This window comes from Eutrema salsugineum, unplaced genomic scaffold (genome assembly GCF_000478725.1).
Source record: "Eutrema salsugineum unplaced genomic scaffold, Eutsalg1_0 scaffold_9, whole genome shotgun sequence".
Lineage (NCBI taxonomy): Eukaryota > Viridiplantae > Streptophyta > Magnoliopsida > Brassicales > Brassicaceae > Eutrema > Eutrema salsugineum.
The window spans coordinates 10,728,932-10,793,713 of NW_006256342.1; the positions used below are offsets into that span (position 1 = coordinate 10,728,932).

The window sequence follows — 64,782 nt, forward strand, 5'->3', positions numbered from 1 at the left end:
GCGAGCCAACGAGACCCAAGGAGGAACATGAAGTGGGACGCATGAAGAGACTTGAAGAACTCGCAGGACACGACGTGGACAGGACCTTAGATGAACTAAACATCAAGACTAACGAAGGAAATCTCAAGGCTAACGAGCGAATCCACGAGATAACAAGTAAGCCCACAGCCGGCCGCAACCAGGTATTTTCCATTTATACGATTTGTGCAGGTAACATGGGAGTGTCTTAGTGGTGTCTAACACCCTAGATGGCATCAGAGGTGCACGGAACAAGTCCAGAAAAGGTTGCACACGATTAGTTTCTTTTCCTTTTTATTTTTAAGTAAACTTTCCATTTTTGTGTCCAAATGAGACGCTTTGCCATTTTACTTTATTTCTTTTTACAAGTCCTGTTGTTTTGAGTCTTTAGTGTCGTTTTATTCTTTGAGTCGAACCCTAGAAGGTTCAAAGCTGACGGACTGTTTATAAAGTCCCACATGCAGCTCTTGTACTTCAACCTTTTTTTTCGATATCAATAAAATAACGCCGTTTTCCTCTTAGCTTGTGCTTGAGAGACTTTGTTTGTGTTCTTGCGTGTGAGATTCACCAAGAGGCAAGCCGCAGTATCAGAGATCCTCCATCATCTCTGTGGTGCCTTCGATCCACTTCCAAACCCCTTACCGATCCTTCAAGAGAGAGCGTTAAAGCCAGCTTGACAGATCCCATCTCGATTCAAGTCTTGTGGAAGCAAGCCTTGTCTTACCATCCTCATCCACTGAGCTACACGAGAGAGCGTCATAGCCAGCGTGTTGTTCCCACCAAGTCATCGATTCCACAATCATATAAGCCTCACCCGAGTCTTATATCAGATGACCAGTTTATCTTTATCTGGTACCTTACCCTAAACCCAAAACCTTTGTTTTCAATCCTCATGCATTCTCTCTTTAGTTTATATCAGCAGATATGTGCAAAAACGTCGGAGAGAAGAGGAGCGACGCAGTTTTCAGTCACTCGCAAAGGAGACTGAATGGAATTGGGAAGGAAGAGTATCAGAAACATAATAAAGCTTTACAAGACATATTTAACTGGTAAATTCGTGTTCTCTAAGACTCTATATCTAAAGGTGTTCCCTTTCTTAAAAAAAAAAAAAAAAAAAAAAAAAACGTGAAAAGAGAAAGGGAAACAAAAAGCCTAATGAGTCTTAGATTGTCGAAATTTATGGTTCAATGAGAAACTACTATTCGTTTAAGGAGCTATTGTTTTGAAAGATTTACAAAAATCTAAGTCTGGGGGAGTTTGGAGAGAACTTGACGAAGAAGACCACGAATCTATGTCAAGAAAAAAGTGACTGAAAACTGTGGATACCAACAGCTTCACTCTCTCTTGCGGTTTTGCATGATGTCCTGCACCCTCTAGATCTTCAGGTAACCTTTAAACACTTTAAGCCATACCCCCAAAATAATCCTTCTTTACACCTAGCCTAGATTGCCTTGCCTAGATTTTCTTTGATGAGAACCACCGAGATTTTTAATGAATGTTAAGAGCTAGTTGACTGGAAGTTAGACCTCAGTGCATAGATTTCTGCATGACAGATTAACGGACTAGTTATGCCTGTATTGCTAGTGAGAATTTTCTAGGCTATTCCCGATTGATGCATACTGATTGATATTGGTCTAGAAGTTTGGTCTCTGAGATTTTGTTTAGTTCCTGCGTTTTCAAACCTCTCGCCGAGATTCAGCCTTTGTTTTGTTTGAGGACAAACAAAAGACTAAGTCTGGGGGAGTTGATAACACCGGATTTTGACCATTTTTATGGATCATTTTAATATCTTTTACAGGTGTTTTTACTCTGTTTTCAAAGGTTTTCAAAGGATTTCTATGTTTCCGGATTTAAAAGACTTTTCAGGTAATTTGGGATAAAGAGGCACAAAATGGAACAAAAAGACTCTTTTGGATAAATGCAGACCGTCAGAACTCTCATGGAGAGACGAAGACCTTCTCACCGTCTGATCACCCTCAAAATTGGACAACTTATATAAGAATCAACCAGCTTTCAAATGCACTTGGTTTGGAGACATTCCAACGGTTGGATCTCAAGATATTCCATTAGCCCCAAAGCCACGCAGAGTCGGCCAGCAACTCACGCGACCGCGGCCAACAAGCTATTTGCCGCGGTCAGAAGCCTCCCGACCGCGGGAAACAAGCCAATCGCCGCGGTCACAACACTCCCGACCGTGGCATTCAACCTCCGACTTAAAGCCCACTTATCTGAAGCCCAAAGTCATTCCCAGCCTCAATTCTGGAACCCTAGAGACCATGGAGTATTGGAGACTATAAATACATGTCATTTAGGTCGTTTTTAAGGAGAGCAATTCATACTTTACAGAAACCTTTTTCCTTTAGCCGTTTTTATGAGATTTTTGTAGAAGATAGTTCAAGTCCGAGTTCTTCAATAGAGAAGCTTTCTTTATCTCTTTTCTTTACTGTTTTTCATTACTTTTATTAAAACCAATGATGATGTCCAACTCAGCCATGTCTGAGTAGATCCCGAGTTGGGCTTAGGGTTCCCGAAAGGGGCTCTCATAATCGATTAAGACATCTAGGTTTATAGATCTGGGATTTTGACCTGTTCTGATACGAATTCCCAAAGAACGGCACACACTTGGTCGGTATCGGATGGATAGATCCTTGACTCCAAACGGTTTCACGGAGAAGATGCTAAGGGGTGGGTTGAAACCCGAAGATCCTTAGGCCCAAACTCGCGGTGAAAGGCTTGAAACAAGGGGGTGACTAAGCTGGCTGATTGGATCCGCGGAAAAAGGATGTTAAGGCGTGAGAACTAAGTTCCCGAAAATCCCTAAGCCCCTTTAACTACTTGAACGTCCCAACGAGACAACTGGGTGAAGGCTGCGTCAAGTTCTATGGATTGAACTTGATAAACCGAAAAGATTCAAGAGGCTAACCACCTAAGGAATCGAAAAAGTTCTAAGATAACAAAGGAGAAAACTCAGATTTTATTTGATAAGTGAATGTCGAAAATGAGAAGGGGTACAAGCCTTTATATAGCAGGCGAAGTAGTTCAAGAGACAAACTCGAAAATGACAGAAAAATTAATAAAGTCTTTGACTGAAATAAATAAACTAAGGACTGACTCTTCGGCTGGCCTTTGACTGACTCTTAAATTGCCAAGCCGAAAATGACTCTTGCTCTCCCGACCCATGAACCAGACCGCAAACCAACCTAGGTCGAGAGATGGGCAATGGACTTAAACTCATTAAAACCCCACCCGGTAAACCCATTGGGACAAACCCGGGTGTAAGGAAAAAGAGTATTAAGCCATCACCCGGACCAGATTAGTTACAGCCAGCGTTCATGAGCACGGTCACAATCTTAGGTGATGTTGGGTCGCCTGGTCCGATCTTAATTCCATTAAGTACAGCCTGAACCGTCCCTGCCAGCTTCTTAGCTCTGGATCGCGTCATAGGTCCATCCGGTACGGCCAAATGTGCTTCCGGAACCTCGATTCCATTGTCTGGGTCGTCCTCTGGGTCCATGATCGTATCATCCTCCCCCTCTTGAAAAGTACTTGTCCTCAAGTCTGGTCCATCTGCGACAAAGGGAATGAGGTCAGAAATGTTGAAGCTGGTACTGACTAAGTACTTACCTCGTAAGTCAATCTTGTAGTCATTGTCATTGATCCGCGCAAGGACCGTAAAGAGACCATCCACACGAGGCAATAACTTGGACTTTCTTTCCTCCGGAAACCTGTCCTTCCTCAAATAGATCCATACTAGATCGCCTGGTTCAAACACCTTTTGGCGCCGGCCCTTGTTAGCGTGCTTCTTGTAAAACTCGGTCTTTCTTTCAATGTTCTGCTTGGCCTTCTCATGAATTTGCTTGACAAGCTCGGCCTTTTTCTTCCCATCCATACTTACACGCTCAGACAAAGGTAAAGGCGTAAGATCAAGAGGAGTAAGTGGGTTAAATCCATAAACCATTTGAAACGGGGAAAACAATGTAGTAGAATGAACCGCATGGTTATAAGCAAATTCTACATGTGGTAGACAATCTTCCCACGTCCTAAGGTTCTTTTTAATAACAGAACGAAGTAGTGCGGACAAGGTTCTATTAACGACCTCGGTTTGGCTGTCGGTCTGTGGGTGGCAAGTGGTGGAAAAACATAACTTAGTACCTAGTTTTGACCAAAGTGTTTTCCAAAAATAACTAAGGAATTTAACATCGCGGTCAGAAACTATAGTCCTAGGTATTCCGTGCAACCTAACCACTTCTCTAAAGAACAAGTCAGCCACATTAGACGCATCATCAGTCTTATGATAAGGTATAAAGTGCACCATTTTTGAGAACCTATCGACCACAACAAAGACAAAATCCCGACCCGTCCTAGTTCTTGGCAATCCTAACACAAAATCCATAGAAATGTCCGTCCAAGGAGAGCTAGGAATGGGTAAAGGAGTGTACATACCCGGGGACTGGCTTTTGGATTTCGCATACTTACAGGTGATGCATCGGCCGCAAATTCTTTCCACATCTCTTTTCATGTGCGGCCAGAAGAAATGATCCTGGACCACACTAAGAGTCTTGGCCACTCCAAAGTGTCCCATCAAACCGCCGCCATGAGCTTCCCTAACAAGCAGATCACGAAGAGAAACATTAGGTATACAAAGGCGGTTTTCATAAAACAAGAAGTCATCACTCCGAAAATATTTTCCAGTGGCAAATTTAGAACAGGATTGATAAACTTCCTGGAAATCTGGATCGGAGGTTTAGGCGTCTTTGATCATCTCAAAACCGAGGACCTTGGCGTCTAAGGTCGAGATCAGGGTGTATCTGCGGGACAAGGCGTCGGCCACAACGTTTTCCTTTCCCTGTTTGTACTGGATCACGTACGGAAACGTTTCAATAAACTCCACCCATCTGGCATGCCGCTTATTCAGTTTCTGCTGGCCCTTGAGGTGTTTAAGAGATTGATGATCCGTATGAATCACAAACTCTTTTGGCCAGAGGTAGTGTTGCCAGGTTTGGAGCGCACGGACCAAGGCGTAAAGTTCCTTGTCGTAGGTGGGATAGTTCAAGGTCGCGCCACCAAGCTTCTCACTGAAGTAGGCAATAGGTCATTTCTCCTGCATTAGGACCGCACCAATACCTACACCAGAGGCATCGCACTCAATTTCAAAGGTTTTCATAAAATCAGGCAAAGAAAGGAGAGGTGCATGAGTTAGCCTGTTTTTAAGGAGTTGGAACGCCTCTTCTTGTGCCGTGCCCCATTTAAAACCAACGTCCTTTTTGATTACTTCGGTGAGAGGCGCTGCTATAGTACTGAAGTCCTTTACAAACCGTCGGTAGAAACCGGCCAGGCCGTGAAAGCTTCGGACCTCTCCAACCGTCTTGGGACTGGGCCAGTCTTTGATCGCCTTGATCTTGTCTTCGTCGACCTGGATCCCATTGGCACCTACAACAAAGCCTAGGAACACAACACTATCCGCGCAAAAAGTACACTTTTTCAAGTTCCCAAACTATTGCTCCTTCCTAAGCACTTCTAAGATTAACCGCAAATGCTCTAAGTGCTCGGCCAAGTTCTTGCTATAGACTAAGATATCGTCAAAGTACACAACGACAAAAACGCCTATGAACGACCGCAAGACATGGTTCATAAGTCTCATGAAAGTGCTAGGGGCGTTGGTTAAGCCAAACGGCATTACCAACCATTCATAAAGCCCATGCTTTGTCTTAAAGGCTGTTTTCCATTCGTCCCCCTCTTTCATCCTTATTTGGTGATAGCTACTTTTCAAATCTATCTTAGAAAAAAGACAAGATCCGTGAAGTTCATCAAGCATATCATCCAAACGAGGAATGGGATATCTGTATTTTACCGTAATATTGTTGATTGCACGACAGTCAACGCACATACGCCAAGTGCCGTCCTTCTTTGGCACAAGTAAGACCGGGACCGCGCAAGGACTCATACTCTCTCGTATATGTCCTTTCTCCATCAGCTCTCCGACCTGCCGCCAGTGGCGGAGGCATGTAGAATGAGTGGGGGGCAACTGCCCCCAATATAAAAAAATAATTGGTTTAAATTGTTAACAATAATGGTAATTGCCCCCACACTAAACAACATAAATATCTCCAGTTGAATATTTTTGCCCCCAATAAAATAGTTTTCTAGCTCCGCCACTGCCTGCCGCTGTAGTTCCATTGTTTCAACAGGGTTGGTTCGATACGCGGGTCGGTTTGGCAAGGACGCACTAGGAACAAAATCGATCTGATGTTCTATTCCGCGGATGGGAGGTAATCCACTTGGGCTTTCTTCTGGAAAAACGTCCTTGTATTCCTGCAAAAGAGGCAAAACGCTGCTCGGAAGATCCGGCTCACGGTCAGTAAGACTAGCCAAAGCATTTCTAAACATTAACAAGACAAAGGATTGTCTCGTAAGCACGGCGTGCTTAAGTTCACTTGGCCTCACGAAAAGAGTTTCTTTCCTCACGGGTAAACTCTCTAAGGCCGTTTCTGGGGTTTTTCTCAGACTCTCAGATTTAGTGGAAGTGTTTAGAGGGTCACTCACAATGCTTTTTCCTTTGTGGCTTTGCTCGAGTTTGATTTGGTCTAGATAAACTTCTTGCGGAGACAAAGGCGCTAGGGTGATCTTGCGGCCTTGGTGCTCGAACATGTGCTTGTTGGAGAAGCCATCGTGAATGGCCTTGCGGTCATACTGCCAAGGTCGGCCCAAAAAGATATGACCGGCTTCCATCGGCAACACATCACACATGATCTCATCCTCGTACTGTCCGATAGATAATGGAACCGAGACCTGCTTGGTGACCTTTAGCTGCCTTTGGTTGTTTAGCCACCTGAGACTATAAGGCTGCGGGTGCTTGTGCGTCTCCAGGCCAAGTTTCTCCACCATTGTAGTGCTTGCCACGTTCGTACAGCTGCCTCCATCGATGATCAGGCTGCAGACTTTACCCTTTACCAAGCACCGTGTATGAAATAGGTTCTCGCGCTGATCTTCTTCTTTTACGGGCTCCTGAGCTAGTAGGACTCTCCGGGCAACGAGCAATTCACCTTCTGCTGCTCGTTCCTCATCTTCCTCATCGTCATAAATCGGTCCAGTATCCTCTCCGTCGGACACGATTTCACCTGAGTCAAGAAGCAACATGGTTTGTTGGTTCGGACATTTATTAGCATAATGACCTTTACCTCGACACTTAAAACATTCAATGTCGCGGTGTCTAGCCGGTGTAGCCTCGGCTTTTCCTTTGAAGTCGGGTGCAGAAAAGCTGGGTTTGGAATCCGACCTTGGCTTAGCGTCGGATCGAGATGGGTAGCTCGGCTTATCTGTAGGTCGCGAACTGGAACCATATGCGGGTCGGTTGGTGCCTTTGCGTTTCAGCTGTTGTTCCACTAGGACCGCCTTGTGGTACATCTTTCCAATGTCCCGATAGTCCTGCAGCTCCATACGGTCTTGTATATCACGGTTGAGGCCACTCAAGAACCGGGCGATTGTCGCATCCTCCGGTTCTACCGTATCGGCTTTCAGCATTAGCCGATCCATCTCTTGGTAATACTCCTCAACATTCTTGGATCCCTGGGTCAAACGTCTGAGTCGAGTGTGCAACTCCCGATGGTAGTGGCTTGGTACGAATCTGCGTCTCATCATTCGTGCCATCTCGTCCCAAGTTTCGACCGGTCGGTCGCCGTTCCTTCTCCGGTTGGTAACAACTTGGTCCCACCAGTCTACCGCGTATCCATGGAACTCGGTGGCGGCCAAATTGATCTTTTTTCTTTCTGAGAAGTTCTGACAACCAAACAAAATGTCGATCTTTTTTTCCCACTCAAGGAACGCGTCTGGATTGGTTGTACCATAGAAAGATGGAACCCTCAGCTTCATGCCTCCAAGGTCATTGTCGTTTCGGGCTTGGACTGGTTCAGGTTCGTATTGTCCCCGGCCTTGATCATTACGGTCTTGTCGAATCTCCTCCCGGTTACGGCCGCGGTTTGGATCTGGGTTGTATCGCTCACGACCGTGGTTCGGCAAAGGGTTTTGACCGCATCTATCTTCTCGGCCGCGTCTGGGTCGTACCTGACTACCACCCGAGGTATGACCGTCAGCGTAGAATGGGTTGTCTCCGACAAACTCATTCCGGTTATGATTTCTCTCCCTCCGGATTGGGTCCTCCTGGTCACTACGATCAGCTCCTCTGTCCCGCCTAGGCTGATCCACTTCCAACCGTTCTATACGCTGATTCATGTGATCCAGCAGCTGAGTAATCTGGTCCAGCCTATGGTTCATAGTGACTTTTCTTACTTCTTTTGACCGAATAGAGGATGGATCGTCGCTAGAAGACATATAATACCTCGCAAAACAAACAAATAAGTTAGTAAAAGTTCTCGCTAAGTGTTTCACTCGGTGTTTCACTCAACCCTCTTAATGATCTCGCAAACACTCAAGAGAATCTCTTCGGTTCTAAGAGAACTAAATCAAAAACTCGATGTAGATCTCTAAACCAATTCAGAATATCAAGTGATTATGAAGAAAAGAGAAGATAGAGAGAAAAGATTTTTTTTGGTTTCCACAGATCTTTTTTTTTTTTTGACTCTTTTTTTTTGTGTTCTTCTTTTTTTTTTTTTTTAAAACAGATCTGGAATTTCAAAAGAATGAAAGGATAAGACGGAATTTGAAAAGACAAAAAGATAGATAATACCGCTTTCTTCCAGTGCGTGGCTCTGATACCACTTGATACGAATTCCCAAAGAACGGCACACACTTGGTCGGTATTGGATGGATAGATCCTTGACTCCAAACGGTTTCACGGAGAAGATGCTAAGGGGTGGGTTGAAACCCGAAGATCCTTAGGCCCAAACTCGCGGTGAAAGGCTTGAAACAAGGGGGTGACTAAGCTAGCTGATTGGATCCGCGGAAAAAGGATGTTAAGGCGTGAGAACTAAGTTCCCGAAAATCCCTAAGCCCCTTTAACTACTTGAACGTCCCAACGAGACAACTGGGTGAAGGCTGCGTCAAGTTCTATGGATTGAACTTGATAAACCGAAAAGATTCAAGAGGCTAACCACCTAAGAAATCGAAAAAGTTCTAAGATAACAAAAGAGAAAACTCAGATTTTATTTGATAAGTGAATGTCGAAAATGAGAAGGGTACAAGCCTTTATATAGCAGGCGAAGTAGTTCAAGAGACAAACTCGAAAATGACAGAAAAATTAATAAAGTCTTTGACTGAAATAAATAAACTAAGGACTGACTCTTCGGCTGGCCTTTGACTGACTCTTGAATTGCCAAGCCGAAAATGACTCTTGCTCTGCCGACCCATGAACCAGACCGCAAACCAACCTAGGTCGAGAGATGGGCAATGGACTTAACCTCATTAAAACCCCACCCGGTAAACCCATTGGGACAAACCCGGGGTGTAAGGAAAAAGAGTATTAAACCATCACCCAGACCAGATTAGTTACAGCCGGCGTTCATGAGCACGGTCACAATCTTAGGTGATGTTGGGTCGCCTGGTCCGATCTTAATTCCATTAAGTACAGCCTGAACCGTCCCTGCCAGCTTCTTAGCTCTGGATCGCGTCATAGGTCCATCCGGTACGGCCAAATGTGCTTCCGGAACCTCGATTCCATTGTCTGGGTCGTCCTCTGGGTCCATGATCGTATCATGTTCTCTGTTTATTCTTGTTCTTATTGCATGTATGCTTGATTGATCACCTAGTATCTGATCTAGATAGTTAGTGTTGCGAAAGTTTTCATTAAGTATCAGCCCTAGAATGAAACAGGCGATTTTTCCGTAGGAGTGGAAACCTACCTGCGGCGAGATCGTGAGTATTGACGAGTCTTATGCAGCTCTTGCGTTCTCTCCCTTCCAGGGCCAGAGTGGAAACCTACTGGTCAGGGTTGCGAGAAACAGTTGGTTATGATCACGACAGTGACGTAGTCATACCGCCGTACTCTAGCTCTAGAACCCATATATTGTTATCCGTCAATCCCAATCTATCTACCTTAGTGTTAAAACCGATTATGATCCCTTAGAGTTCCCAAAAGCTCAGCGTTTTTAGCCATAGTTTACAATTCCATCGATTTTTACTTGCTTTCTTAGACCTGCATTTCAATTTCCTTAGTTCATTATTTACTTGCTTTATTTACCTTTCATTCGATATTTACTTGCCTTATTAGTCTTTCATTCGATATTTTACTTGTTCTTTTGCCTTTCATTCGATTTCTTTACTTGCCTTTTAGGATAGATTTATTTGCTTTATTTTCCTTTAGTTTAATTCAAGAAAAACAACCAACCTTTAAAACCAATTTAGTCTAGACATAAAGTTAAAAACCATAGAAGAATACCAGGCACACAAATCTCTGTGGATTCGATCCCTAAATACTACAACAGATTAGCTGTGCACTTGCGGCTTTCTTTTGTTTTGTTAAGGGTAAAACTTGTTCCCTCACGTAGTTGACACACTCAGCACCGCACATCAGAGCTCGAGTCTTTCTTTTGCTCTGTTTTCTGCTTCTTTTGGAAATGAATCTCTGCAGTGTTTGCTGATGATACAACCTTCACATTTTTCTCGGTTAGTTTTGAACTTGGGTAAGCCAACTACCATCTGCTTTGACTGCATCAATTTTAAGCTTGTGTTTCCCATGTGCCCCAACCTTTTGTGCCATAGATCTGCAATGTCTTCTTTAGCTACCATGGCTGATTCTTCGCCTGTTGACAAGTTGATGTGGAAACTTTTATTCTTCATCTGAACTTCACCGATGCTTCTTCCAGAATGATCATAGATGATGCAGCTTTTCTTTTGAAAGATTGCCTTATACTCGTTTGTAATCATTTGTGGGACACTCAACAAATTTTTGCCAAGATTGGGAACTATAAAGACATCTTTTATGATCCTTTTGCCTCTCTTTGTGTTAACTTCCACATCTCCTTTTCCTTTAGATATCAGCACAGCTCCCTTTCCAACCTTTATTGGGACATTTATACTTGTGTTGATCTTGACGAACATCTTCTCATCAGGAGTCATGTGGTTTGTACATCCACTATCTATAAGCCACATGCTTCTGTTGTTTGATTTCTCATTTTCTTGGTTTGCAGTAAACGTGTGTTCTGCTCCCTCTTTCTCTTCATCCTTCTTTATTTTTCTTTCTTCTTTTGCGTGAAGCTCCTTCACGTCTTCTTTGGTTTTTTCTTAAACCAGTTTCTGCTTCCTTCCACCTGGTAAGCTGTCTTCCTTCTCTTGCTTGAATTTTCTAACCACTATCTTTCTTGTTTCTGAACCCTTTTGGTTCACAGCTTCCCTTTTTCTTGATAAGGCTCCATGGATCAAGTTGTGCTCTGATACCATGTTGAACTTGTTGAGATTGTTGTAAGCATTATTTTGTTTTTTCTTAAGAAGTTTTAGAACAAGGAAGAGAACTTTTGTTACACGCATATATCGATCTTCTGCTCTCTCTTTTCACCAACCTCAACAGTGAACAACTACTACTAGACTAGCCAAAAGAAACACATCGCCACTTAGCAACAGTAACTCTAGTACTTAAGATAATCTACTCATCAAAAGAAACACCTACTCTTTAGTTAACTCAAACTTAACTTTCTTAATTTGGTTTGATAAACAAATGGGCATCACTCAACAAATGGAAATTGAGAATCTCTCGAGTCTTACTCATTTTTAATTGAAAATTTGTCCTTTGAAATATATGCCTTCTAACTTTCACCCAGAACATCTCGTTCAATTCAACATGGAAAAAAGCAAGCTTGAGAAGCTATGGATAGGAGTCCAGGTAATTTTCGTAGATTCATTTTTAAAAAAAAAAAAATCTGCAATCCTAAGTAGCGTATTAGTGGAAATTTAAAATTAACTAATTCTACCGTGAGTTCGCACAGGAACTATTTGTTATTTATATACTATAATTTTTATTTTCGTTTTTGTTTATATATAATTTTCTAACAAGTGATAAAAAAAATTCTGTTTAAAATATATAAATTTGTTTCAATTGATTTATTTTTATAATATTATATACGACCGTGATTAAAAAATATTATTCTAACAAATCCGTTCATATTATTCTGATATCATTATAACATGCTTATTTATATTAAACAAAAAAAAATAAATTATTAAAATATTTAATATGTCGGTTCATATTATTTGCATATTTTTAATATTCATATATTTTAAATATTCAATAAGTTTAAATATTTAAAATTTAGACTTATTTAATAAAAATATATAATAATATAGTATTTTTATCTTTATCGTTGAAAATATTATTTAAATTTGAATTTTTAAATAAAATCTAAATTAATATCTGGATTCTTATTTATGTAAAAATATAATAATAACTTATTTTATAATTTTTAATAATATAACCTATATTTAAAGAAATCTATAATAAATATAAATTAAAATAAATTTCCAGATTTATATTAAAATAGGAATAAAAATAATATTATTTTATTAATATTATACTAAATTAACTTATTTGATAAATCTAAATTAAAATCAATATTTTTTTTGACAACAGAAATAACAATTATCCGAAACAAAATAGTAGAAAATCAAATAACAACTCTGTTTGGACACAAAAAAAAACACCATTCTCTTTTAATAGTATAGATAATGCTACAATAAAATAAAGTATACTGTTTTATTTTATTATAACATTATTAATTTTCTATACATGTATAAAAGAAAACATAAATAATAGTTACAGAAACTGGTTTTAACGAAAAATAAAAAATCTATTGATATCTACCACATCATTTTTTAATTTATCAAAAGTATACTTTCAATGTATGTCGTAAAATATATACTAAAGAAGTGGAAAATGATATGTTTTATAATTTTATACAACGTCTAAAAAAATATAATTTTTAGTAAGTTTTATTTATATAAATAAAAAAGTATATTTTTATGCTGCCACCTCAACATCTACATGACATGTTTTTAATGAGTTTTATTTATAAAAATAAAATAATTAACCATTAATTTATCTTTATATGTATAACACAAAACAAAAATAATAACTACAGAATTCGTCTTAACAAAAACTAAAAATATCTTGATATCTACTACATCATTTTTAAATTTATGAAAAGTTTACTTCCAATATATATGTTAAAATATATATTAAGAAGTGAAAGTTGATATTTTATAATTTTATACTATTTCTAAAGAGATATAATTTTTAATAAAATTTATTTAATAAATAAAAATATATTCACATGCTGTCACCTCAACATCTATATGCCATATTTCTAATAAATTTTATTTATATAAATAAATGATTATTATTGTGTTTATATATATTGTTTAGAGAATTTTCGGTTCTCTTGTAGAGACAAGTCTCCTACAAAAGTAAGAATACGTGAAGGCCCAAAAAACATGATGGAAATGTGTTTTCCAAAACGCTCTCTGACACTCAAGTTAGAAAACAACGAAAAATATCACTAAATGGCTAATTGGAGAACATAAAGAAATCAGAAATCTAAGGAATGAAAGTGTGCCAAGCGTTCGTGGGAATGGTGGAATCGACTCGGGCCTTTAGTGGTGATGGGCTTTTTGTCACGAAAAGAGAAGGAAAAAAGAGTTTGTTGGTGGAAAATCATCATGGCTCAGACACCACCGTGGAGAGGAAGTGAAGAGACAGTCGAAATAGTGATCGAAAAGTACAAAGTGCTAGCATCTAAGACTCACAAGTATCTAGAAAGATATAATGAACCTTATGATAACTAAAAGTGTGTCCCCCTTCATTGTTCGAAGGGACAAAGTAATTATTTTACCTAACCCGGGTTAGTATACTGGATCGGTCCGTGGATAGTGAATCATGTGGGTCGGTCCACCATCCGACTTAACTTGGTTTGAATCTTGTGTTTGTGTCACGATTCTGACGTTCTCGCCAACTTTCTTTGGCATGTTCTGCCTGCTACGAGACCGTTCCTTGACACTTTCCTTTTTCCCTCAATGTACGGATTGGGTCGGTGGTTCAGGCGCGGTATGGCTTTCGCTGAACCTCTGATTTTCCCTCTGGTTCCTGCAAAAGGTCACTGTCACCTGACACGTGTAAGAAAAATGCATTAAATGTCAATCTCGTGGGGTTGTAAGAATCAAATCAGACTAAGATATATTCCTATTGTCGAATAGAGAGAAATTTGAATATTGTTTCCCGCTTATGGATTTACTCAACTGGCCCGGATCCTTTGATCCTGGGACCGGGCAGGCGGGATTGCTTAGATGGATGATTCCATTCTCCTGATACTTATGCGAGCCACACTTCTTTATATCCCGATCCTTCAAGATTACCGAACTTAGGCCTAGGACATAGAGAAGGTGACCTCTCCTCCTCATGACCACTCAGTTTCTGACCTTTTTGTTTCTGACAGCGTGACCTGCACTGTCAGATACAAAGAACCAGGAAACAGATGGTCTATTGTGCCAAATCTCCCGATTCCGAATTGACTTGAAGCCCGGTGTTATATGCTTAGGTCGTATTGAACCATACGTCCAATTTGAGTCTTAATTTAGCCCAGGAGACCGTACCTGCAAAAAAAACAAGTATGTCACGTGTAAATACGTGATTCGTGCACGTAGAAAAGATCAAATTTATCTCCAACATATGTATAAAATGAAACATAAATAATAATCATAGAAACTAGCTTTCACGAAAACTAAAAAATTTATTGATATCTACCACATCATTTTTAAATTCATCAAAAGATTACTTTCACTATATGTGTTAAAGTATATACTAAAAGGTGAAAGTTGATATGTTTTGTAATTTTATACTATATCTAAAATATTATGATTCTTAATAAGTTTTATTTATATTAATAAAAAATATATTCTCATGCTACCACCTCAGCATCTACATGACAAATTTTTAATGAGTTTTATTTATATAAATAAAATAATTAATCATTAATATATATATATATATGTATAAAGCAAAAAACATTAAAATAACTACAGAAACTCATCATATCTATTATAAGCGAAGTAAAATTTTAAGTTAAAGCTCTCTCATTCAATCTCAGGTGGGTTAATTACCCTTTGCCCCTTCTTAAATTTTTTTAAATTAATTTTTATAAAAGATATTAAAAATAAAAATTGGGTTAAATTAAATTATATTATAAATTACATTTATTGTCGCAAGCATTATCATATCTGTTAGGATCTGCTCTTTGAATCAAACTTAGATTTCACTCTCAAAGCTCACAATCTCTCACGAAGAACAGTAAAGAAATTTGCAGAAAAGAGACGACACAGAGAATCGAGTGCAGCCTCACGATGTGTGAGAAAAACCAACTACTCGGCCTGGTGAATCAGGCAACTATTAATCAACCACGATACAACAAACTCAACAACATATCTCTTAAGCCTCTTCTCGATAACAACCTAAGAGATGAGATCTGAGTTTACACGTATACAACACACGCTTTAACTAGCCGTTAAAATCAATGACAAATGAGATGCCGGTTTAACTCCATAACCGTAAACCATGAGCTGCAATCCTCAACAGAGCTCAATCGGACCAACCTGTCCTCGGTTTAAGCTGTACCAAGTTGATTTTCCATCACCAATATAACAAACTCCACCTTGATGACAATCAAACTTGAACAGCAACAGTCTCATTGTAAACGTGTATCTTCACCAGGACTTACACAACAACTTAATGTTGCATTAACCTGAGAAAGCTCAGAGCCTTCTCAAACTTCTCAACTGGAAGCACCTTTGTTAACATATCAGCTGGGTTCTTTGAAGTAGCAAGCTTCTGAAGTCTTATTTCTCCCTCTGCAACTACATCTCGAATGAAATGCATTTTCCTGCTGATGTGCTTTGTTCTCTCATGATGAACATTGTTCTTTGCGAGACACAAAGCACTTTGAGAATCACACCAGATATCAACAGCTTCTTGTTTGAACCCGAACTCTTCAGCTAATCCTTTTAGCCATATTCCTTCCTTTACAGCTTCCACCAGAGACATGTATTCAGCTTCGGTTGTAGAAAGGGCCACCACATGTTGAAGTTGTGACTTCCAACTTATGGCATTTCCACCAACCGTGAACACATAACCAGATATAGACCTTCTTCTATCCAAATCTGAAGCAAAGTCTGAATCGCAATACCCCTCAACTTTGAACATGTCCCCTTTCTTGAACTGTAACTTCAAGTCTTGAGTACCCTTCAAATATCTCAACACCCATTTTACTGCTGACCAATGAACAAGACCAGGCTTGCTCATAAACCGACTGACTAAGCCAACTGCATAAGCCAAATCCAACCGAGTACCTATCATCGCATACATGATGCTACCTACTGCATTTGAATAAGGTACATTCTCCAATATTGTCTCAGCTTCATCATCCTTTATGGCAGAAAGCTTGAACTGAGATCCAATGGGCGTAGACACAGGCTTGGCTTCATCCATGTTGAAGGCCTGCAATACTTTCTTAATGTAACCCGACTGAGACAGCTTTAGAACTCCACCTTGAAGATCTTTTTCTATATCCATCCCCAAGATTCTGCTTGCTTTGCCCAAGTCTTTCATCTCAAATCTACTGCTCAACATATCTTTTACCAATTTTATCTCATCAATGTCCTTCGATGCTACAAGCATATCGTCGACATACAACAACAAATAAACCAGAATCCCAGCTTCTGCTTCTTTTATGTAGACACAGTGATCATAATCACTTCTTTTGAATCCTTGACTCACCACGAACTGATCAAAACATTTATTCCATTGTCTCAGAGCTTGCTTAAGCCCGTACAAGGCCTTTTCAGTAAGCATACATGGTTCTCTTTCCCTTTTACTTTGAAACCTTCAGGCTGCTCCATATAAATCTCTTCCTCAATGACCCCGTGTAGAAATGCAGTTTTCACGTCCAACTGCTCCAGTTCCAAATCAAAATTTGCTACAGCTGAAAGAAGAAACCGGATCGAAACATGTTTTACTACCGGTGAAAACACTTCTTGAAAGTCGATACCTTCCTTTTGCGAGTAACCCTTGGCCACAAGCCTTGCTTTATATCTGGGTTTCTCCACACCTGGTATCCCTGGTTTCAATCTGTAGACCCATTTGCAACCAATCACTTTCCTATCCTTTGGTCTCTTGACAATCAGCCAAGTTTCATTCTTCTTTAGCGAACTCATTTCTTCATTCATACCACCGTTCCATAGGTCTTTATCCTTACCTTTAACTGCCTCATAATAGTCCCTCGGCTCAACTGAACTAATGTCCTCAGCTGCCAGAAATGTGAACGCTGATATATCACAGTCTTGAAGCCTTGCAGGAAGCCTTATCTCTCTCCTGGGTCTATCTCTAGCTAGTTGATAACCATCAGAAGATCCACTTGGTCCTGTATCTTCTTTGGTTTCATCTTCATCCGAATCAGTTTCACTTAAATGTGTTGAACCTGATCCGTTTGTTCCTTGTGAAACTGTTCTGAGTTTCTCCACCTGAGACTCGACTCTAATCTCATTGCTAGTTCCAGCTTTATCCCTTGAACCTTCAGTATCAACACCAGCTGAGGTAGACTCTTCGATCTTAACGTCCTTGTAGACTTTCTCTTCTACAAATACCACATTCCTACTGATGATACATCTTTCCTCGTTTAGAATCCAAATCTTATACCCTTTTACTCCAGCAGGGTAACTTACAAAGATTCCCTTAAGGCCCTCGGCTTTAACTTCCCTTGATCCTTATGCACATATACGAGTGAGCCAAACCTCCTTAAGTGTTTGTAACCAGGCTTCTTTCCAAGCCACAACTCCTCTGGTATATTGCTATCGATAGCTGAAGATGGTGATCTGTTTATCTGATAAACAGCTGTGGAAACAGCTTCTGCCCAGAACGTCTCTTCCAGCCCTGATTCATCTAAGAGACACCTTACTTTCTCCATGATAGTTCTGTTCATACGTTCTGCAACTCCGTTTTGTTGCGGTGTATAGGCACAAGTTCTATATCTCTCTATTCCGTGACTTTTGCAGAAGCCATCAAATTCAGAGTTACAGAACTCTAGTCCATTATCCGTTCTGAGACATTTCACTTTCTTGTTCACTTAGTTTTCTACCAATTTCTTCCACTCACAGAATCTTTCGAACGCTTCACCTTTTGTTCCCAAGAAGAACACCCACACCTTTCTAGTGCAATCATCAATTATAGAGAGGAAATACTGTTTTCCATAAAGACTAGGCGTTACATTTGGTGATCCCCAAAGATCCGCATGAACATACTTGAGTGATTCTTCCGAGTTGTGTTTCCCAATGTTGAAACTGAGTTTCTTATGTTTCCCCATCACACAGCTCTCACAGAAGCTCATCTCTCCTATCCTCCTCTTATCAGTAATTCCTCTCTTTGCAAGTATCTGAAGATTCTGTAGACTCATATGTCCGAGTTTTCTATGCCACAAGACTGTCTCATCCTTGGACAACTTCTTAGACTGTGAGTTGTTAGTTTCACCTGTAACTGTCTCACCATCTAACAGGTACAGGGTTCCTACTAAGGTTCCTTGCAAAGCTAGTTTACCATTCTTATAGAACCTAGTTTTTCCTTTTCCTCCAGTATGATCGAAACCTAGTCTATCCAATGTTCCAGAGGATATTAAATTCCTTTTGAGTTTTGGAATATACCTGACATTGGTTAGAGTCTTAATGGTTCCTCCATGGGCCTTTATGTTGATCGATCCTATGCCTTTTACTTCAACAGAATAATCATCTCCAAGGAGAACTTGCCCTGATGAAAGTTCCTCAAACTTGTCGAACCAATCACGCCTTGATGTCATATGGTAAGAACATCCTGAGTCTATGACCCATTTTTCTTTGTGCCAGTTCTCAGACACGTTTAGCGCATCTTCTCCTTCGAATGCATCTATAACCACCGCTGCTTCGGCATTTTCTTCTCCTTCTAGTTTCCTTTTTCGAGCATAGCAATCAGCCTTTTTGTGACCCTCCTTCTTGCAATACCAGCAAGTTATTCTTGAACCAGAAGCTGACCTTGATCTACTCTTCCCCTTTCTTGGACCAGAATCTCTTTTATCAGTCCTGCCGCGAGCCACATACGCATCCCCGACTTTCTGAGATCCTATCAGTTCTTTTACCTCTTTCAACTCTATCTCCTTAGATTTTGCAGCATTTGTTACATCCTCTATAGTCAAGGTCTCTCTCCCATACTTCAGAGTTTCTTTCAACGAGTTGTATTGTGAAGGTAATGAACTTAACAGCAAGATCGCTTGTACTTCCTCCGATACTGTAACATTCACACTACTCAACCCCGAGACTACTTTCAAGAAATCATCTACGTTCTCATCAATAGACTTTGACTCAACCATCTTGAAAGCATAGAAACGATGTTGCATATGAATTCGATTGGGGAGAGTTTTAGAATTGTACAACCTTTCGAGAGTTGACCAAATCGATGATGTTGTTGTGCATTCTTCCAATTTTCGAAGAACATGATCACCTAGATTCAAGATCAAGATGTTCATCGCTTTTTCTTCCTTCGCGATCCAGTCAGATTCTTCCTTGATCTTTCTTTCCTCAAACGAAGCTTCATCTTCTTCTTTCTTTACCTCGATTTTGAAGTATGCCGTTTCAGCTAGAAACTCCTTCAATCCGAGAATCGAGAGATGCGCGAACATCCGTTTCTTCCACATCGAGAAATTGCCCTGACCGTCGAAGATCGCGATATTTGATTTGATTTCCGCCATTGATCTCTCCGAGCTCATAACCATGGCTCTGATACCACTTTGTTAGGATCTGCTCTTTGAATCAAACTTAGATTTCACTCTCAAAGCTCACAATCTCTCACGAAGAACAGTAAAGAAATTTGCAGAAAAGAGACGACACAGAGAATCGAGTGCGGCCTCACGATGTGTGAGAAAAACCAACTACTCGGCCTGGTGAATCAGGCAACTATTAATCAACCACGATACAACAAACTCAACAACCTATCTCTTAAGCCTCTTCTCGATAACAACCTAAGAGATGAGATCTGAGTTTACACGTATACAACACACGCTTTAACTAGCCGTTAAAATCAATTACAAATGAGATGCCGGTTTAACTCCTTAACCATAAACCATGAGCTGCAATCCTCAACAGAGCTCAATCGGACCAACCTGTCCTCGGTTTAAGCTGTACCAAGTTGATTTTCCATCACCAATATAACAATATCGAAACTTCTTAGTTACTTAAACCCTAACTTACATGTTATCGTTGCGTGGCAATTATTGATCTGATGTAGAACAAAAAACTTTTTACTTAATCGATAATACTATCGCTATTGCATATGTTTTGTTTCTGAGTGCTTATTTTATCAATATTTTTTTCCCTCGGTAGCAATCATGGCTGCTGAAAATAATGAGATGAAGAATGAGGAAGAAGTAAGTTGGGTTTTTGTTTTCTTAAGAGAAAAAGGATCCTCTTTCTTAAATATTAAGTTACCCATATACTTTTGAGGATAAATCATGATTGTATGATTTTTCTTTTTTGGTCATCCTTAGCTCCCACCCTTTGATCCAACCAGGAAGAAGAAAGTTGTCATTCAGGATCCTGTCAAGGACTCAACAGTCACATACGGAGAAATATTATTCATTGCCTGGTATGTTGAAGAGAGTGTTTAAATTAGATGTTTTGTGTCTTTCTAAAAAAATTTTGAACTCTATAAGCTTGTGTTTTGCTAATTCTCTGCCTATGTGTTTGGATGGTATTTTTTAATTCCTTTTTTGTGCTAAGGATGTGGAAGTTAGATTACATGAATAGAAATGGAATCCTTTATCATTGTTTTCACCTCATCTTCTACTCTCTCTGAATGTGGAAGTTATAGCTATATTGACTTAAAAATGAGTAGTTAGTTGTAAAGTTTATGCCTGAATGATTCTGAGAAGAACAAGAATGGACTGCAGATCATTCTATGTGGAGAAACTATGATGACCTGAACGAGAACTTCTCCTCAAACCATTCATTGTCTAATGTCTCTTGAATGCATCAAAATAGGCTGGCCAATGCGTCTTGACCATGATTTGTTCTGTGTAGAATCGTTAGATACCAGCAAACCACAGAGATGGCAAGGAATACTTAGATTTCGCAAGCAGAATAAGAAAACCGAGGAAGAAATGGAGGATGACGTAGAACTTGAGGTACATACTCTGTTTTTGTCGTCTATACAGCATTGGGTCTATACACTGTTTTTGTTACAGTGTAAGTATAGTCTCATTTATACGAGATTTTGGATCAAATGGACATCTTTCACATAAATGGATCATGTGGCATCTTCTCATCTTTGCTTTTTGTGATTTATTTTTTCCCTTTAGATTTCTAAATTCGGAGATAGTGTTCTTTCATATTCTGTTGTTGTTTATGCGTTGTTCGTTGTTCTTCGTTGATAACTGATCAAAGAGATTTGTTATTTTTTCAGTGTAGGTGGTTCTAGCTCTTATATTTGCTCTGTGTATACATTGTTCCTGCTCTAGCGAGCTATATATTTGTTTCCTGTTCTCATGTTTGTGGTTTTGTATCTTTGCGTTTATTTCGTTCTGTTTTATCTCCTTGCGATTGTTTTGTTATTATTTTTGTTCATGTGGCATCGTCTCCCATCTTTCCCTTCGGTTTGACGTTTTCTCTCGCCTTCTTTTTAAAATATAACTTATTTTTTGTGTAATATTTTATTTTACAGTTGTGTTGTTGTGCTTTTATGGGTCAGATATTTCCAGATTCTGATCCTAAATGGAAAGAAGCGCAGATCCTTCAGTGAACCTAAAAGCTAAAACCCAAGAGAAAGTTGATAGCCTTGAAGAATAACAGAAGCATTGCAGCTCATGAAGAAGTGAGTCAATTTTATCATATTCCTTAAATGTATCAATCTTCTTAAAAAAACACTTTTTAATGTAATCCCTTTAGACGAGGTTTATTAATACATTCTTAGAAACAGTGAAAATCGAATCATTGTGATGACGATACATTGAAATGGAAAAATGATTCTGGTTTCTGTCAGTTTTAAATAAAACTTGAAATTATGACTTTTCTAGCTGTTTGGATTGGTAACTTCTAGAAATGGATTCCGCCAGTAACACCTGAGATACATTAGTTATTACTTATAGAAGTATTTTAGACGATTTAGTGATTATATTTGACTTATCAAGGACTTCTTGTCATACGTAAAACTGAGCTTCTTGTCATACGTAAAACTGTATCCTGTAAGAATATGAATTTAGAGAGAACAAAAATGACAAAGGCGATGAAGAAGGGAAAAAAAAGGAATAATATAAAGAAAAAGAAAACTTGGAAGAAGAAGAAGAAGTTTGAGAAGATGATGATGGAGAAGAAGAAAAATCCAAAAAAGAAGAAAACTGAAAGATAAAAAGGAAAAAAAGAAGATCAAGACACAACATATAGAAGAAGTAGAAGTCGGAAACTTTCATGAAGATGAGAAATAAGAAAAACGAAAGATGTATAAGAGGAAGAAGAAATAGAATAAATAGAAGTTGAAAACAATAAGAAGGAAGAAGGAAAAGAAGTGAAAAATAAAAGAATATGAAAAAAGAAAAATCAAAAAAATGTGAAGTAAGAGAAGACAGAAAATAAAAGAATGAGAAGTGATAAAAACAAAAAATATAAGGAAATAGCGATAAAGAATAAAATTAAAACACAATGAAGAAGAAAAAATAACAAACGAAAAAGTTATGTTTTAGTTTAATTAATTTGTGGATTTATTCATATATTTATATAATACTTTTTGGTAATTAATTTTGGATTGGATTTATTTTTTGGATTAACATTATTTTGATCTCTTATGTATTAAATAGTTATTTTAATTTTCTTTAATTTATAACATAAAATTTTGTTTTTTTGTTTTTAAAACCTTTTGGCCCGCGTAAGACGCGGACTAAACACCTAGTTTTAACAAAACCTAAAAAAAATCTATTGACATCTACCACATCATTTTTAAATTTATCAAAATTTTACTTCCAATATTTGTGGTAAAGTTATTAAGAAGTGAAAATTGATATGTTTTATGATTTTATATTACATCTAAAAAGATATTAAGGTCTGTGAAATCAAAATCTATATCTATAAAAATAAAACTCAAATTATACCTATATGCAGCAATTCAAAACAAAATTTTAAACAAAGAAACTAGGTAGGTAGTCCGCGCTTTGCGCGGGCGGAAAGCTTTCTAAACATTAATGACATATATAATTATTTATAAAGTTTGAAATGTATATTCATATCTATATTATTATTTGAGTAATCATTTACATATATGAACTTTAATTTGTAAGATATTACAAAGTATTTTACAAAATATTTTACATAAATGAACCTTAATTTGTAAAAAATTATAGAATATTTTACTTAAATATTTATAAAATATTATATATCTAAACTTTATGCATTAATTGATTGAGATATAGAAAATTTTGTGGACCAAAATTATTTTAGGTAAAAAAATTATAATATATGAGAAAATGTATATATAAAAAGATGTGCGAGAAAATGTAATCATTATATAAATATGGTAACAAAATTCTAATTTACGATACAATACATATGTTTCAATGATCCTACACTCTCTCTTTTCCTATTAAAAAGACCTCATATATGAATTAACTTATGTTTTATAATTCAGTTTAAAAAATAAAAAATAACTTTGATATTCTAAGTAGCATGATAGGTGCATTAATCTTCACCTTTATGGCAACCCAGATACTCTAATAATTAATGTTAAGATATTCTTGAGTATAAACAAAATTATTATTCTTATTTGTGTCTGAAGTACCAGTATTATCCGAACTTAGATACTCATGTTCATCACATGTATAAACAATTACAAGTTTAGACAATTTGGTTACCAATAAACTCATTCTATTACAAAAACCACATCTAATATCAATATTTCTAAGTAGTATGATAGGTGCATCAATCTTCAACTTTAGAAAATGATTTGGCAATCTATATACTCTAATAATTAATGTTAAGATATTATTGAGTATAAACCATATCATTATTCTTACTTACTTGTGTCTGATGTATCAATACTATCCGAATTTAGATATTCATGTTCATCACTTGTGTAAAAAACAATCATAGAAGACTTATTACACTCAGAGCAGGTCTGAAGACATTCAGATGAAATATTGGCATCTAACTTCCAATTTTTTAAGGTTATACATGAATAGTTTGGTTCCTAAATTGCAAAAAACAAAAAAAAAATATTAATATTTTTCTTAAATTGTTGATGGCTTCCAAATTTTTAGATCTGGCTATGATTACACTAAATGGATAAAATGCTCACTAAGTGACTAAGATGAAGAAACAAAACTCAAGGCATGCACGAGTCCCTTAAATACTAACGTATAACAATTCTCAGTATAACCAAATCAAATTTTAAAAAAATGGAGCATATATGTGTATAAGTGTAAGATGATTCAAGATTAATCATTTTTTAAACAAAGATGTAAGTAAATACAACTGCAGATAATTATTAATACTTTATAAATAAGGTTCAAAGTATAAATATGTTGAAGTCTTACAAATTTTGAAAACTAACCCCAGAAGAAAAAAAAAACAAATCAAAACAAAACAATCAATGCACTCGCATTGATCAAAGAGAAAAACCAGGAATCGTAAGAACACTACGAAGCAAACATCAGTAACATATGAAAACTCTAGCTTCATCTTTCGAGATTCACTCAACGGGAGGCTGGAACCACAGCAAGAACATCTTAAAGTCTCCAGCAAATAAAATATCTAATAAGTGCCAATATCATTACCCGAAGATTCTACCCGAAGATTCTTAAACCTCGAGACCTAATGCAACAGTACACTTTCTATCGAACTTGAGGCTTCACGAAAATAAAATCAAAAGCGTCACCATTATTAAAATTTCGTCTATATAGACTGAAAAATAGAAATAAAAGTGACTATAAAAACCTTTTCTTAAAGGCTTTGACGTACGCAAAGTCATGACTAAAGTAGAACTTCATCGTAGGAGAAGACAACAACGTAGTGATCATATGACATGTGATGACAATAACGATGCTATCTTTAATTGCACAGTGAAGCTTATCTTCAAACTGTTCTGCTTGGTCTCCTAGGAGCAGTACTTGTGTCTCAAACCCATTAGAAAACCTAGGACCCAAAATTGCATATTAAACTCATTCGTACGTTGACATATATCTGCCAATATACTAAACATAACTACGAAAAAAACCTTATAGAGGCACTAAACATACATCTTGGAGACCACAGTCAAACAACTTTGCCAACGACCAGCCGTTTTTGGATAAGCACATAATTCTTGTGTTCATGTTTGTTGTACGTACCCATCATATATTTTTTCATAAAAGACGAAAAGTCAGTACATATACATGTATGTATATATATAATATATATTAAACAAATACAAGACATTAGAGATTTACTGTATAATCCAGCTACATGGTCAGTTGCATTTGTGCAAAAACCAAAAGCCTTAAAACTGAATTTCTCACATGGAATTGTGCTTAATTCTACAACAGAAAAAGATACCCTGGCTCTCTCAGTGAAGAGAGTAATGTATCTATGATCGGAGATTTGATAGCAACTACTGGTAGAATGTACGCCAAAATTCAGAATTTATATAATGTTTCCTTCAGTTAAACAACTTCCAAACATTGGTAGCAGAGACCCATGAACTATGCCTTGAATAGTATTCTCCTGCATCAGAACCTCAAATAATTTAAAACCGAAATAATATGAATAAACACTGGCCCAATGCTTTATAATGAAAGAGGCTAAAACCATACCTTCTGTTCAATTAAATGAAAATTATTCCTCTTTTTCCAACTTTTATTGATAGGGCATGTTGATTCCCACTTTCTTAATATCTTAACAGTGATAAGGCTTAAGCTTATAAATTACATTTGGACGCCCGTTTTGGTCAAAGTGAATTGCGTATCTTTTCATCTCCCCAATCTCACCAAAGAGTTCCTAGATCCCATAGGAGAGTAACAAAACTAATTTAGGGACACTCTTCCCGTGGAAGCAATTATTGGTAGCTTGAATAATTCTGCATTAAGAATGAACAACTAATTGCATATTTCTTTTTTGTTAATTAAGCAGCTAAGATTGTGAATATTTAACACTAACAATTTTTGCCATAGTTACACAGATTTCATGAGCTCATTTATATGAATAGTTTCTTTTCCAACAAATATATCAAGCAATAGAAGATTCTAGAACATCTTTTTGAAATAATCAAACCAAAAGAGCTAAGAATACCTCAGAGGCATATATATAATCCCATTGATTGTCTTTCTTTCATTTTTCTCAAAAAAAATCGTCATTCCGTTGGCTTATAGGATAGAGGCAAAGCATCTTGACAAATGATCACCGATGAAATATTGTCTGCAACATATTCTTTCACGTGGTCACAAAAATCTCCCCATAAGGTACAAGTCAAACGGAGATCACTGCATGGTTAAAAAACATATAAATAGTCAAATAGACAATAATAACCCAATATACACATGGAAAGGAAAAAAACTTATGATATGTCACGCAAAACCACGTCCAGCTTCTTAGTGGATTTGCCTTTAGCGTTAACAACAGAGGAAGAAAGACTAACAACCTGCCCAATCACGTATTAAAAAATGGCCACTAAAAAGAAAGAATGATTTTGATTGTATTGATTAAGGTGAAAGAAATTTCCCAACCTGTCAATATACTTTTATCGAATTCACCCTTTAAAATTCTTGAAAACTCTTTCAAATATTTTAAAGAGAGATCCTTAGGAAATTAATCACAAGGGTTGATGACAGTGATGGGATAGAAACAAATCTTGAAAGAGAGAGGGTTGTATTGTAGCCAGTGGTGTAATTCTTAACCACAAAAATACTAAGCACAATCGCACGTCCTCTTTAAGGCGACCCTTAAACCTCTTTACCAAATCTACTATCATCAGTGAGAACGGTATCGCAATGATTGTATGTACAGGATTATCAAATATAAACTCACCACTTCATCAATCGAAAGAATCTCAATAGTGACGATTTTTCCACCTCTCAATGTTTTCCATCGTCTCGTGATCTGACGTTTACTTCCAAAAAATAAGACGTTGTGATGAAAACAGAATACCAGAAGACCTTTGATCAGAGAACTATTTATATGGTATCAGCGAGGCGTCTATTAAGGTAATATTTTGAAGATAGATGCAAATCTAAAAGAAATATATATATATTATTTTTTTTCTTCCGTGTATATATCAAGATCAGCTGTAGTAGAGTTTTTTTTGGGAAAAACTAAATACAGCTGTTCAATTAATAGAGTTGGTTAAGTATAAGTTGGATAATATTGCATGTGCAGAGGCATAAAAAAGAAGATACATATTGTATGTGCGTCTGAATTTTTATTAAATTAAATTATATTTTTTAATGATATAATCTAATTAAGTTTCAGATTAAATCGTGAATTTAGATTTTTTTTTTTTTTCAATATTACAACTTATATTTTTAACTATGATTTTAGATTTTAGATTTAAACAATTTTTCGGTAAAAAAAAAAATAATCAAATTTAAGGAAGGGGTAAAAGGTAATTAACCACTCTGAGATTGAATGAGAGAGCTTTAAACGAAATTTTTACTTTGCTTATAATATATATGATATACGGTATGATAATGGTTTGTTAACTTAATTTAAACCATTATTTTCGTTTTTTTAATATAAATTTTTATAAAAATTAATTTAAACTAATTTAAGGAGGGGTAAAGAGTAATTAGCCACCTTAAGATTAAATGAGATAGTTTTAAATAAAATTTTTACTTCATTTATAATATATATGATCAGAATCATAAACACTGAACACTGAAGTAAACAAACTTTAATTTGTCAAACGATCCAAATTAGAATGAGAAAAAAATATTGGAATATAATATTCTATAAATAACAATAATTTCATTTAAAAAAAAATTTTCAGCTACTTGAAAGTCTCGTCTACATGAGATTGAAAGACTGTGAAAACTTGAAAGAATTGCCAGATCTTTCAAAGGCCATCAATCTAGAGGAAATGGATTTGCAATCATGTGTAAACCTAAAAGAAATTCCAGATCTTTCAAACGCCACCAGTCTCATCGAGTTGAGTTTGTGGAGATGTTATAGCCTGAAAGAAATTCCAGATCTTTCAAACGCCACGAGTCTCGTCAAGTTGAATTTGTTGGGATGTGTAAACCTGAAAGAAACTCCAGATCTTTCAACTAGTCTCAAGCATTTGAACCTTGAAGATTGCAAAAGTTTGGTGGCGCTTCATTCTTCATTTCGAAACCTTGATAAACTGCAGAATTTGGATATGAGAGCATGCACAAGTCTCGAGATTCTCCCAACGGACATCAACCTGGTATCTCTCACTTCTCTCGATCCCAGTAAATGCTCATTGTTGACGAGTTTTCCTCAGGTTTCAACAAGCCTCAAACATCTCATTCTAAGCAATACTGCGATTGAAGAAGTTCCTTCTTGGATTGAGAACATCGCTGGGCTCACTCACCTGTATATGAGACGTTGTGAGAAGCTTACAAAAATCTCGGCAGCAATTTGGAACTTGAAACAACTTGAAACTTCTGATTTTACAGGCTCTAGTGGACTCACGTCAATCACTGATGTAAGTATGGTGAAAACGATAGCAGAATTACATCCAGAAAGAGTTGAATATAAGCCAATCACTAAGTTCGATTTCGTTGATTGCTTCAATTTGGATCGAGATGCGCAGGAACTCATCCTACAATCAGATTTTTTATATGCAGCCATGCCTAGTGAGGAAGTGCCAACGTATTTCACGCATCAAACTTGTGGAAGTTCCTTAACTGTCCCTTTATCTCAGAGCTTTCTTTCTCCCTGTTTTTTGAGGTTTAAGGCTTGCATCATTCGTGAACCATTAGACCCTGAATTCGAAGACTATTATCATCCAGATATCATTATACACTGGAAATTCAGAGGCGTAAAGAATATGCTTCAAAGTAGGGTTGGCGTAGAAGACTCAGATAGGATGGATCATCTGGTCGTGTTCTACTTTTATATCCACAATCGAGAAGAAATTCATGGTTCTCCATCCCAACTGGGCTGCGACAATGTGGAATTTGAGTTCCAATTCCAGAACTATGACAGGAGGTTAGACCGTCAGATAAAAGCATGTGGTATACGAATCTTGGAAACAGAGTACAACCAACATGATGGAGAAAATGGTGCAGAGAGTGAGAGAAGCTCTGAAACAGAGTACAATCACCAGTCTGGTAAAAGTGATGGAGAGAGTGAGAGAAGCTCTGAAGCAGAGTACAATCACCAGTCTGGAGAAAGTGATGAAGAGAGTGAGCGAAGCAAGAAGCGAATGATGGTAAGTTCAACAGCGCTTAAAACTTTCTAAAAAATCTCTCTATGTTTCCTTATATTTATTTCATAAACTCAGTTGTTGATTTACTGTGATGCAGATGACAGTTATAACATCTCAGTCCTCAGAAATCTTCCAACCTATCTGTAGCGGCCAAGAGGAATATCGGATCTGAATCTTGAGCTTTCTTTAGGTTTTGGTGGAGCTTCTAGCAACTTCCATGGGGATGAATCATTGCTATATCATTCATTAAGGAAGAAGCTTTGTATGTTGATCCCATGATAAAAGAACAACAAGACGCAGAGACGCTAATCGAATCTCCACAACTCATCAACTTTTTCAGGTGACTCACAATCTTTCAAATCTTTTTAAATTTTTACTCATTGATCAAGTTTTTTTTTTTTGAACAACTCATTGATCAAGTTAAATCAACGATTTCAAAGATTTTTCTCACTCTAGCAAGTCTTATTTTGCTGTTATCTTGTGTTAGAAACTTGTGCTTCTCTGAATAAACACAAGAACTTTCTGATTATCAGAAATATATTCTGATAAAACACTCTGTTTCTACACAGAATTTGATATAAAAACAGAGTACGAAGTAAGAATAGAAACTGACTCTTTATTTAATCAGAAAACTTCTTTTACATCACAGTTACAACATCTTAAGTAGTTACACAACAGACACGACACAACAGACAAGAGGTGTGTCTTTTCTACTTATGACTCTTAAAGAAATAATACATCCTAACTTAACAGTTACTATTCTGAACTTTATATAACACAAATTCAATTATAATCAACACGCCCCCTTAATTGAGTTTCGGTGTTACTCCAAGCTTCCTCCTTTGTTCTCCAATTGATCAACATTTAAGTCAATCACATCAACCCTTTGCTCCATCTTTCTCTGTGAAACTGCGGCTTCTTCTTCATTCACAAGTAAAATACTTGCTTCCAAGTTACTCCATTTGAGTGGAAAACTCTTATGCTTCATCTTAATGTTCAGAATTCTTCTCCCTTGAGGATCGTTGATGAGGCATCTATTGTCTTCAAATAAGACTCCATATCCATTTGAAATCATTTGAGATACACTCAATAGATTTCTTGCTAAACCCGGCACTAGAAACACCTCTTTGATGATCTTCTTTCCTTGGCTTGTCATCACTTGAATGTTTCCTTTTCCTACCGTCATTATACGTTGACCATTCCCCACTTTCCACTTTGATTGGAACATTTATGCTTTGATCAAGAGTGATGAAGTATTTAACTTCCTTGGTCATATGATTAGTGCACCCGCTGTCAACTAACTATGTTTCATCATTAACTTTTGATGGTACTTCTTCTTCAACCGCACTAAAAAGCATGTGATCCTTATCATCTGTTTCTTCTAGACTTAGATCCACTCTCTCGGCTGCTCTAAGTTTGCAGTTCTTTGCAAGATGTCCCGGTTCGTTACACACAAAACACCTTCTCTCATTGTTTACAACATTTTGTGAAGAGACACCTTCGTTCTTCTTTTTCTTGAACCAATATTCGCTTTCATTGTGATTGTTTCGTTTGCAAACGCTACATCATTTCTCGGCTTTCTTATCTTCACGTTTCTTTTCTCCATAGAATGCTCCTTCAGTCAAACTCTCATATCGTGAAGCAACACGACTTTCATGGGCTTGAAGAGTACCGATCAACTCTAACACGGCCAAAGTTTGCAAATCTTTTGTTTGCTCCATCACGGCAACGATACTATCAAACTTTTCAGGAAGAGAGATGAGTATCTTTTGAACGATTTGATAATCTGTTTTCTCTTCTCCATGGACTCTCAATTGATTTCCCAAATCAATTAGTTTTCCCGTGAAAACCTTGATGTTATCACCGTCATTCATCTTCAAATTTTCATACTTTCTTCTCAGAGATTGAAGTTTTCTTATCCTCACTTGTGGCGATCCTTGAAATTCGGTTTGTAGAGAATTCCAAGCCTCCTTTGATGTTGCTGGAGCTATACGAGAAAAGATCTGATCTGAAACTGCAGTTTGTAGAATTTGCAGTGCCATCAAATCGTTTGTTGATGCTTCCTCCCACTGTTTTTTCAATTGGCGCACTTCTGGTGTCTCCTCCGTTTGCGTCGGTTTGGTTGGAACTCCGTTTTCCACCACCGTTCATAACTTTCTGGTCTTCAAAATAGTTGTCATCTTAATACGCCAGAAGTCCTAATTGTTCCCATCAAATATGGGAATCACTTGTTGCGATGTTGCTTCCATCGCCGCTTTTGCTTGATCTTTGTGCAGTTACTTGTGCGATTGTTCTTCTTGCAGAATTCTCTCTTTATTGTGCTTATTTTGGCCCTCAGATCAATAAAGCTCTGATATCATGTTAGAAACTTGTACTCTCTGAATAAACACAAGAATTTTCTGATTATCAGAAATATATTCTGATAAAACACTCTGTTTTCTACACAAAATTTGATATAAAAACAGAGTACGAAGTAAGAACAAAAACTGACTCTTTATTTAATCAGAAAACTTCTTTTACATCACAGTTACAACATCTTAATAGTTACACAACAGACACGACACAACATATACGATTTAACAAAGAGTTGTGTCTTTTCTACTTATGACTCTTAAAGAAATAACACACCCTAACTTAACAGTCACTACTCTTAACTTTATATAACACAAACTCAATTATAATCAACATCTAGTAGATAATGGAAATAATATATGTGACCACGATCCACGAAGACCTTAGGCACGAGTTATTCTACCCCTTCCAAGCAAGCATCTTCTTATATTATATTATATCAATTTGAAACAATATCATTTTCGTTGTTGGAGCAAAAATAGATAGTATAAATGTTTGGTGCAATAGTTTCCTTTGAAGCAAAAAGCTTCATGAAATAAACTGGAAGCCGAACTGGAGCAGTTTTGTAGAGTATTTATGAAATTTAAAATTAATCATCAGCAAGGAATGAAGATTGTTTGAACCAAGATTTTTTGAAATACAAAAACAGAGATGAGAAAGAGTTGAAAATAAAATAAATTTTGTACGTTAAGAATTGGGAGTGTCTAATTTTTATCAGAGAGGTTTTGAACTGTAAAAAAGGCAACTCTTTCAACAATTTAGACACCGAAACATATCTAGAAAGGAAGAGAGAAAATCGTTTTGTTTTTTTTTTATTTTGTGATATTTTGGGTTAAAGGCTTAGAGTGATCGATGAAAGTGGAAAGACTTGTCCAAACCAAACTATACGATCCACTGAATCCAAACAGGGGGTTTCTAGGAAGTTACGAGAAAGAATCCTTGATAAATCACCCCTTAATTCTCTATGACTGATTTTGGCGACCTTCACTATTTTCTTGGTATTGCTGTGAACATGAATTCTTTGGATTATTGTTTCTTTCACCAACACAACTATGCGGCTGATATTTTTCATCCAACCGGCATGTCAAGATGCAACCCATGCTCCACGCAAGTCAATATACACTCCAAATTCTCTGCCAACACCGAACCACTGTAAGCAACCCAACACCATCACACTTTTGCCGGAGCACTTATCATGAACTCAAAAGTTGTTATAGCCTAAATCAAGTTTTAACATATGTAACTATATATAAGCGAAATTGTGAAATTTTAATATGGGATAAAAAAGAGAAATATTTTTAGTACGATAATTAATTAATGTTTTAAAAATATTTAATAGGATATTTTAACGGAAACTGAAAATTATTAAATTTATCGTTCAAAATAATTTTAAAGAGTTTTCTTATCAATGCTACCAATATAATTTTTGTTTAAAAATATATAAATAATAAATGTTCATGAATTGTAGTTATTTAATGTTCAAAAACATGGTGTTGGCACCAGTGGCGGGACTCAATGAGAATGAGGGGGTCAACTGACTCTGTGAAATTTATAAAATTTTGTGTGCATTCGTATGTAATTAGTAGTCTGTAGATCATTTGGTAAGATGCATAATTTTAAAATGAGATTTCCTTCTTTTTTTTTCTTTTCTATTTACATTAAGTCTATCGTGCATTAAGATAGCTTCTGCATTTTTATTAATTTTTAACTAATGTAGACAATAAACTATCTACGTTGAGATAAGTAAATATTCTAAAAATAATTCTTTTATCATACCGTTTTTTCTCACCAATATTTCAGAAACAATAAAAAAATAATAATATAAGATTATTTGTATATTTTATATAAATTAAATATTTCTAAAACTATATATATGTATTTTCCATTAAAAAAAAACTACAAATTATAGGATTTATAACAATAATACATTATTTTAGGTTTATAATTCAAAACTAATAAATAAAATATTTTATTCAGTTTCAGTAGTAATATTTAAAGTTATAATTATTTTTATTAGTACTAACTTCGGTAGAAAATATTTTTATATTTGGCTCCGCTACTGGTTGGCACGTAGGACTCAAATTTTTTTTGTTTTTAATCTATCAAGGATTTGTTTGTCAATCTCTCTTGGTATATATATATATATATATATATATTAGTCCTCGTGTTTCAAGTTCTTTGTCTCTTTGTACTTATGGCTTTTGCTTTTATCAGAAAAATAAAAATAAATTAGTGCTGCTAAAGTGAATTGAGATTATTTTGTGTAGTTTCATGATTTATTATAGAATAATTAATAAACAAATCAAGGTACAGGGTTAGTGAAGCTTTACTTATATTGAATTATTGTTAGTGAAGTATGTGAGATGTGATGGTGATTATGGGCCCATGATTGTTTCCCTTTTCCCTTACAGTAGAAATCGTATAGTATGGTTTGAGTGTAATGAAGTATCCTAGAAGTCTTCACGTAAATCAACGCTAAATTTGTCATCTCTCTTTATATCTCTACTACATAACAATTTGGAGTTCTTCAAATGCCATTAACACTTTCCGTATCTTTTTCCATGGCTTCTTCTTCTACTTCTCGCACTTGGAAATACGATGTTTTCCCCAGCTTTAGTGGGGAAGATGTCCGTAAAACATTCCTTAGCCATCTTCTTGAGAAGCTCCGTAGCAAACTAATCGTTACGTTCATAGACCATGGCATTGAGAGAAGCCGCCAGATCGCACCTGAGATTTTATCAGCGATTAAAGGATCAATGATCTCAATCATCGTCTTCTCTAAGAAATATGCTTCTTCCACATGGTGCTTGAATGAATTGGTGGAGATCTACCAGTGCTACAAGGAGTTGGGTCAGATGGTGATACCGGTTTTCTACGATGTTGATCCTTCGGATGTTAGAAAACAGACGGGAGATTTTGGCAATACCTTTAAAAAGACCTGCAAGCGTACAACAGAAGATGTGAAACAACAGTTGATGTGGATGCAAGCTTTGAAAGACGTAGCAAGTATTGCCGGACAGAGTTCTAGGAATTGGTACGTTGTTTTTGTATTCCTTTTTTCTCATACAAGAAGCTAATTTAGTGCTAAATTATCTTTATTGAGTTGTTAATTGCTGCTAAAACCGATCCCCTATATATCAAACGAAAGGAGTAGACTATGAAAAAATTATATTACAAATCATGGAAAGTGTTAACTTCTGAGGAAGAATTAATTGAATTTCAAAAAGAAAAATAAAATGAAACTTCTAGTAACGTTTCAAATTAAAATTCTCTTTTGTAAACTTGAAAGCTAAGAAAAGTGGCCAATAAATATGACACTCTCTGATCATCCAAACAATTTCTAATCGTTTAAATTTGAAGAAAACACTAATTAATGAGAAAATATATGTAGAAAAATAACCGTTTAAAAAAAAATATATATATATATATATAAAGATAGTCATTTTACAGTTTTTTACGGATATCAACATTTTTTCACATATATTAATAAAAATTATATTTTTTAAAAAACACTAAATTTTTTATCTATCTAACTAATACACCTAGGGGCTAGGGTGTATTCAATCAAACATTTCGAGTGATTTGTGTTTAAATAATTTATCTGATGTTATTTCATCCTGAAGTTTAAAAATCTTCAAGATCCAGTATTATTGGTTATAAGATTTTTAAAGGTCACTTAAAAATACAGTAAAACCTCTATAAATTAATAATGTCAGGACCATGATATTTTATTAATTTATCGTGATATTAATTTATCTATATATTATTTATTAATTTATAGAGAAAATTTGATTTTCACCTATAATTTTTTTTAATTTTTTTTGAAATTAAGTTATATTTTAAAATTTTAACAAATCTTGTAATATAAATTATGATTAACAATCATAACTACCACAGTAAAATAGTTTTTAATACCATATTGGATTGTCCATGTAAAAATATATATGTTCATAAGTTTAAAATTTATAAGAAAAAAAAACCATGGCTACTATCCATATTATTGACAATAAAATTGAAGATAACACTACAATACATTTAAAAATATTTACAGTAAAAAAAATAATCATCACATCAAAAAACTATCATAAATTTTGAATGTATATCATAAAACACTAATAAGAACTACTGATATCATAATTAAAGAGATGAGATAATGAGATTTCAACCTTAACTAAAAGCAAACACATTAGTTATATTTTAAAATATTATATTTACATATATTTACAAAAATTTATATAATTATTAATTTATGTTTTTGTTGGGACCATATATTTACATAAGAGTTTCAACAAAATTATTATTTTATTATTTTATCGAATTTTTGGATTTTTACATTGGCTCAACTTGGAACTAGCAAAATTTATTAATTTATAGTGATTATTAATTTATAGAGGTTCTATTGTACTGTGTTATTGAAGTAGAGTAATTTCAAATCAATTATTATTGGAAAATTAAGCATTGGTTTTTTATGAGTTAAGTTAATTTAGAGAAGTTTGTGAGTTAAAATACAAATATCTAAATTCTATGGTTTTAGGTGAGATTCTATTAGATTTTAATCTGTGCTATGCACATGATAAGGATTTTTTTTATATAAAATTTGAATTAAATATAAAAACAAATTGTAAGACGATCACTAACAAAAATAATTTGACTTAATATTTCATGATTAAAAGGTTTTTGTAGTTTCAAGTGATAAAAAGTCTTTATAATTTTTTTTTATGTTTCATAGTCAAAATGACCAGTCCACACATAAGACCACAGCCACAAAAATATAAAAACTAACCGTCAATTTCTAATTATACAAATTTCTAGTATTGAGGCAACCCGTGGAAGACCGCAGCCATAAAAATATCAATGTTAACATGTCGCACACAGGCACACATATGATCGAATAAATTCAAGTATTAACTAATTTACTTTAAATTTGCAATAATTGATTGTTGAGTTTAGTTTTGAGAAACTTAAAGATTTGAATTATGCTGGACAAATTAGAATACTGGTAAAATATATTCAAATTTTAATCTCTTTTGAGTTAATATTTATTGGACTTTTCAAAATAATTAATTTTTAGTAATTAAATAATCTTGTAATTAAATGCGATTAAATTTTTGATCCAGATATTGTTTTAAATCTTTTTGGTTGTAAGGATGCGTTTGTTTGGTTGTTTGGCAACTGATTTAATCAATATAAAATGTTTTCTGAAACTATCCTTACTAAAATTATTACATTGTCTTAAATTCTAATGGCATTATTTGTTCAAAAAGTTATATATCTAAAAATGATTTTGTTTTAGTTGATCATTACAACTTTCTTAAATTCACCCAAAAATCAGCAAAATAACCTAAAAACCTATTAAAACCCAATTCACTCAAAATGTTTGGTTGAATACGTCAATGAAGGGAGTATTTTGTTAACCATCACAAATTTGTGGTTTCTTTGCATAGACTTAGATGTTTATTTTAAGCGTGTTCTTGATGACACTTGACTATTGATTTTAGGAACAACGATGCAAATATGATTGAACAAATCTCCAACGATGTGTCGAATAAACTTTTTACACAATCAGAAGATTTTGGTGACTTCGTGGGAATGGACGCTCATATAGAGGCAATGAACCCAATGTTGTGCTTGGAAAATGAGGAAGTTAGAATGGTAGGGATTGTGGGGCCTTCAGGGATTGGTAAGAGTACCATAGCAAGAGCTCTTTTTAGTCGCCTCTCTAGCCGATTCGACAATCGAACTTTTGTATCGTATAAGAGAACTATCCAGGATGACTATGGTATGAAACTGGCTTGGGAAAAACAATTTCTGTCAGATATTCTAGGTCAGAAGGACATAAAGATAGATAGTTTAGGTGTAGTGCAAAGGAGGCTAAAGAACAAGAAAGTTCTTATTGTTGTTGATGATGTGGATGATCTAAAGCTACTAGAGACTGTTGCGGGAAAAAAGGGATGGTTTGGGTGTGGGAGCAGAATTATTGTGGTCACTCAAGATATGCATATTCTCAGGTCACATGAGATTGAGCTTATTCATGAGGTGGATTTTCCATCTAAAGATCTGGCTCTCGCGATGTTATGTCGGTCTGCTTTTGGGAAAAAATTTCCTCCTGATGGTTTCATGGAGCTTGCAGTTGAAGTCACAGAGCTTGCCGGTAATCTTCCATTGGGTCTGAACGTCTTAGGTTCCTCTTTGAGAAGTAGGGACAAAGTGGAGTGGGTGAAGATGTTGCCTAGGCTTCAAGATGGTCTGGATGGTAAAATTGAGAAAACCTTAAGAATTAGTTATGATGCGTTAGATAGCAAAGATCAAGATCTATTCATCCACATTGCATGTTTATTAAGTGGTAAGAGCATCATTTCTATTGAAAACTTGCTCAAAGGTAGTGCTAACATATGCATTGGGCTTAGAATATTGGCTGAAAAATCCCTCATACGTATAACATCACCATACGAAACTGTAGAGATGCACAATTTGCTACGAGCATTGGGTAGAGAAATTGTTCGCGCAGAGTCAGTTTACAATCCTGGAAAACGTCGATTCTTGGTGAATGCTAAGGATATATCTGATGTATTTAAGGATAATACTGTAAGTCTTAATATATGCTCTTTCATGCCTCATTCTATTTGAATTTACCTGTCATTTAGTTTTTAAAAATTGTTGTTATTGGCTTATTGCTAACATAATGTATTTCTTAATTTATTTTGTTTAACGTCAGATACTTTCTTTTGTTGGGATTTCTCAGGGGTCTGATAGCGTTCTAGGCATAATATGTAACACATCAGAATTCAGCGAGCCACTGTCTATGGATAAAAAATCGTTCAAACGAATGAATAATCTCGAATTTCTAAAATTTCACAAAGGGCGGCGATTGGTGCGGAAGACCGGTGAAGCCCGATTATATTTACCGGAAGGCCTTGTTTATTTGCCTCGTAAACTTAAATTGCTACACTGCAATGAATATCCAGGAAAATATATACCTTCTAACTTAATTGGAGATTATTTGGTTGAGCTTAAAATGGAGAATAGTAAGCTTGAGAAGATGTGGGAAGGAACTCAGGTACATACTCTAATGTTTCGTTAATCCTTAGTATTGAATAAAACGTTGTTATTTTTTATTTTTTCATTCAGTTTGATCATTTATTTGAAAAGTTGAGATAGTGTGTTTTATATATCTATTTTCCTGTTTTCATTTCAGCCATTTCGAAGTCTTAAGAAGATTGGTATGTGTTACTCCAAGGATCTGAAAGAAATTCCAGATCTTTCTAATGCCAAAAATCTCAATGTATTGAATCTTAACTGTTGCACATCTTTGGTGACACTTCCTTCTTCGATTCGGAATCTCCATAAATTGAAACATTTAGGGATGAACAAATGCACAAACCTCAAGGTTCTTCCAGCTGATGTCAGCTTGGAGTCTCTCGAATTCCTAGGTTTACGAGGAAACTCAAGGTTGAGATGTTTTCCTGGGATTTCAAGGAACATTTCATGTATATCTAGATGGAACTGCAATGGAAGAAGAAGACTGTCTATGGATTGAGAATCTCTCGGGGCTCAGTACACTTGATTGGGACAATTGTCCTCTGAGATGTATGCCTTCTAACTTTCTCCCAAAACATCTCAGTCACCTCTCAATGACCTATAACAAGCTTGAGAAACTATGGACAGGAGTCCAGGTAATGTTTATGTAATTCATTTTTTTTATTCTTTTTCTATAATCCTAAATGTTACTGAATTTTAAAATTAGTAATGCTACTTTTTGAAACAAATGCTTAAAAGTGTACTATTTAAAGAAACTGCAAAAAAAAAAAAATAGAATCAATATTTGTTAAGAAAAAAATATGAATTAATTATATAAAAACAGAGAAATACTCCAAAATAACAAACTTTCAAAATCTGTGTTTGAAACATACCATCACTAGTTTTGTTTTCAATGATAGAATATTACAAATTATTATATGAAAATACTTATCCTAAATAAATTGCTAAAAATATATTTCTATATCAAGGCTGGGTTCCCTTTTCAATTTTAGGATTTCGATTTTCCCCATTAGAAACGGTTTGATATTAAACTTTTGGTATTATTGTAAAAAAGCTAGTGGTGGTATGTTTGGAGCAAAAACTGTGGTATTTCAAAGAATTAGATGGTTTTAGTCTTAAATTTTAACTAGTAAAGAATTTAAAAACTTAATTGATGTTTTAATATTCCGAAGTTTAACATAACTTTTGAAACATTTTTCTGTTATAAACAAATGGACTTCTAGTAACCGGCCCATTAACCATCAGGTTAATGTCTCATGGCCCATTAGGGTTTCTGATGCATTAGTTATGTAATGTATATATACACTGTTTGTGGAAATAATAAGAGCTGAGTTTTTCCCTTAATACGTTATCAGCACGAAACTCTAATCAACTGAGTTTTTTCCTTTGTCCCTCCAACATCCGATATCTCCGATCTTCTCCTTTTCTCTCTCGTTAATCAACAAGGTTAGTAACCTCATAATTCACACGCATCATAAGCGAGCATCTCGTATTTTACATATACATATATATGCAAACCTGTTTGAGAGAATATTATAAATACGGATCGGTTTTATAATATTATTTTCATGTTCACATGATCAATCGCCGCTTGCTAAAAACTAATGCATCCTTATATGCTATATTATTTTATTGTTCATGCTTGTGTTTTGTGTACGTTTAATAAGTCACGACTGCTTTGCTCAATTGTTATATTATTTATGAATTTGTGGTCATGTTTAATTGTTAAGGTAAAATTGTATATATCTTGTTGTTTTCGTAAATCACCCAACATGTTTTAAAGGAATAGAAATATATGCACAACTATATTTTGTTCTAAATATGAATTTTGCAAAGAATATCTTTAGATCTATTCAAGGTTTGCTCACAAATCTGTTTACACTTTATGTTGTTGTTAAAACAAATTATTGTTAAATTATATATTGATGTCTTGCACTGTTTATATGGACGTCTTGAATAGTAATTACTTTTACAGAATTGTTTTTGATATATCACATGCTAATTAATCGACGAATCTATACTAGTTTTTAGTAAACAGCTTGCTATAGGTAGTCGTAGATCCTAGTGCATGAAACCATGTCTGTCTTTTTCTTGTGAACCATACACGTCAATTTCAGTATATTATATGAATCCTGCATCAAAATTTTGAGGCCAAATTTTGCATGACCAGCACATGACTTATAATTTTGTACTCTTCTAGATAAATCATACGCTTTCTTACTTTCATGGTCATATTTATGGATTCATTGATTAAGTTAATTGTTTGGGTGAGAACTTAGTTATACGGCATGATAGGAATAAATTAATATATGGTGTTTGTTCTTTTACGAACTTAAGTATTATTTTATTAGTTTACGAACCCTAGCAAATCCGTTTAGTTTAATCCCTTAACCGATAATAACCCTAATAACCAGTTTCCAAAATTAAATCTAATTTAACCGGTTTTGTTGTTTAATCGATCAATCCGATCGGTTTAAGCTTAATCGGTTAATTTCAAATTAGTTTCCAAAATCAATCTCTAGATTGCCTAAACCCTAAACCCTAAACCCTTTAAAAAAAAAAAAAAAAAAAAAAAAAACCAATGTTTATCTATTAGAGCTAAATTTGGAAACCCTAGTAAACCGGCTAGGTTATAAACCCTAAGGTTCGATTTTAGAGTTCCCTTATATAGCAAGTTTCCTAAAATAGCAAGTTTCCTGAAATGGAAAGTTTTCCCAAAAATACCTTAAATCCCTTATTCCAATGATCATAGTCTCATACTATTGATTATTTAACATAAATTATTATATGTTTCAGATGTCAAACATTCAGAAGGTCGAATATGAGGCACTCACTGTCTCCGGAGATAACTACCTCAAATGGGCCCTTGACATCAAGATCTACCTCAACTCAAAAAGTCTGGGTGAATGCATCAAAGATCCCAACACCGCGACTCAAACAGAATGGTACTCGGCGATATTTATTATCCGCCATCACCTCGCTGAGTCTCTCAAGCAACAATACCTCACTCTTGAGGATCCACTCGAACTTTGGGTGGCACTGAAAAAGCGATATGACCATCAGAAAACGGTCATACTGCCCCAAGCCAAGTTCGACTGGAAGAACCTAGGGTTCGAAGATTTCAAATCCGTCAAAGAATTCAATTCCGAACTCTTTCGGATAGTTGCACTCATAAAACTATGTGGCGAGGAGGTCACTGATAAGGATATGCTAGAGAAAACGTTCTCTACTTTTGGCACTCCCAATGTTGTTCTCCAACAACAATACCGTGCCATGAATCATAGCACCTATGAGGATTTGATATCTTGCTTACTGCTTGCTGAGAAGAACAATCAGCTTCTGTTGAGGAACAGTGCCATGCGGCCTCCAGGATCAGCCCCATTGCCAGAAGGAACCAGAAAAGAGTCCAACTTCGTCCAACGTAACAGATCCTCAGATCGTGGATGTGGACGTGGACGTGGAAATGGACATGGACTGCGCGGCAGAGGACGCGGTAGACCGAACCAAGATAACCGACCTAACCTCAGTTTTGGTCGGGGTAAGGGTCGTGGTATCAACAAACCGACCCAAAGAGGCAGTTCATCTAGACCAACTCCTTGCTCAAGATGCGGAATGACTAATCATTGGGTCAAGAACTGCCGTACTCCCAAATATCTTGCTGAGCTCTACCAGAAGTATGGGAAAGATAATCATGAGGCTAACCTGGTTCATCAAGTCAATGAAGATGACTCAAAGGATGATAAGATTGATGGCATGGATTATGAGCTCTCCGACCTCCTTGATTGATCTCAAAAATCTGAATTTGTTTTTCATTACTTCTTAAACCTTTATCTTTTGTTTTTGGGATTTATTGTCTTTACTTTGGATTTTTAAGACCTTTTGCTTTTACATTTTAATTTATGGAGTAATGTTTTATTTACATCTCATTTTTGCATGTTATTGAATTATAATTCTTGTTAATGAAGATATGCAAGACAATATGGATATCATTGTGGATAGTGGATCGAGCCACACCATTCTAAAAGACAAGAATTACTTCATAAATTTAGTAATCAAAACCGCAAACATTAGCACTATAGCGGGTAGTTCGAGCCTAATAGAGGGCCATGGCCAAGCTAATGTGTTGTTATCAAATGGCACATATCTAGACATCTCTGATGCCTTATACTCACCCAGTTCTAAGAGAAACCTATTGAGTTTCAAAGACATAAGATTGAATGGTTTCCATATCGAAACTCAGGATGAAGGGAACAAAGAGTTTTTAATTATCACTAAAATGATAAATGGCCATAAACAAGTTTTTGAAACTATACCCGCCGTATCTACTGGCATTTACCATGCTAAAGTCAGTATGATTGAGGCTAATGCTGCTATCAAAGCACGGTTTTTAGATTACACTATTTGGCATGATCGCCTGGGTCATCCCGGTGCGAACATGATGCGTAAATTAGTCCAGAATTCTAAAGGGCACAGCCTTAAACCAAATGGTATTTTCCCTCAGCACCTCAAGTGCACAGCTTGCTCACAAGGGAAACTGATTACCCGACCTTCACCAGTCAAAGTGTCTAAAGAGACCTTGAACTTTCTGGAAAGAATCCAAGGAGACATATGTGGACCAATTCACCCACCTTGTGGGACATTCAGATATTTCATGGTCCTCATTGACGCATCGACCCGCTGGTCGCATGTCTGTCTGCTCTCTTCTAGGAACCAGGCTTTTACTAGGTTATTGGCCCAAATCATCAGATTACGAGCCCATTTTCCAGACTTCCCATTAAAGACTATACGTCTTGATAATGCTGGTGAATTCACTTCCCAAGCGTTTAATGAATATTGTATGTCCATGGGGGTAAGTGTTGAACATCCCGTTCCACATGTCCATACACAAAATGGATTAGCTGAATCCTTCATTAAACGAATTCAATGGGTTGCTAGACCATTACTCATGAGGTCACAACTCCCGGTCTCAGCTTGGGGACACGCAGTCTTACATGCCGCTGAACTAATACGCATACGACCATCTAGTGAGCACAAATATTCACCATCCCAATTGCTAACGGGTCATGAGCCAGACGTCTCCCATATTAAAACATTTGGGTGTTCAGTCTATGTACCCATTGCACCACCACAGAGGACTAAAATGGGACCTCAAAGGAGGATGGGAATATATGTTGGTTTTGATTCTCCCACCATCATAAAATATCTCGAGCCAACTACAGGAGATCTGTTTAAAGCCAGATATGCAGATTGCCGATTTGATGAATCGGTATATCCTAGATAAGGTGGTGAGACAGACAAGCTGGTAAAAGAACTTTCATGGAATCAAACATCCACACAATGGCAAGATCCTCGGACTCTAGAATGTGATTCAGAGGTCCAAAGAATTATACATTTACAAAAGCTAGCTAATCAATTGCCAGATTCCTTTGCTGACCCGAAAAAAGTTACCAAATCGTACATACCAGCTTGTAATGCACCAGTACGAATAGATGTCCCCTCAGGGAAAAGTCAAGTTGCTACAGAGTCTGACGCACGTAAGAAACGTGGCAGACCACCAGGTTCCAAAGATAAGAATCCCCGGAAATCAAAGAAAGGTGCAATGATTGAAACCGGGATTCAAGAGAACACGGATACAGCCTCAGCTGATACTTACCCTATCGAACCATCTCAAGAGGTTTGGGACGCCAAAACTCAAGGTTCTGAAGGGATTGATAATAATGAGATCTCAATCAATTATATCATATTCGGTTCTCTATGGAACAGAAAAGATGTTGACATCAATGAAACTTTTGCATACAAGGTAGCACTTGAGATTGCGCACACGCAAGAGGATCTAGAACCCACGTCTATAATTGAGTGCACTCGTAGATCAGATTGGCTGAAATGGAAAGAAGCCATAAACATGGAGTTGAATAGTTTAAAGAAACGGAATGTGTTTGGTCCGATCTTAAGGACACCATTCGATGTTAAACCAGTGGGAAACAAATGGGTCTTTGTGCGTAAAAGAAACGAACTCGGCGAAGTCGTTAGATACAAGGCACGCCTTGTAGCACAAGGATTCTCACAGAGACCCGGAATCGATTATGAGGAGACTTATTCTCCAGTGGTGGATGCAACTACATTTCGATTCCTCATAAGTCTGGCCATAAGAGAAAACTTAGATTTGCGGTTAATGGATGTTGTAACCGCATATCTTTATGGACCACTGGACAGTGAAATCTATATGAGATTACCAGATGGTATTGAGCTCAAAGATAAGCATGCATCTCGTGATAAACACTGCATTAGGCTGAACAAATCCTTATATGGACTGAAACAAAGCGGACGTATGTGGTATAACCGGTTAAGCGAATATCTCATCAGAGAAGGCTACGAAAACGATCCGATCAGTCCATGCATCTTCATCAGAAAATATCAAAACAAAGGATTTGTAATCATAGCAGTATACGTGGATGACTTGAACATCCTCGGAACATCTGGTGAAATCGCCCAAACAGTTGAGTGCTTAAAAGCAGAGTTTGAAATGAAAGACCTAGGCAAAACTAAATTCTGTTTGGGATTACAACTTGAGTACGTCAATGACGGAATCCTTGTGCATCAATTGGCATACACTGAAAAGGTACTCAAGAGATTCAATATGGACCAGGCCCACCCATTAACCAGCCCAATGGTTGTGAGGAGCCTTGGATTGGATAGTGATCCATTCGGTCCAAAGAAGGACGATGAAGAAATCCTCGGTCCTGAAATGCCATACCTCAGTGCTATAGGAGCATTAATGTACTTGGCTAGTCACACTAGACTAGACATCTGCTTTGCCGTGAGCCTCTTAGCTCGCTTTAGTTCGTGTCCAACTCAAAGGCACTGGAACGGTATTAAGCACATCCTTAGATACCTTCAAGGTACTAAGGACTTGGGATTATTTTATTCTAACCATAACAAGGATGGTCTAGTTGGTTTTGCTGATGCAGGATATTTGTCAGATCCGCACTGTGCCCGGTCTCAAACCGGTTATGTTTTCACGCATGGAGGAACAGCCATATCTTGGAGATCCATGAAGCAGACTATTGCCGCTACCTCATCCAACCATGCGGAAATCTTGGCCATTCACGAAGCTAGTAGAGAGTGTGTTTGGTTGCGGTCCATGACTCAGCATATCCGATCAGATTGTGGTATGGACGAAGATAAGGAGCCTACGGTGATGTATGAAGACAATGCAGCTTGTATCGCTCAACTCAAGGACAGCTACATCAAAGGTGACCGGACGAAGCATATTCTGCCCAAATTCTTCTTCACTCATGAGCTACAGAAGGATGGTCAGGTCAAAGTTCAGCAAGTCCGATCAAGCGAAAATTCAGCCGATCTATTCACTAAATCATTACCGACTTCTACACTCCGGAAGCTCATTCATCAGATAGGAATGCGTAGACTTAGAGATCTACAGTGATGCCTAAACCAGGGGGAGTAATGCGTGTTGTACTCTTTTTCCTTCACCATGGTTTTCCTGGTAAGGTTTTAATGAGGCAACTTTCCCCAGCGCATTATAGAGATCCCGGTTTTGTGACAGGCACGGTTACCTTGTCCAAGGAGGAGTGTTATAAACAAATGGACTTCTAGTAACCGGCCCATTAACCATCATGTTAATGTCTCATAGCCCATTAGGGTTTCTGATGTATTAGTTATGTAATGTATATATACACTGCTTGTGGAAATAATAAGAGCTGAGTTTTTCCCTTAATATTTTCCTTTTTGTTGATTCAATTTTGTAAACATTTTTTCTTTTTGTTGATTCAATGAATTTCCAATTTCAAGAAGAAAAAAACGAACATAACTTTTTAATGAAGTATACATCCTCTATTCTCCTAAACATTTTTTTTTTCATATGACCATTGATTTTTATGGTCTTTTCATATTTTCTCTTTGAACTACTTCCTATGTTTAATTAATCCCTTAAACTCTTATACGATTTTTTTAATTTTGACGAAAAGCTAGCGCAAGAAACCATATAAGTTTTAATTTTTTTTCTTACATTAAAATATGTAGTTTATAATTAATTAAAAAATATAACAAAATACTCCATAATACTTTACATAAGTATAAATTTTGCAAAGAAACTTATTAAGAAAAAATCAACTAGAAGGAAACATGAAATTTTTCTTAAAACATCTTATGTAAGAAAACAAAGAGAGTGTAAAACATATAATCATTCGAAATGGATATGACGTTAATATTTATTTAATTATTTTATATGTTTTCTTTAGATTAATATTGAATTAAATGAACATTATAAATAGACTGAAACTAGGTGATCCTTTGTGCACATATTGTCTACATCTATCCATTTCACAGCAATTATCGTTCTGTCATTTTTCACAACAAAGCAATAAAATATATTAAAAATTTGATTATAAGTAATCCTGAAATGCTTTGAATTGAGACACGCAGGAAGTCATCCTACAATCAGATTTCTTATATGATGCCATGAATGGTGAAGAGGTGCCAACGTATTTCACGCATCGAACTTGTGGAACTTCCTTAATTGTCCCTTTATCTTAGAGATTTCTTTCTCATTATTTTCTGAGGTTTAAGGCCTGCATCATTCTTGAACCTGCATCTGAATTCGAAGATTTTCATCCATATATCATTATACACTGGAAATTCAGAGGCGTAAAAGATATTCTTCGCAGTATGATTACCGTAAACTCAGTTAAGATGAATCACATGGTCGTGTTTGACTTTTATATCTGCAATCAAGAAGAAAATTCATCTGAACTGGACTGTGACAATGTGGAATTTGAGTTCGAATTCCATAGTGGTATCTGTCGCTGCTACGACGAGATATTAGGCACTAAATACCGCAACACACAAACTTGTCCCATTTTACTCCGTCGGATAAAAGGATGCGGTATACGAATTTTGGAAACAGAGTACAATCACCATTCTAGAGAAAGTGATGCAGAGAGTGAGATAAGCAAGAAGCAAAAGAAGCGAATGAAGGTAAGTTTAAATAACTTCAAACTTTCAAAAATCTTTGTTGAATAACTGAATAACTATTAGCATTAAAAAAAATTGAATTGGATCAAGGTTCCATAAATAATCTTAAAACATTGAAATTCTAGTTTTTACTAGATTTAATAAATTTGGTTATTGGTTTATTGTGATGCAGATGACAGTTACAACATCTCGAAAACCTTCCAACTTACCTGTAGTGGGCAAAAAAATATCGGTTCTTAATCTTGAGCTTTCATTAGGTCTTGGTGGAGTTTCGAGCAACTTTCATGGGGATGAAACATTGATGGATCATTCACTTTGTCTTTCTTGTCCATGTCTTGAGAAGGAAGCTTTGAATGTTGATCACATAATAACAGAACAACAAGATAAAGAGACCCTAGTCGAGAATCATTTGTCGTTTCCACAACTCATTAACTTGTTTAGGTGACTCAGAATCTTTCAAATCTATTATAATATATTGTAACTAGAATGATTATATGACACACCATTATTTGCAGATTAAATCTAATTTGATTTACACTCATTTAATTTAACGGCTTTTAGAAAGAATAAAAACTCATTAAATATTTATGTATTATCTAAAATATTTTATTAAAAATAAATAAACTAGGAACTCAAAATTTTTTAACAATAAACCAAATGTTAAATATTTGAAGAAAAACTAAAATAAATATAATTAAAATCTTTATTAAAAATAACTAAATAAAATGTGCTTACGATCCCCGGAAGCAACACCGCATCAACCACCACAAGTACTACTCTTCGGTCTCACCTCAAAAAAGAAAAGAGGAGTGAGTATTCGGAAAAAAATACTCAGTGAAGATGTGCTTATGAAACACATAAGATTCATAAACACATTATATGATATAGTAATTCGAGTATTCATAATATATACATTGAACCCTTGCAACATTCAATCTAGAATATAATAACTAATTTTACTATATAATATAATTCTAATATTTTTTAATCAGATAATTACTCAGTCATAGCAATCAACCTAGTGATGCGATCATGGAGAGCTTGCTTAAACCAGAGCTTGGAGACAAGAAACTTGTAGCTGGCTGGGGAGCTTGAACCTTAGGAAGCAATGCGGGTAACAAACGGCCCAATGACCAGAGCCAACTCTAGGAGACTTAAGGAAGCCGTTAGCAACATCATTAATCAACCAAGTTCAAAGAAAAAATGTATCATTCAAACACTCTTGTTGTGATCCAAGTCCGAGATACTTAGTGGACTTGTGATCCAACTTTGTACTCTTTTTGTCCCATTACTAGTTTTGTCCCAATGGATTTTCTAGTGATGAGTTTTTAATGAGGCAGAGTTGGATCACTTAAGCATCTAAGTCCACTAAGTCTAGCCCAAAAGGAGTTGGCGATTGAGAGGAGCGTATGGAAGCATTTGAATTCAAACCTAGACAGCTTGCACTTGTAATTTTTGAGATGTGTTTATTGCTTTGGCCGAAACTCTTTCTACTTCTTTATATTCCCTTGTACTCTCATTTGAGAAACCATCTTATCTTTTTATCAAAAATCTCTTTTCAAGTTAAGATCAAACTCTTGTTGGTGTGTAATATCCTACAAGAACCCTCGGTTCTCTTTGACTGGTGAGTCATATCCAGTGAGGAAAATCGAACCGAATTCATCAAAGGTCTTTCCGCAACCTTTGGAGTCTTATCACCATCACACACCTTGAAGCACTTGTGTTTTCAAGGATTATCTATTCCAATCCAGTGCTTGAGTGTTGATCTAGGGAGATGATTCTATCTAGAATCACATCAAGTAGTATCAGAGAAAACATTCAACCATTGGATCGTCGAATCATCAGGTTGTTTCTTATACTTGTTGTTTCGATCTTTTACCTTGTTAATCACAATCAGATCTGTGTCCTTTAGAGTCTGTTAACTTTTTTGCATCACAATCTGCTTAGATCAAGTTAACTTTTCAACTTGTATCATTAGATCTGTTCATTTTAGACCAAATTGTCGATTCAAATTAGATCTAGACTTTTCGATTACTTGGAGTACACGAAGGGTCATATTTTATGCTTGATCAATCGAAAACTTGTTACTGTTGATTTTGTTTGGGTATTTTGGTTTCAGGTAAGCCATGACAGAAGAAGAAACAAGCTAACAGCGAGATAACAAGCTATTAATGGAAGCTATGACCGCAAAACTGACAGAGTTAATGGCGGCTCAGTTCGAAGTGTTTAGACAAGAGCTGCAACAACATTCAGATGCCAAATCCAACCGAATATTTAGAATGAATAACATAGACCGATCTCCTGAAAGAACTAGGGAACAGCTTAGGCCACCAAGAGATGCCGCGACAGAGGATTATTATAGTCATTCATCTCATCATCACCAAAGAAGGCCAAGGCGAGACAGAGTGGGTGCTGACCGACTTCAGGATAATCTAGGAGGTCTTAAACTTCGAATCCCATCTTTCCAAGGAAAGAACGATCCTGATGCATATCTATAATGGGAGAAGAAGATCGAGTTAGTATTCAATTGCCAAGAATACACTGAGATCAACCAAGTCAGAGTTGCTGCCACAGAATTCACCGATTATGCTTTAAGTTGGTGGGATCAACTTGTTACTTCCAGAAAGAGGAATGGTGAGTACCCGGTGGAACCATGGACAGAAATGAAAACCCTCATGAGAAAACGGTTTGTTCCAAGTCATTATCATAGAGAACTTCACAAAAAACTCAGACGTTTAACTCAAGGCAACCGCAGGGTTGAAGATTATTATCAAGAGCTTGAACCTTGTTGATCCGTGCTGATGTCTCTGAAGATCTTGAAGCAACCATGTCAAGGTTCTTAGGAGGAATAAACTGTGAGATTCAAGACCGACTCGAGATGAAACACTACGTGGATATTTAAGAAATATTGCATAAAGCCATTTTGGTGGAACAACAGCTTAAGAGGAGGGGTACTACAAGATCGAGTCATGGAGTGACTGTCCCAACCTTCAAACCAAGTTATCAAAGGGAAGGAAAGCAAATTGTGGGCACTAAACCTGAGACTAAGCCTTACGTGTCTCATCAAGACAATAAGGTTAAGACAGAGGCTTCTACAACATGTTTCCGAGATGTTAAGTGTTTCAAATGTCAGGGCCTTGGTCATTATGCTACAGAATGTTCAAACCGAAGGGTCATGGTGGTCTTAGACAATGGAGAGGTCGAATCAGAGGATGAAAAAGCAGATCATGAGTCTTTATCCGAACATGAAGAGATTCCGGCCCAAGGGAGCTTGCTTGTTGCTAGAATATCTTTAATCTTACAAACTAAGAGTGAAGAGCAAGAGCAAAGAGATAACTTTTTTCATACTTTGTGCCTGGTCCAAGGAAAAGTCTGTTCTCTTATCATTGACGGAGGAAGCTGCACTAATGTGACGAGTGAATCTATGGTCAAGAAGTTGGGTTTAAATGTAAAGAAACATCCTAGGCCTTATAAGTTGCAATGGCTCAACGATAGTGGCGAGTTGAAGGTGCAAAACCAAGTCAATGTGCCTCTAACTATCAGCAAGTATGAGGATGAGATTCTATGTGATGTCTTACCAATGGAGGCTGGTCATACCTTCTCGGCCGAGCATGGCAATCAGATAGAAAGGTGATACACGATGGGTTCACCAACAAGCATTCATTTGTGTTTAAAGGCAGGAAAACTACATTGGTTCCTCTGACGCCTCAAGAGGTTTCCCAAGACCAAGTTCAGCTCAAACAAAAGGACAAATCATTGGCCAAATCCTCAAACTTCTTTCTCAAGGCTGGTGATGTTAAGAGAGCTTTATCTACTACGCAATCGGTTCTGTTATTTGTTTTAAAGATTGTATTGCGAATATTACTAATCTAACACCGGTGCTACCGAGTGAGATGACAGAACTTTTGCAAGATTATAAGGACGTGTTCCCAGAAAATCAACCAAAGGAATTACCACCAGTGCAAGGCATAGAGCACCAAATAGACTTTGTGCCCGGAGCCTCATTACCAAACCGTCCTACTTATCGAACTAACCCTGTAGAAACCAAAGAACTTCAAAGACAGGTTAATGAGCTCATGGAGAAGGGTCACATCCGAGAGAGTATGAGCCCTTGTGCCGTGCCGGTGCTTCTAGTGCCAAAGAAATATGGAAGATGGCGTATCTGTATTGATTGCCGAGCAATTAACAACATCACGGTTAAGTACAGACATACTATACTTGATGATATGCTTGACGAATTGCATGGTTCTAGTATCTTCTCTAAGATAGATCTCAAAAGCGGTTATCATCAGATTAGGATGAAAGAAGGGGATGAATGGAAAACTGCATTTAAAACGAAGCATGATTTATATGAATGGTTAGTAATGCCATTTGGACTAACAAATTCCCCAAGTACATTCATGAGACTGATGAATCATATTCTTAGAGCATTCATAGGTGTGTTTGTAGTAGTCTACTTTGACGATATTCTGGTTTATAGTAAAATTCTAGAAGATCATATCATGCATTTAAAATCGGTTTTAGATGTGCTTAGAAAGGAAAAATTATTCGCAAATTTAAAGAAATGCACATTCTGCACCGATAGTCTTGTGTTCCTAGGCTTTGTTGTGAGTGCATGTGGAATTAAAGTAGATGAAGAAAAGGTGAAAGCCATTAGATAATGGTAAAGTCCAAAAACCGTAGGTGAAGTTATGAGTTTCCACGGCCTAGCTGGGTTTTATATTCAGCACTCTGGCTGCTCCTCTCACTGAGATCATCAAGAAAGACATAGGGTTCAAGTGGGAACAAGCACAAGATGAAGCATTTCAAAGGATAAGCTAACTAATGCTCCCCTCTTAGTTTTTTCTGATTTCCTTAAAAGTTTTGAAATCGAATGTGATGCCTCTGGAATAGGAATTAGTGCTGTTTTGATGCAGGATAAGAAGCCAATAGCCTTCTTTAGTGAGAAACTCAGAGGTGCTACTTTGAATTGCCCCACTTATGACAAGGAACTCTATGCATTGGTCCGAGCTTTACAAACATGGCAACATTATCGTTGGCCCAAAGAGTTTGTTATTCATACTGATCACGAGTCCCTCAAGCATCTCAAAGGGCAACAGAAACTTAACAAACGACATGTCAGGTGGGTAGAGTTCATCGAGACATTTCATATGTTATCAAATACAAACAAGGTAAAGACAATGTTGTAGCCGATGCATTGTCTCACAGGTATGTTCTACTTTCCATTCTTGACGCAAAGCTCTTAGGTTTTGAACAACTCAAATATATGTATGCGTCAGACCCTGATTTCAAAGAAGTTTATCAATCTTGTGAAAAGTTTGCTAAAGATCATTATTTTAGACAAGACGGATTTCTCTTCTTGGATAACCGGCTTTGTATTCCTAACTGTTCTATCCGAGATTTGTTAGTTAGGGAAGCTCATGGTGGCGGACTCATGGTGGCGGACTCATGGACATTTTGGTGTCACCAAAACCCTAAAAGGCATGCAAGATCATTTCTATTGGCCCCATATAAAGAGATATGCTGAGAAAATTTGTGCTAGATGTGTAACTTGCAAAGAAGCAAAATCTAAGGTCCAACCACACGGTTTGTACACTCCTTTACCTATTCCTGAGCATCCTTAGTTCTATGAATTTTGTTCTTAGATTGCCTAAGACTAGAACAGGAAAGGATTCTATCTTTGTTGTTGTAGATAAATTCTCTAAGATGTCACACTTCATTGCTTGCAACAAAACTGATGATGCTTTACATATTGCTAGTTTGTTCTTTAAAGAGATTGTTTGCTTGCATGGAATGCCTAAGTCTATTGTTTCAGATAGAGACACTAAGTTCTAAGATTCTTTTGGAAAAAAATTGTGGTCTAGACTAGGAACGAAGCTTGTGTTTTCAACTACTTGTCATCTACAAACTGATGGGTAAACTGAAGTATTTAATAGAACTTTGTCTATACTCCTGCGTGCATTAGTCAAGAAAAATCTTAAGTCTTGGGAGGATTGTTTGCCTCATGTTGAGTTTGCATATAATCACTCCATGCATTCTTCTTATAAGTTTTCTCCTTTTCAAATTGTTTATGGTTTCAATCTCATATCACCATTGGATCTAACCCCTTTGCCTTTATGTGAAAGAACAAACATGAATGGTAAGAAAATAGCTGAAGTTATTAAACAGATCCATCAGAAAGCTAGAGAAAACATTGAGGAGAAAACAAAGTAGTATGTCTGAAAAGCAAATAAGAACCGACGAGAGATTATTTTTGAAGAAGGAGATCAAGTATGGGTTCATCTAAGGAAAGAAAGATTTTCAGCTGAGAGGAAGTCTAAACTCATGCCAAGAATCGATAGTCCCTTCAAAGTCTTGAGAAGAATTGGCGACAATGCTTATCAAATCGACCTGCACGGTAAGTATAATGCAAGCTGTTGGCAACATCATTAATCAACCAAGTTCAAAGGAAAAAGAGTATCATTCAAACACTCTTGTTGTGATCCAAGTCCGAAATACTTAGTGGACTTGTGATCCAACTTTATACCCTTTTTCCCCATTACTAGTTTTGTCCCAATGGGTTTTCTAGTGATGGGTTTTTAATGAGGCAGAGTTGGATCACTTAAGCATTTAAGTCCACTAAGTGTAGCCCAAAGGAGTCGGCCATGAAGAGGAGCGTATGTAAGCATTTGAATTCAAACTTAGACAGCTTGCACTTGTAATTTTTGAGATGTGTTTATTGCTTTGGCCGAAACTCTTTCTACTTCTTTATATTCCCTTGTAATCTCATTTGAGAAACCATCTTATTTGTTTTTTATCAAAAATCTCTTTTCAAGTTAAGATCAAACTTTTGTTGGTGCGTAATATCCTACAAGAACTCTCGGTTCTCTTTGACTGGTGAGTCATATCCAGTGAGGAAAATCGAACCAAATTCATCAAAAATCTTTCCGCAACCTTTGGAGTCTTATCACCATCACACACCTTGAAGCACTTGTGTTTGCAAGGATTATCTATTCCAATCCAGTGCTTGAGTGTTGGTTTAGGAAGAGGTTTCTATCTAGAATCGCATCACCTAGAGATTCTATAACACATTTCCAAAGAACCTCTGTCAATGGTACTCATTCTCTGCCACCACCCGTTCTGGGCTTGACAAGTTACCGGTGCCACCACCCTCAACTATGGTTCGTCAGCCCTTTCTCGATCACTACAACTTCACAATATTCAGTTCTTCGTTGTAGGCCGTCAAACAAAACCGTAAACAATCATGTTCACAGCAGTACAATAACAAGTTCTAACAACCTATCAATCAGAGAACTCAACATTTTCTCTAAGCTCTAGTATCATTCATCAATCATCAATTAGTAATCATGAGTTATCATTCAAATTCAATATCTATACCAAACAACACTTATCACTAGACCAGCTAATGCATCAAATGAATTTACTAACTAGTCCTCACCTTAAAAGTACCACAAAGTCGAGTCTTAAGAATAGAAATTGGTATCCAAGCCCTGTGATCTACATAACACAAAAACTAGGGTTTCAGATTCGCAAGTCCAGGCTGTTTCTTGGCCGAGAAGGTACAACGATAACTTTCACAATATACCTCAGAAACTGGATATGAAAGTTGATCTGGAAAGTAGGATCCAAGATCTACAGATTGGTATGTGGATCGCTATCTGGGTCTTTCTGGATCGATGGCAAAACCATATTCAAGGTGGCTCTGCAAAACTGGAAAAATCATAATAGCAGAAACAAATGATTTTTCGCCAACTTTCAGCTCACATAAAAAACAGAATTTACCTCTGATTTATGATCTGCAAACAGCTATGGATGCTCTGCAGCGAGATCTTTCCAGATGTATAAAGATCGACACCTAGCTAGCTCGATCTGAGTTGCTGGCAACGACTTAGCAAAACCCTCATTCGGACAAACTATAAACTGATGCTTAGGTTACTATCGAGTTTCACTGCGGTAACTCTGTGTGGCTCTCAGAAGGAACTGTATGCATTTATATAGGAAGGGGGTCGAGCTCCTTAGGTCTAAGGTGGAGAAGAAATAACAAAAATACCCTCACACACTTAGGACTTTCTTTATTCTCTTCTCTTGGGCTTTGATGGATTTTGGGCTGATTTTAGGATGTCACAATTCTTCCCTATTACAAAGGAATTCGTCCCCGAATTCAGCTCCATCACTGCACTGCACTCATGTCCTTGAAGAGCTTGGGGTAGTCCTTTGCCATTTTTCGTTCAGACTCCCATGTTTCCTCTTGTATATTGTCTTTCTCCCAGCGTACAAGGACTTCTTGTACCTTCTGCTCTCTTTTACAACTTCTCTCTTGTTTAAAATTTCCAAAAGTTTGACCCGAATTGAAACATTCTTTTCCAAACCCTCCGGCGGATGGGGAATAATTAGCTCTGGGTCTAGAAGTTCCTTTTGCAATAAAGATATATGGAACACATCGTGGAGAGGTTTTAATTCTTTGGGTAGGTCAGGGGTAAGCCACATTTCCAATCATTTCTATGATTTGATATGGTCCAAGGTATCTTGGCTTAAGATTTTCAACTTCCGGTTCTTATCTACATTTTCTTGAAATGTTCTCATCTTCCAATCTCAATGGCACTCTTAGATCTCGACCAATTGGTAATCGCTGAAATTTTCTTGGGATCAACAACAACTCTAGCTTCAGACATGATATGTCCTATGAAACCGATCTTCCTCTGCCAAAAACTGCACTTTCTCAGCTTTTTGCATACAACTTTTTCTCTCGCAACTTACTCAACACGATTCTTAGGTGTTCAACATGAGTTTCTGGATCCGTCGAATATATCAGAATATCGTCAATCAATACAATCACAAACTTGTCCAAATATACCCGGAATACATTATTCATCAACTTCATGAATGCTGTGGGCTCGTTAGTTAGTCCAAAAGGCATTACCAAAACTCATAGTGCTTGTAACGCGTCCAGAAAGCTGTTTTCTTTATGTCCTCGTCAGCTACTGTGATCTGGTGATACCCGGACGCCAAGTCTATTTTAGAAAACCACAACGCTCCTTGCAGCTGGTCCAACAGCTCATCGATTCGTGGAAGAGGATGCTTATTCTTGATTGTCACCTTATTCAGCCCTCTATAGTCGATGCATAGCCGAAAACTCTTGTCTTTTTTCTTGACAAATAATACAGGAGCTCCCCATGGCGAGCTATTAGGTCTTATGAATCCCTTGTCCATGAGATCTTCCAATTGCTTTTGAGCTCTGCTATCTCTGCGGGTGCCAACCGGTAAGGGGCTTTTGAGATGGATGCAGTCCCGGTTTCTAGTTCAATAGTGAAAGCATCTCCTTGGGTTGGTGGTGGTCCTTGTAGTGCCTTAAATACATCCACATACTCTGCTGCGACGGGAATATCATCTAATGTTATTTCTACCTCTCCCTTATCCACGGAGATTGTTGCTAAAAACTCCTCACAATCTTTGTTAATCAGCTCTTCTGCCTTAATCATCGAAATAATTGGTACTCCGTTCTGGTTTTTCACTCCTTGGTAAACTAGCTTTCCTTCTGCCCGAGTGAAGCTAACTTTAGCTCTCTGATAATTCAACACAGCTCGATGATGTTTTAGCCATGTCTTTCCCAATATGACCTCATACTGGTTGAGTGGCATCTCAATCTAATCCGCAAGTAGTTCAACACCTTCTATTATCACTGGAACATACTTGAAGGTTCGTTCAGATATGATGGCCTTCGGTCCGGCGGTTTCGACTTTTTTGATTTTCTCACAAACTTGCCTTTGAATTCCTAACACTTTGTTAATTTAGGGCTCGCAAATCCATATGTAGCATCTGTACCGAAAAAGTGTTAGCTGCAATTCCTCCCACCAAAACCGATCCTACATGATTTTCTAAATCTAAGCGACTCGACACAAGGAAGGACTCACAGCGAATTTCTAAAAATTTATTTAAGCACTTCCAAATGCTAAACAAAAGGATTTACCAGCGATCGGTTCCGCATCCTCGTCATCCACAGTTGCATACTCGTAGTCCTCTTTATACACATCTCCGACAGGGTCCTCGACTTCCGCAACATATACTTTTGGGGCTAAAGCTGGTCGCTTTGGTAGTGGTGCCAGCTGATCCCTGTTCTGATTCCCATGTTGCTGTCCCACAGTTCTTACTCTACAATTCTTTGCCAAGTGACCTAGTCGTCCACACTGGCTACAAACAGTCTTTGCGTAGGGGCATGATGGTTTTGTGTGGCCAATCTGACCGCATCTAAAACACACTTGTTATCACCACTACAAGAACCAGTGTAAGCTCTCCCACATCTGCCACAAACTGGTAGTCTCCATACACCCTGAATGGCACCCCGGTTATTCTGAAACTACCGCTGAGTGTCCACTTATCTGGTCACTCTGGACTGAGTACCTCTTACCATCTTTGTCTCGTCCTCAATTCCTTTCTCCATCAGTGCCACATTCTCAACAAGGTCAATCACTGATGCATAGTCTACCAGCTGACAACGGTTACGGATGTCCACCTGTAATCCCTCCATGAATTTTTTAACAAGACGACGCTCAGACGTGTCTCTTCCAGTAAATTTTTTCAAGCGGTTGAACTCCTGTGCATGATTCCTCACGGTGCGATTTTCCTGCTCCAACTTCAGAAATTCTGACATAAGTCGGTCTTTAACCTCCTGCGGAAAATATTTCTGGTTGAACTAATGTGTGAAATCATCCCACTGCATCACATACCCCCCCCCTTGGCATGCTTGAGATCACTCTTTCCCACCATTCATAAGCCTCGTCTCTCTGGTACTAAACTACCAGCTCAATCTTGTACCCGACAGAACACATGATCGACGCGAAATTACACTCCAACAGCTTCTTCCAAGGGTCGACCCTCACAAAATCAGTCCCACCATTTTAAGTCTTCATGCCGAACTCCCTCATAAGCCTCAGCATCTCATGGTAGGTAGGTATCTGCAGTTGGTACCCATTTACTACTGGCGGCATATGTCGCTGGTATCCATTCACTGGCGGTGGCACCTGCATCGGAGGTGGAGGTGGCCAATCTGGTGAAACATTTTCCTACACTGGTGGCTGACTTGCGGCCACACCTGGAACCGCTCCCGGAGCTACACCGGCCGCTGAAATCTGCCCCAACAATGGTCCAAGCATCTGTTAGAGTCCCTGCAACACGACCGCATCTACAGCTGCACATGTGGCCGCAGTTTCCACTGCCTGAACCACCCCAACTACTGGTTTACCATTTGTAGCAAGATTCTCCTGCCCGATGACGGGTACTTCTTCCTGTGGTTCAGCTTCATTTTGGTTATGGTTTCCATTTCCATTGCGACGGGTTCTCGACATCCTGAAAAATGGAACACTCAGATCAGATTTTTCACTTAGAGAATCAAAAAAGATTGACTCGGGCCATGGTTGTTGCTTCCTTATTCTCTAATCCCCGTAAAAAATAATTTTTTTTTTTGAGATCCAAAATTCAATTTTTTTTAAACCGATTAAAAATTCGAACAAGTCCCAAAATGCCTCCCGGGTCAGAACCAGTTTGGCTAACCTTACGCTCTGATAACAAATTGAGACACCCTAATTTTGTAAATTAAACCTAACTTGATTTACATTCATTTAACAACTTTTAGAAAGAATAACAAACTCATTAAATATTCATTTAATGTCTAAAAACCTTTATTAAAAATAAATAAATCGTGAACTCGAAATGTTTTAACAATAAAACGAATGTTAAATATTTGAAGAAAATCTAAAATAAATATTTAAAAATTTTATTAAAAATAATTAAATAAAATGCGCCCATGGTCCTCGGAAGCAACACCGCATCAACCACCACAACCACCACAAGTACTACTCTTCGGTCTTACCTGAAAAAGAAGAGAGGGATGAGTATTCGGGAAAAAATACTCAGTGAGAGTGTGCTTATGGAACACATTAAAATCATAAACACATTATATGATATAGTAATATGAGTATTTATAATATAGACATTGAACCTATGCAACATTCAACCTAGAATATAATAACTAATTTTATTGTATAATATAGTTCTAATATTTTATAATCACTCAATCAGAGCAATCAACCTAGAGATTCTATAACACATTCCCAAAGAACCTCCGTCAATGATACTCATTCTCTGCCACCATCCGTTCTGGGCTTCACAATTACCAGTGCCACCACCCTCAACTATGGCTCGTCAACCCTTTCTCGATCACTCTAACTTTACAATATTCAGTCCTTCGTTGTAGGCCGTCAAACAAAACCATAAACAATCATGTTCACAGTAGTACAATAACAAGTTCTAACAACCGATCATTCAGGCAACTCAACATTTTCTCTAAGCTCTAATATCATTCATCAATTATTAATTAACAATCATCAATTATCATTCAAATTTAATATATATACCAAGCATACACTTATCACTAGACCAGCTAATGCATTAAATGAATCTACTAACTAGTCCTCACCTTAAAAAAAAGCACAAAGTCGAGTCTGAAGAATAGAAGTTGGTATCCAAGCCATGTGATACACACAACCCAAAAACTAGGGTTTCAGATTTGCAAGTCCAGACTGTTTCTTGGACGAGAATGTACAGCGATAACTTTCACAATTTACCTCAGAAACTGGATCTGAAAGTTGATCTAGAAAATATGATCTGAGATCCACAGATCAGTAGGTTTCAAAGAAAACAATTTAGTCATTAGTAACGCTGAAGTGAATCAAGGAAATAATGTGAAAAAATTAACCAAAATGGGGATCCCAAATAGCATGAGTAATTGGTCTTACCCCGAATAGTCCTGACAAATGATGATTTCAGACGAGATTCAGCATTTTGAACCACGAAACTATCTGGGTCTTTCTGGATCGATGGCAAAACCTCTTTCAAGTTGGCTCTGCGAAACTCAAAAAATTAGATTTGCAGAAACAAATGATCTTTCGCCAACATTCAGCTCATGTAAAAAATGGAGCTTACCTCGGATTTATGATCTGCAAACTGCTATTGATTCCTTGCAGCGATATCTTTTTAGAGGTATAAAGATCGGAACCTAGCTCGATCTGAGTTGCTGGCAAACGACTCAGTAAAATCCTCACTCAGACAAATTTTAAACTGATGCTACAGAGGTTATTATCGAGTTTCACTGCGTTAACTCTCTATGGCTCTCAGAAGGAATTGGCAGGCCTTTATATAGGGAGGGGGTCGAGCTCTTTAGGTGTAGGGTGGAGAAGAAATAACAAAAATAACCTTACTCACATTTAGGACTTTTTTTCTCTTTTCTTGGGACTTGATGGATTTTGGATTGATTTTTAGGATGTCACACTATATATAGTGATAATTCCCAAGATTTTTCACTCTAGCCAATTCTTTTTTTTAATCATGTAGATAATGGCAAGAAGACTTTAAGCACAAGTTATTCTACCCCATCCAAGAGAGCATCTTCTCATATTATACCATATTTATTTGTGGAAAATGGGTAAAAGAATCCTGACTTTTACCAAATACATAAAACAAACCCTGATTTTTTTTTTTGTGAGTTTTAAAACCCTGACCTGAAAAAAAGAAAAAAGAAATCGGCCCCTCACGTTAATAAACCTTAATTAGGTTAAGTGATAAAACTCTGCGTTTTATGAGAAGAAGAGAAAACACGTTCCCAAACAGTTTTCTCTTAAATGTGTTCTTCTTCTTAGGTCAAACAATGACAATTTTTTTATTCTCTTAAACGTGTCAAAGAGTAGAGTATAACATATCTCTTGATTCTATCTAGTTGGAGATTAGGTAAGTCAAATTTTATGAAAAGTTCATCGCAAATTTCATTACTTTGAACTTAAATTCGATTTATGGGTTGAAAAAAAAAATTATTGATTAAGTTTAAGAGACAAATTTTCAAAAAACCTGAATTTTCATTCTTGTTTTCATTGTTAAGTGATAATTGGCATCATTATGATGTTGTGGAAGATGGGGAGGCAACGTTTCTGAAGATGGGGAAGGCAACGTTTCTGAAGATGGGGAAGGCAACGAAAATACTGGTTATGATAGTGAGAATGAACCAAGTGAAGAATTGATTGGTTTACGGATGCAAGAGGACAGTGACAGTGACAGCGGAGATTCGTCTGGTGAGATGATTGCGTTTCGAGTCGGCCAAGCTTTTAGTAGTAAAGATAGCTTCAGAAAGGGTGTTGACAAATATGCTATAGATAGGAAGAGAAATATACGATATAAGAAATCTGAAGCTATCAAAGTAGGCGCTGTTTGTGCAGAAAAATATTTTCCTTTATAAATATATGCCTCCATAAACAGTTCAAGTAAAGATATGGTCGTGAGAACTTTCGTTGGAAAGCACACATGTTCATGGAATGGTAAAGTTCAGTTATTAACTTCGAGGAAGATAGCTGATAAGTTTATTGATGAATTTAGAAGAAATCCTGATTTGAAAGCTAGTGAAATTAGAGACAGGTTGCGGGTTAATGATTGACTTCTAGTGTCGAAGGATAAATGTCGAGAGATGCGACGGATTTGTATTAAAACGATTGCTGATGAATATGATGAGCAATTTGCAAGGATGTACGATTATCTAGGTGCACTTAAGGAGTCAAATCCAGGTTCAACGGTAATTTTGGGAACAAACAAGGCTAATGTGTTTGAGAAGTTCTATTCTTGTTTTTCTACAATGAGAGATTGGTGGAAAATTGGGTGTAGACGTATTCTTCATCTCGACGGAACATTCCTGAAAGGAAAAATTAAGGGAGGAATACTAAACTATCCTCTAAACCTATGTTTAATTATATAGTTTGACAGACTTTTATTTTTTTTTATATTAAATTAATCTCGTATACCCGTATACGTATACGGAACACCTTTTTGAATTTTGTTGAGAAAAACATTATTACAAAAATGTCATTATTTTTTATATGCCACGTAAATAAAAAATAGAGCGGAATAAAACATAAGTCTACCAATATTTATAGTAGACTTGTTAAAATTTGGTCAACGCAATTTTTTGTTGGTAGATTTATTTGACCGAAAGTAGATTTGTTTAAACTTAGTAGACTTGTTTTGGTAGACATATTCTAATATCATAGTAGACATACTTTTTTGTTGGTAGACATATTATTTGTTGGTAGATTTATTGTCTTTTACGATAGACTTATAAATATTCCGTTGACTTATGATAAGTGTTTGAATTTTTTGTAGATTTAAATACTATCGGTGACAAATTTCTTAAAATTTGATAGACTTATTTATAATGGTGACAGAATTTTTACTTTAATGTACGGTAAACTTTATTTAGGTTGGTAGATTTATAACTATTTATGCTAGTTTTATTAGAATTTGGTGGATTTATTAGTATTAATGGTAGATTAAAAATCGTCAAAATTCAGTAAATAATGTAATAGGTTTAATCACAAGTATTAGTAGATTTATTAATTCTTGGTAGATTTATTAATTCTTGGTAGATTTATTAATTCTTGGTAGATTTATTAATTTTTGGTACATTTAATATTTCTGATTTACAATCATGGTAAACTTATATTTGTTTTTGGTACTTACTCATATAACATTTACTTGAAAAAATATTGTTCAGTTTAGTAGATTTATAAGTATTTGTGAGGATGGTAAACTTATGAACCTTCTTTACTGGTAGACATTTGACTTTTTAATATGGGAAATGACATTTTTGCACATATTTATTCTCAATTCTACGAAAAAATCAAACATCCAATTTTGCTAAGTATGAAAGATTTTAGTGTTTTATGGTAGATTTATTGTAACTGATATGTTCACATCATTTAACTTACATATTTCAGTCCAAATCATGTCTTATTTCATGTATCTTATGTATTTAGGCATTGTTTTAGGACTTAGGAGTTTGTTTTAGGTCCAAGTGAGCCATTGCATGATATGGAGTGTTAAACATGTACTTTGGAGGCTACTTGGAGTGGAAGAGGTGAAACCAAGTGTTGAAATGGTGGAAGAAGGATCAAAAAGGGTGAAAATGGCTTTTCGGAGTCCATCGGCAAAACTATGCATCGCAGGAAGGAAAACACCGGCTAAAAATCCTTCCCAGAGAGTTTTTCTCGGCTAAAAGCTGTACCAGATCAAGATTTCATCAGCTAAAATTTTATTCCGAGAAGGATTGGGTTTTATCGGCTGAAAGTCATACTGCGGAATCAGTTTATCGGCTAAATTCCTTACCACGGTACATGGGCCATCGGCTAAAACTCTCTTGTGTCGATATGTCTGAAAGATCGTCTCTCCGAGGAGTCTTCCCGTCCGATTTAGCTTCTGCGGTCTTCAGCAAAGTCAGAGAGGATTGAGTCATAGTTCCAAAACAGTTGGCTTAAGTGGATTCGGAGCAGTGAGCTGAGAGTTATGGCCAACAGAAGACATACCTGTCTTGCTTTCATTCCAGACCGATCTGATGTGCTTCAAAGTTTTCTTAAGACGATGCCCTTCCTTTCCGATTCAGTTTCCAGGGCATTCATCAAAATTCAAGAAATTCGAGTCTTATTTCCAGAACGCTTGAGATCACCTGATTTAGAGTTCTGAGCTGGGAGATAACGCAAACGGAGAGAACACAGGTTTAAAGGTTATTTCCGGATCATTCCGGTGAACTTCAAAGATCGGCTGTACGGGAGATCTTCCTTTTCCCGGATGCTATCGAGGTCTTCACCAAACTTGGATCTTAGTGAGCTGTCTTTCTGCTGTAGCTAGAAGATTGGGATTCTGAGTACTGAGCAGAAAGTTATAATGGTTTAAGTGCGGAGAAGTCCCTGGCACCAAGATGAACACAGGGAATATTGTGCTCGGAGTGAGACATACTTTGAGGATTTTGTTCTTTGAACTTGACACCGAGGTCTACACCGAGATGTTCCAGCCCATAGTAAGTTGAGCCCTGCACCAATCCTCTACATTTCCACACCAACCAGCTTCATTCCAATGCTATGCCTGGTGTAATTTTTACTCGTTTTTAACACCTGGGACAACACCGGCCAAAAGCATCCAGGTGAAATCTCCTGCAGTTCAGAACCATT

At 36.7% G+C, this 64,782-nt stretch overlaps 3 protein-coding genes across 3 annotated transcripts; all 3 read left to right on the top strand.

The window, feature by feature from the left end:
* The first annotated feature begins 34,261 nt into the window (after positions 1–34,261).
* On the top strand, positions 34,262–40,283 carry LOC18009004 (protein SUPPRESSOR OF npr1-1, CONSTITUTIVE 1). Its single transcript, XM_024153999.1, is given in 6 exon segments — positions 34,262–34,751; positions 37,216–38,302; positions 38,460–38,774; positions 38,913–39,208; positions 39,210–39,390; positions 40,111–40,283. Coding segments are annotated over 6 exon segments (2,373 nt in total). The 5' UTR covers positions 34,262–34,278; the 3' UTR covers positions 40,132–40,283.
* Positions 40,284–41,551: 1,268 nt separating this feature from the next.
* Positions 41,552–42,541, top strand: LOC112085765. The gene has a single exon (XM_024154775.1). It carries the CDS (start codon positions 41,552–41,554, stop codon positions 42,539–42,541), a length of 990 nt encoding a protein of 329 aa, XP_024010543.1.
* Positions 42,542–47,255: 4,714 nt separating this feature from the next.
* On the top strand, positions 47,256–48,191 carry LOC112085090. The gene is made up of 2 exons (XM_024154025.1): positions 47,256–47,749; positions 47,919–48,191. The coding sequence occupies exons 1-2, from the start codon at positions 47,441–47,443 to the stop codon at positions 48,189–48,191; spliced, it is 582 nt and encodes a 193-aa protein (XP_024009793.1). The 5' UTR covers positions 47,256–47,440.
* Positions 48,192–64,782: the final 16,591 nt, after the last annotated feature.

What these genes read in the sequence shown, in the direction of transcription:
- LOC112085765 (XM_024154775.1), top strand. Translation starts at nt 41,552, where the DNA reads ATGTCAAACATTCAGAAGGTCGAATATGAGGCACTCACTGTCTCCGGA.
- LOC112085090 (XM_024154025.1), top strand. Translation starts at nt 47,441, where the DNA reads ATGATTACCGTAAACTCAGTTAAGATGAATCACATGGTCGTGTTTGAC. An exon ending in AGCAAAAGAAGCGAATGAAG is followed by an intron (nt 47,750 to 47,918) that starts GTAAGTTTAAAT and finishes ATTGTGATGCAG; the next exon opens with ATGACAGTTACAACATCTCG.